General features: G+C 40.7%; 1 long non-coding RNA gene across 1 annotated transcript; it reads right to left on the bottom strand.

Moving 5' to 3' along the window:
• Positions 1-48,514: 48,514 nt before the first annotated feature.
• LOC124606865 lies at positions 48,515-61,165 on the bottom strand. Its single transcript, XR_006978743.1, has 2 exons — positions 61,001-61,165; positions 48,515-48,824 (listed from the first exon to the last, which is right to left on the bottom strand). It is a non-coding gene; the product is annotated as an uncharacterized LOC124606865 (long non-coding RNA).
• Positions 61,166-72,089: the final 10,924 nt, after the last annotated feature.

Here is a 72,089-nt window from a genome sequence, read left to right as displayed (position 1 = left end):
GTTATACTATATGAATTGATCAATCAATTAGTGGAAATATTTATGTTGAGCGGTACAAACAATACCAGTAGTGGAAAAACACTATTTTTCATTCCAGCGATATGAGTTAACATTGTACTCGCTACTGCAACCATATGTACATAATCTAGCAGATAGTAGCAACAGCAATTAGGTAAGTGTTACATTCGACGTCACATTGAGCGACCTGCGCGCCGGATGGGGAAGAAATGATGATGAAGACAACGCAACACCGAGTCCCTGAGCGGAGAAAATCTCCGACCCAGCCGGGAATCGAACGTGGACCCGTTGGACGGCAATCCGTCACGCTGACAACTTTTTTGTTGTTGATCTTGTTTTGTTCTATGTTGTGCGTTGAATTTGTTCGTGACGGACGTCCGATAACACTCGTTCAAGTTGTTCATTGATCCATTCACTCTGTTTTTTATTAAACCCTCTGACTGAACACGCTGAGCTACCGTGCCGGCGTCCACTCAGCTATCGGGGCGGACATAAAAAGCAATGTAAGCTTCAATATAAGAGCAGACTTACCTGTTACCGATACGAAAACAACGAGGACACAAGGAAACTGAAAAGAAAGAAAAAATGTGTTACAATTAGGACAAGTGTTTATGAACAAATTCTGAGGAGGTATAAGAAGAAGTAAGTGAGACTGAGTGTGAAGGTCCATCACAAGGACAACAGCCAATATTATACTGAAGCCCAAAGAAACTTGTATACGCATATGTATTGAAATACAGGAATATGTAAACAGGCAGAAGAAGGCGCTGAGGTCGGAAACGCCAATAAATGACAGCAAATGTCTGGCTCATTTGTTAGATCGCTCACTGCTGCTACAATTGCAGGTTATCAAGATTTAAGTGAGTCTGAACGAAGTGTTATAGGGGGCTCGCGCGCCATGGGACACAGCATCTCCAAGGTAGCGATGAAGTGGGAATTTTCCCACATGACCATTTCATGAGTGCACCATTAACACCAGGAATCCGATACATATAAAATCTCCAACATCGCAGCTGCCGGAGAAAGATCCTGCAAGAATGGAACCAACGACAACTGAAGAGAAACGTTCAACGTGACAGAAGTGTCAGCGTGCGAACCATTCAACGAAATATCATCGATATGGACTTTCGGAGCCAAAGGCCTACTCTGTATATGACTGCACGACGAAGAGCTTTACGCCTCGCCTGGACCAGTCAGCAGCGACATTGAACTGTTGGTGACTGGAAACATGTTGCTTGGTCGGACGAGTCTCGTTTTAAATTTTATCCAGCAGATAGACTTGTATGGGTATGGAGAAAACTTCACGAATCGATGGATCCTGCATGTCAGCAGGGGGCTGTTCAAGCTGATGGAAGCTCTGTAATGGTATGGGGCATGATCAGTTGGAGGAATATGGGATCCATGATAGATACGACTTTGACAGGTGACACTTACGTAAGCACCCTGTCTGATGACCTGCATCCATTCATATCCATTAGGTTAGATTTACTTTGATTGCAATTGACTTGTAGTGAGGAGGTCCTCCAGGATGTAGAACATGTCAGAAAAACAATAATATATGACAAATATTTACAACTAAAACAAACAAGCTAATGTACCTTGCACAGGTCCCAAATGGAATGGTCGTCACTTTATTTATTTTTTTAAAGAATACTATATGAAAGGATCATTTTGCAACACTCATTTACTAAGAGTGCTTTAATGAACTGAATTTAAAATTTGAAAAAAAAGTTTTTCATTTATAAGGTAACAAACATATAGTAGAACTACTACAATACTTATTTACAATGAACACATTACTGCACTGATATATATATATATATATATATATATATATATTTCAGTGCAGTAATATATATATATATATATATATATATATATATATATATATATATAAAAAATCAGTTGGTTCTACCGAGAAATTCATCAATGGAGTAGGAGTTGGCCACTAATAAATCCTTTAGGCTTCCCTTAAACTGAATTTCATTGAATGTTAAGCTTTTTATTACCGCTGGCAAGTTATTGATAATGTGTGTTCCTGAATAATGCACACCTTTTTGTTCAAGAATAAGTGACTTTAAATCTTTGTGAAGATTATTCTTATTTCTAGTGTTGATTCCGTGAACTGAGTTGTTGGTTTGAAAAAGTCATATATTTTTAATAACAAATTTCATTAAGGAATGAATATATTGGGAAGCAGTAGTTAGTATCCCTAGTTCCCTAAACAGGCCTCTGTAGGATGTTCTTGAGTTCACACCACATATCACTGTTACTGCACGTTCTTGTGCCCAGAAAACTTTAGCTAGGCCTGATGAATTACCCCAAAAAATAATCCCATGTGACACTATGGAGTGAAAGTACGCATAGTATGCCAGCTTTTTCAGTTTTATACAGCCTATATCTAACAAAATTCGCATTGAAAATAGAGATTTGTTTATACCCTTCAGCAGGTCTGTGGTGTGCTCCTCCAAGTTGAATTTATTATGAAACTGTAAACCCAAGAATTTAACACTGTCCAGTTCTTCTATCTGCTTGACATTATATGTTAGGCATATACCCGTGTGACACCCCTGACAAGTTCTGAAATGCATGTAGTGTGTTTTTTCAAAGTTTAGTGACAAAGAATTGGCTAGGAACCAGTGATTAATGTCCACAAATATTTAATTAGACGATCTTTTTAAGACTTCACTTGATTTTCTATTTATTGCAATGTTTATATCATTGGCAAACAAAACAAACTTCGCATCTGGTAATGTTACTGATGAAAGGTCATTGAAATACACAAGAATAAGTATGGGTCCTAAGATGGAACCTTTTGGGACCCTCCATGTAATTAGTTCCCAGTTGAATGATACCTGATAACTTAATACATGTTCTTTCGTAATAACGCCCTTCGTTTCCTGACAGAGATATAAGACATGAACCATTATGCAGCATTTCCTGTTACACTATAATATTCTAATTTACTTAAAAGGATATTGTGATTTACACAGTGAAATGCCTTTGACAGATCACAAATATGCCAGTTGCCTTCAACTTTTTTTCTAATGAACTAAGTACATTTTCACTGTAAGTGCAGATAGCCTTCTCGATATCAGAACCCTTTAGAAATCCGAACTGTGACATTGACAGTATGTTATTTGTGGTAAGATTGTTATATAACCGATTATACATTACCTTTTCTAAATTTTTTGAGAATGCTGGCAAAAGTGAAATTGGACAGAAATTTGTCTCCATTTCTTAACTTCAACATATTTAAACCATTCAGGAAATATTCCACTGATAAACGACTGCTTACACAGATAGCTTATTATTTTACTTAACTCAGAATCACATTCTTTAAACTTTGTTGATATTTCATCACAACCACTAAATGTTTTTGATTTTAAAGATTTTATTATGGACATTACTTCTGCTGGGGTAGTGAGGATCAAATTCATATTATGGAAGTTACATGTCTGAGATATCTCATGGCAACGTCTACAGAACCTGACAACCCCATCTTTTGAGTAACAGTTATAAAATGTCTGTTAAAAAGTTCTGCAACACTATACATATCTGTCACCAATGTACCATTTACTCTTAATGCTGTTTGCCCCTCTTCATGTCTGGCTCTGCCAGCCTCCTCCTTCACTATATCTCATATTGTCTTTATTTTGTTATCTGATATGACCATCTTTTACTTGTAATATAATTGCTTTGATGGCTGTATTACAGTCTTTAATATTTTGCAGTATAACATCAGAACTGTTTTGGATTGACAGATGCAGTTTTCTTTTTGTATTACAAGACACCTCTATTCCCTGAGTAATCAATTGCTTCTTTGCAGACTCTGCTCTAGCCTTGGTTAGTTTGGGGGGGGGGAGGGGAAAGTGTTCAGATGAGGTAAGCAATTTATTAGCATCACTCCAGTGAATGTCTCTGAGGAGTGTCGTAAACTAATCAACTTATGTCTTATTGATTACCCTCTTGAGTTCAGATTTAACAGATTTTATATCCTGTTCAGTATTAACATTTAACAGAAGGAACTGCGTGCCATGGTTTGAGAGGCCATTGACTATTGGTTTTGTAATATAATTTTGTTCATTTGACTTTTCTATAAAGATATTATCAATGGTTGTTTGTGAACAATTGGCTACCCTAGTTGGGAAGTTTACAGTGGGAATTAAGTTGAATGATAGTGTTACTAACTCAAATATGTTGTTATGGGAGAGTCTTTAAGGAAATCTACATTGCAGTCACAAGCAACCACTATTTCTTTGTTTTTGGTTGTTAAATGGGTCAGTACAGCTTCAAGGTGATTTATGAACAGATTAAAGTTACCTGCAGCTGCTCAATATACAATTAATATTATGAATGATTTTTTGTGAAATTCTACTTCTGTTACACATGCGCTCTACCATCTGAGCTACCGAAGCACGACTCACGCCCGGTACTCACAGCTCTACCTCTGCCAGCACCTCGTCTCCTACCTTCCAAACTTTACAGAAGCTCTCCTGCAAACCTTGCAGAACTGCACTCCTGAAAGAAAGGATATGGCGGAGACATGGCTTAGCTCGGTAGCTCAGATGGTAGAGCACTTGCCCGCGAAAGGCAAAGGTCCCGAGTTCGAGTCTCGGTCGGGCACACAGTTTTAATCTGCCAGGAAGTTTCATATCAGCGCGCACTCCGCTGCAGAGTGAAAATCTCATTCTGGAAACGTCCCCCAGGCTGTGGCTAAGCCATGTCTCCGCCATATCCTTTCTTTCAGGAGTGTTAGTTCTGCAAGGTTCGCAGGAGAGCTTCTGTAAAGTTTGGAAGGTAGGAGACGAGGTGCTGGCAGAGGTAGAGCTGTGAGTACCGGGCGTGAGTCGTGCTTCGGTATCTCAGATGGTAGAGCGCTTGCCCGCGAAAGGCAAAGGTCCCGAGTTCGAGTCTCGGTCGGGCACACAGTTTTAATCTGCCAGGAAGTTTCATATCAGCGCGCACTCCGCTGCAGAGTGAAAATCTCATTCTGGATTGTTTATGGTTGTTACCTTGAGTAACAGCCCTCTAGTAGCCACATCAAGAATAACTGCCAGGTGGGCAGAATGCATGACATGGGTTGTCATTTGTGGAGGATTTATAAAAGAAGGTACCCCATACTACCTTTTTAATTATCTCAAGGTCATTTTTATTTTGTCTTATTGCTTGTCCATAATAATACTGCAACCTGTCTATTTCTTTGTCTGTAACCTGACCACATCCACTAATGCACTTACGATCAGCTAATTTTTTCCTTTAAAATTCCTCTTCAAGTTCCTCGATCTTGTACCTAACATTTTCTGGACATGTCCTACACATTCCTGTTTTTCAATTTTTTTTGTCGCTGCTACTGAATACATACGTGTTTCATAACCCTCCACTGGGAGGGGCAAAAATTTGGCAGCGATGGTGAGTCATTTGGACTTGCCATGAGCAACAAATTTTTTTCTTAACTAATTAACTTTACAATCACAGAATATTCAGATGTAGATCATGAAGTAAATGTGGTGCACATGCTCTGAGTACAAAATATGAGGGCCGTTCAGAAAGTAACCTCCGGTTGATTTAAAAAAATACACCAAGTTAAATAAAAATATTTTAATATACACATCTTACAACTACATCTTTGCACTATTTTTCTACATAGTCTCCATAGCGATTGAGACACTTATCGTATCTCTTCACAAGCTTTGAAATTCCTTCTGCATAAAAATCACCCGCTTGTGCCTGGAGCCAGCCTGTGACCGCATCTTTGAGCTCTTCGTCGTCATCAAACCGCTGTGACCCGAGCCATTTCTTCAAATGCATGAAGAGGTGATAATCACTTGGCGCCAGGTCTGGGCTGTAAGGTGGATGGTTGATAACGTCCCACTTGAAGGACTCAAGAAGGGCCGTTGTTCTGCGAGCAGAGTGAGGACGGGCGTTATCGTGCAAAAAAACGATACCGGAAGTCAGCATACCACGGCGTTTGTTCTGTATAGCCCGTCGTAACTTTTTTATTGTTTCACAGTACACGTCTTGATTAATGGTCGTACCACGTTCCATGAATTCAACCAACAACACCCCTTTGGCATCCCAAAACACTGTTGCCATCAGTTTTCTGGCAGAAAAATCTTGCGTGGCTTTTCTTGGTTTTGTAGGCGAATTTGAATGTGCCCACATCTTTGATTGTTCTTTTGTCTCAGGGTTCACGTACTTAATCCAGGTTTCGTCACTGGTCACGATTCTGTTTAACAATGGTTCTCCTTCGTCCTCATAACGTGACAGAAAGTCTAATGCAGAGGCCATTCTTTGAGTTTTGTGGTGGTCGGTAAGAATTTTGGGCACCCATCGTGCACAGAACTTACGGTAACCCAATCTTGCTGTCACTATCTCGTACAAGAGAGTCTTAGAAATCTGTGGAAAACCAGTAGACAACTCCGACATTGAGAAACGTCGATTTTCACGAATTTTTGCATCAACTGTCTGAACGAGTTCGTCAGGCACCAATGATGGTCTACTACTCCTCTCTTCATCATGAACGTTTTCTCGTCCACTTTTAAATAAACGTACCCATTCACGGACAACTCCTTCACTCATAACTCTTGGTCCGTACACGGCACAAAGCTCACGATGAATAGCTGCTGCAGAATATCCTTTGGCTGTAAAAAACCTTATGACAGCACGCACTTCACATTTGGCGGGGTTTTCTATTGCAGCACACATTTCAAACTGCCACAAAAACTAAACTAGCGCAGGTACGACGTTTACTTGACCACGGCTTGATGCCGACTGACCTGTTGAGTGCGTGAACGCACAGATGGCGTCGCTACTCCCCCCACAACCCGCACTGTGACCAATCGGAGGTTACTTTCTGAACCGCCCTCGTATATATACAATGAGTACAAAACAAATGACATAAGTGCACACGCACTGAAAAACTCTTTAGTATTTTCACAACAAATAAACATAATGGCAAAAAATCATGTTGACAAGCGACATAAGTGCACATGCACTGTAGTTCAGAATATATGAGCAAATAAAAATGTACACACAATGAGTAGTAATCATGTTAGAAAATGACAAAAGTGCACACGCACTGAAATTCAGAATATATCAGCAAATCACAAAATGTATATGCAATAAGTAGAAATCATGTTAGAAAAATGACAAAAGTGCACACGCACTGAAATTCAGAATATATCAGCAAATCACAAAATGTATATACAATAAGTAGAAATCATGTTAGAAAAATGACAAAAGTGCACACGCACTGTAGTTCAGAATATATCAGCAAATCAAAATGTACATACAATGAGTAGTAATCATGTTAGAAAATAACAAAAGTGCACTCGCACTGTAGTTCGAAAAAAAATGTATAGGCCATGAATGATGTTAGCAAAATGATTTTCACTATGTTACAAGAATTAGGATAGGAAAGGGAAGGATTGCACTGAAAGTCCATATCTTTCCACAGAAGTACAACACCAAGTCAGACAATCTGAAGTTCTTTTCCCAGAAGTATTTATCAGCGTACCCAAGACACTGAAATGTCGTAGTAATATTCCATGTTATCATTTTGGCAGTACATCAGGTACACCAAACAGTGCGATCATAATAATGTCTCCATCGCTCACGGTGGTGGACAACATGTCGTGTCAACACCACGCTCTTACAAGGCACACCAACGTAGAATTAGTGCAAAACCAAATATAGTTCTCCATGATCAAGAGGATATACAGGACAAATGGATATTACAGTAATTCAGGGTAGTTAGGTCAGAAAGTGAAGGACATTAAGTCACATACTAGTCTTCATTGGGAATTACATTAGTAGTTTGCGGCATTCATAGCCCAGTTATTGAACATTTCTGTACCATGTATGTAGTATTACAGAAAAATGTTCATTAATTGATTTACAGACAACATTGTCATTGGTCATTTCAATACCATAATCAGTTGCGTTCATTTCCCAGTTATAAACCATAATCAGTAGCATTCATTTCCTTGTTACAAAGCATTATTAGTAGCATTCATTTCCCAGTTACAAAGCATTATTAATCATTGGTCATTTAAATACAGTAATCATCTCAATACAGTAATCAGTAGCATTCTTTTCCCAGTTACAAAGCATAATTAGTAGCATTCATTTCCTTGTTACAAAGCATTATTAGTAGCATTCATTTCCTAGTTCCAAAGCATTATTAATCATTGGTCATTTAAATACAGTAATCATCTCAATACAGTAATCAGTAGCATTCTTTTCCCAGTTACAAAGCATAATCAGTAGCATTCATTTCCTTGTTACAAAGAATTATTAATTAATCATTGGTCATTTAAATACAGTAATCATCTCAATACAGTAATCAGTAGCATTCTTTTCCCAGTTACAAAGCATAATCAGTAGCATTCATTTCCTTGTTACAAAGCATAATTAGTAGCATTCATTTCCTAGTTACAAAGCATTATTAATCATTGGTCATTTAAATACAGTAATCATCTCAATACAGTAATCAGTAGCATTCTTTTCCCAATTACAAAGCATAATCAGTAGCATTCATTTCCTATTTACAAAGCATTATTAATCATTGGTCATTTAAATACAGTAATCATCTCAATACAGTAATCAGTAGCATTCTTTTCCCAGTTACAAAGCATAATCAGTAGCATTCATTTTCTTGTTACAAAGCATTATTAATTAATCATTGGTCATTTAAATACAGTAATCATCTCAATACAGTAATCAGTGGCATTCTTTTCCCAGTTACAAAGCATAATCAGTAGCATTCATTATTCAAGTGACATATTATTCATAGCTGATCAGCATTACTCAGAACTCTCTTAAACTGGTATCATTATTTGGGACTGGTAATACATTTTTTTGTTAGCAATGCATTGCTTTGGGTAATTATAGGGGAAAGCAAGGAAAAAAAATTGCTTCTGGGCTGTTGCTGTAAATGAAAATGTGTAACGTCATTCGTCATGAGTCCGCTGTTGCAAGATTATGAAACAAGTAGAGTATATGTAATCACATTCATAAATGGTATAGATTTAATGAACAACTCCTTATAGCACATTAATTTCATAAATAATTTCTCCTGCGAAAATATACAAAAAATGGATTATTAAGCTGAAAGAAGAAATGCATTTTATGCTGAAAAGTAGTGAACTTCGAATTAACAGGTAGTGAAATGTGTATAAAAATGTGTTCCATAGCTGTCCTTTCCAAAACCTTCCGTCATTATACTATGCAATATAACACCTGCTGTCAAAGCAAACTGCAACAAATACTTAAATAACTACATAGCATAACTACATAACTTCAACAATATCCTCATCTGTAAAGAAAAAAACTTCATTATCCATCACTTCATTATCATAACTCCATTATTATCATCACCTGTAAAGAAAAACTTCATTATCCATAGTAGCATATTCTCCATCATTATTCATCAGCATTCATTATCATCTGCAAAAGAATCACTTCATTACTCATTACATAACTATTCCTTATCTCTAGCATATTTCATCACTAAAACTAAGATGTGTAGTTCTGTCTGACAGCTTGCATCAATCGCCTTGTATTCTGAAAGAAAAAAATAGTTAAGACTGCTATTCTACGATGTTTATAGTATATTCTTGTTAATGCTTGTTAATACTGATCCATTTACTCTTCATCACGAGGTTTGCATCTTCTTTCTTTCATTCCGAAGATGAAATTCCCATTTCTGTTTAATTTATTTCTATTATGCATCATTTCTTTCTGAAATTGATGAACAAAGATTAATGTCTTGCATTTACATCATATGCTCACTAAATAATGACTGGTTTATGATAACATAATTAAGCATACAGCATACCATGATAGAAAAAGTAATATGAAAAAAATAGACAGTGTTCAAATGCAAAAATGTACACAGAATATCACAATGCAGCAGCAAAAAATGTAAAACAGTCACGATCTTGAGATATCATAAGGCAAAAATGTCAAAGTCAACTGGTGTGTGTTATATCTTAATTATTTCACAGTGCATATGAAAACAATCGTACATATATTAAAAACAAATGATGACAAGAAATGTGACCTTCTTTGAGTTCACCTTGTATGTTGTGTAGTTAGTAGAGGCGAGAATTAAAGACTTTAATGGAGAGAGAATGTAATAAAATTAATATGTCACTAGATAAAATTGCATAATTATTCATAAGATACGTAAGTTTCTCTGAAAAAAAAAAATGTGCACAGTCTGATATGTAACGACAAGAAGAGCGACCTGCTAACCTTACCTTGCCAGGCACTTGCCAAGAAAAAATATGATAATCATCAATAAGTAGTCACATAAATATAATTGCAGAAGTAGTCATAAATGTGTAAATTCATCTAGAAAAATATGCACGATCTGATGTGTAACGACAAGAAGAGCGACCTGCTAACCTTACCTTGCCGGGCACTTGCCAAGAAAAAAATATGATAATCATCAGTAATTAGTCATGTGAATATAATTGCATTAGTGATCATAAAAATTAGTAAATGGCATCATAGCATGTTAAATCATAAAGTGTCTTCATTCAATAAAGGGTTTAATATTGGAGACGCGGTGGTTGCCTTTACTTTTTCTGGTTCTCAGAGTTTCGACGTGTGCTACATTGGGCTGAGGAATGCTGTGAATCCGATATGGACCTGCGTATAGAAGTTCAAATTTACTGCACTTACCTTTTATTCTGCTTGATAAATAGTGTGTACCTACTAATATCTTCTGTCCAATGTGAAAGTCACGGCGTATACAAACTTGTTTTTGCTGTCTTCTCCGGCGCTCTGCGGCACGTTTGATGTTGTTCAGCGCAATGTTAATTATTTCATGGTGTCGTAGTCGACGTGATGTAGGAAAGTTTACTAATTCTGTAATTTTGTTAGGTGGTTCAATATTTTTCAGTATAACAGACGGAGATAGCATAGTGGATTAATTTGGAATGGAATTAATTACATCTTGGAATGAGAATATGTGTGTGTCGCAATCAATATGTCTTTTGTGGCAGTATATTCTACACAGTTTACCAATTTCTTTCATTAATCGTTCACAGGGGTTCGAAGAAGCATGGTACCTGGACATATAGATCGGAGAAATGTTTCTAGTTTGTAACATACGTGTCCATATAGCAGAACGAAATTGTGATCCATTGTCAGAAATTACTTTCAACATACGCCCTACATGAAATAGAAAATGCTTTACAAATGCTTTCGACACGGTTTTAGCAGTAGCTTTGCGTAACGGAGTGAAAGTAACAAATTTTGAAGTGAGTTCAACAGCGACAAAGATGTAGCAAAAACCTCTATTAGTTCTGGGAATCGGACCAAAAATGTCTGCAGCGGCCATATGTCTTAATTTAACAGGTACAATGGGACATAATGGAGGAATATGTGAAGTTGTGTCTGACTTAGCTTTCTGGCAGATTTTACATGACGCTAAAACTCGTCGTATACGTTTCTCCCTGTTGGTAAAACAACAGTTCTGTCTCAGTATAAGAAAACATTTTCTGGCTCCGTAATGTGCGTAACTTAAATGAATATACCAGATTAATTTGTTAACCAGTTCGTCAGGAATACATAATAACCAATTGTTGCTGTCAGCATGAGAGCGGCGAAACAGAGTGTCATTGCGTACAGTGTAATGGTTCCTAATCGTAACATTATTCTTTCCACACATTGTCTTTACTTTGCTCTTGTGCTATGTCCTGTAATGACGACGAAACGAAATTTTCAAATGCAACTTGTTGAATGTACATCACGCTGAAATTTGCTTTGCAGAAGTTGGTTGCGACGTCTTGCTGATTGTTGCTGAGAGAACGAGATAGTGCGTCTGCTACAACATTTTGTGTGCCGGGAATGTGAACAATTGTAAAATTAAATTCCGGTAAATAAAGCTTCCACCTACTTAGTCTGTCGTGTGTAAATGTAGCTGAAAGTAAAAATTGTATCGCTCTATGGTCTGTGTAAACTGTAGTGTGTCTCCCATAAAGAAAATGCCGAAATCTCGTAAATGCCCAAACAACACATAATGTTTCAAGTTCAGTAACGGAATAATGTCGTTCAGCAGGTGACAGAATGCGGCTTGCAAATGCGATGTTTTTAATTACTGTTGAGCCATCTTCTTCAATTTCCTGAAAAATATGTACTCCTAAAGCGGTGTTAGAACTGTCGGTGGCAATGGAAAAATTTCTAGTAAGATCTGGGTGCGATAAAAGTGGTGCATTCAACAAGGCGTGTTTCAAGTTCATAAATTCAGAATGTGCTTGCTTATCCCAGGACCAAATAGTGTTTTTACCTGTCAATTGGCATAATCTAGGTGTGTCTAAAGCAGAGTGATGAATAAATTTAGGAAAAAAGTTAATTAATCCAAAAAAGCTGCGTAGTTGTTTTTTCGTTGTAGGAACAGTAATGTCACGTAGAGCTTGAAGTTTTTCCGGATCAGGCGCAATGCCTTATGCTGAAATTACGTGTCCCAGAAATTTTACAGAAGTCTTGCCAAAGTACGATTTACTGAGATTAACTGTGAGTCCTTGTGCATGAAAGGTTTGCAACAGTTGTTCTAAAATCAGATTGTGTTCAGACCAGTTAGCTTCTGCAATAAGAATGTCGTCTACGTACGTCGTGATTCTGTCTTTAAGTTCTGTCGGAAGTATTGTGTTCAAACCGCGAATAAAAGCAGCAGAAGAAATTGTTAAGCCGAACGGTAATTTACGAAATTGATAATAATCGCCAAAACAGAGAAAAGCTGTATACTTTCTGCAATTCAGATGAAGCTGAGTTTGCCAAAACCCCGATTTTAGATCTAATGTGGAATAAATAGCAGTACCGTGAAATTTCTGTAGAAGTTCCTCTAATGTCTGTGGTCGATCTGTTTCATTAATAATAATGTCATTTATGTGACGTGAATCAAGTACGAGGCGAAGTGAGCCATCTTTTTTCTTAACAATATGTAGCGGGTTTATGTACGGACTAACTGCTGGTTCAATAATTCCTTGGTGAAGCATATCTTGCAATTCTTTTTTAACCTGTTCTCTATGAATATACGGAATGGGATAATGCTTGGCTTTAAATATGTCGTGCTGTTTGACTTGAAATTCATACATAAAACCGGACATAGTACCAGGAACATTATCAAAAACTGGAGCTTGCTGTAAAAGAATTTTGTGTAGTTGCGTGCGTTCGTCGTCTGTATTTGCACTGCTTTGTTTAACTTTATCAGAAATCATCTGCATTACGTCGTAGTCAGCTTCGTCTGGAGTATTATAGGTATGTACGTACGTATCTGTGAACAATATGGAATTACAATCTGTGTTATGTGATACGGAAATGACCTCTGTGCGATTAATTGTTTGTTCTTCCGCAGATAGTGAGTGCTGAAATTCTATAGCAAATTGTATATTTTCATCCTTCAACATTAAATAGGAATTTTGAAAATCAATAACTGCGTCGTGTTGTACCTAAAATAACATCTGTTGTCAATAAAGGAACAATCCAAAAATTTGAGTGAAATGTGTGACCTGCAATACAAAATGATAAATGTGTCTGTAATTTAACGTCTACTCCTTTACTCGATACTGCTCCTTTCACTTTCATTTTGCCTAATGGTAATGTAGGATACTTATTCTCTTTGTTACACTCGTTAAAAGTTTCTTCATTTATTACTGACATAAGTGACCCAGAATCGATTACTGCTGAGAATTTCGATGAACCAATTTTAATTTCGATGACAGGATGTGAAATGTTTTTTTTGAACAACTGGTCTTTCCAGTAAAAGAGTGTCTCAGATGTCGTCGAAAGTAATAACATTGTCATGAACAACATTCTGCGTGTCTAAAGTAGTGCTTGTGTTACTGGAAGATGCGACCTGTACAGTATCTAGTCAAGTTCTATCTGACGTGTTATTATTTTCAGGACAATTCTGTGGCATTTCGACTATTTGAACTGTTCTGTTATTTCTTCCAGACGTATTACGCTCTGGATGATATCTACTGTCGGGTTCATTCATGAGAATATGTTCTTGCAGATGATTTTGCTGTTGGTAAGACCGACTGTTATCATATGTACGCTGAAAATTTTGCTCATTATTTTTACGTCTGTCGTGATAGTCATTTCTGTACAGTACATTGCGATAGGAATTGAAATACTGTGTTTTCTGTACGTAGTTGTTCCTTTGCTGCGGTGTGTTACTATTTGTTGTACCAGGGACTATACGTCCACGGGGCGAAACATTAAAGTTAGGTTGACCTTGTAGACCACATTGTTGGTTAGGTATGCTAACCGGCTGGTTTTGTTGCTGGTGTTGTGAAAAACCTCTATTGTTACTAAAATGTGGTTCCTGCTGCTGATAATTCTGACGATACTGATAATTAAAATTTTGTCTGCTATTAAAGTTCTGGTGGTTGTCGTTCCTAAAGCGTCTGTTACTTTTGCTATTGAAATTACGTGGCTGATCGTAATTGCTGTACGTTTGTTGGCCTTGGTTGAAATATGAAAAATTTTTGTTTACAAAGGAATAGTCCGATTGCTGTACTTCCAAAAGCTGTAACAGATCTCTGAATGCCGAAATATTTTCTTTTTGCTGACCCGTTAAAAGTGACACTCTTAATGATCGTGGCAATTTAGAAATACATAATTGAATAAGTGCTGATTCACTGTAAGGTTCACTTAAGTACTGGTTTTGTTGTACCATATGCTCAAAAAATTGCATGACACTGGAAAAATTTGAGTTCTCATAGTTTGGTAAACTAATTAACTGATCTTTAATTCCGCACTGTGTCGTCTTCGACCAATACGCTGACAGAAAGGCATTCTGAAATTCTTCTACCGAGTAGCATTGCCTTGCGATCGGTCTCATACGAGTTGCCGGTTCGCCTTCCAAAAAACCGCAAATAAATTCAAGTTTGTGCGTTACAAGCCAAGTCGGTGGAAAAGCAAAACTAAACTGTTGTATCCAATCTAGTGGGTGAATCTGTGTTCTTTCATTTTTAAATACTTTAAATTTTCTCACTGATAGAAAATGTTTGTAATCGAAATTATCGTCTCTGTATGATGGAACAGGTTCTGTATTGTAAGAGAATCTATTTGTCTGTGTCTGTTCTGAATCTAAGTTCCGTACTCTCTGTAGATTACCCAAGCTATACGCGCTGCCTGAGCCTGACAAATGTTCACAAAGTGGCGTCTGCTGTGATGTGTTATTAACTGAAATATTCTTTATCTCTGTTACCTCTTACTGTAAACTTGATAGTTTTCTACATAATGTGTTATTAGATGAATCTATCTCATTAATTGTCTGTTGTAGATTTTGGAATTCAGGTGTTTGGTTAAACAAAATCGGTGCAGTATCGTCTGATTTGCTTTCATTATTACTTTCAATAACATCAATACGACTGGCCAATTCATCACATTTTTCAGTCAGTATTTTTACCTAATTATCGTTCTTAGTGTCAGAAGCATTAATCTGTTTTTGTAATTTACGTGTGGTTTCGTTCAATTTTTTAACGTCAGCTTTGATGTCATCGGAATCCTGTGTCAGTTCTAATTGTTCGAGTCTGTCTGTCACTGTTAGAATATCCGCTGTGTGCGTATCTGTTTTTGATTTAAGATCAGAAATTTCTTCACGTAATTCGGTGTTCAACTGTTCGATGGTATTAATTTTGTCCGATACTGTAGCAATATTGTTGTCCACGTATGTTTTTGCCTTCACGAACAATTTACGTTTGTCTTCTTGTCTCTGTGCTATGATTGTTTCCATTACTTGTCGTTTTACTTTATTTTGATCCTGTATGAATTTGCGGAAACGCGTATCACTGTTTTGTATGTGGTGATTAAAACGTTCGTCAATCTGAGTGTTCTGTTGGTGGAATTTCGCGTCCATCTTTGCATCAATTGTGCGTGAAAGTTCTGCTGTCATTAGTTTAAACTCGTCGCATAATTGTGTAGCCTTTTCAGAGCATTGTTTAGCGACTCCGCTAATTTCGTCTCTAAGCATTTCTGTTGTAGCTGCTTGCATTTCCCTTAATTCTTGAGCAACAGATCTAATTTCTTCGCTACTTTTTCTTGAACAAGCCTAAATTTCCTCGCGTAACTGTTCCTTAGTGTCATCACACTGCGCAGCAATGGCTCTAATTTGTTCACTAAGCTGTCTCGAATTGTTGTCTAATTTTTCATTAAGGTGTTTGTTCTGTTACTAAGTTGTTTGAAATCTTCTTTGAATTGTTTATTATCTTCATTAAGGTCGTCTAATTTTTCACTCTGTTGTTTGGAATCTTCCCTATTTTGTAGCAATATTGCCATAATTTGACCTAATGTAACATTATCTACTTTATTATCTGTGATGTTTCATTGCGTACCTGCGATTGTCACGTTTTGTGTGACCATTTGGTCATTCTGAGATTTACAAAAAGATTTGCCAGTCAAATGTATACTGTCAGTCACTATTTCGGAATTAAATAAATCCGTCGTACTTTCAGTACACTGTCCATTTTCATTAGAAAAAATTGTCTGTACGTTACTTGAATTTCCCAAACCGGGTGTGTTAAGCTGGGCAGCGCTTATTACAATAGAGCTCCCTGCGTCATCAATTGTCGTCAAATTAACAGAGGACACAATTAAGTTCGCTTGTTCATCATTAAGATCTACATCATTATTGGTGGTTGGGACGCACTGATTGTCAGTGAACGCAGGATTGTCATCATTACACTGCATGTCACAAGTACTATCGGTGAAGCTGTTTAAATCAGTAATTTCATTCATTATACTTCGCGATGCACTATTCACAGTCTTTCGCGGCATTTTTACAATAGTCACAATTATTCACAAGTGAAATAAGCACAATGCAAAAAGCAAAATACAACAGGGCAACGAATTGCCGATGATCTGAGGAAAGAAAGTCATAAAATTAGTAAAACCATTGTGCCAAATGCAAATTATATTTTAGTAAATAAGAGCAGATATCTGGCTACTTTTCAGAAGATTCTCAAAGAAATACGATCCTGGACCGGATGTCGCCAAGTGTAACCTCCCCACAATAATGAATGAAATCTAATTATTAAATATAAATAGAGCCATATATGTAACCTCCCCGTAAAAATATGAAAATGAAATGAATTGAATAGAATTGCGAATAGTGCCAAATGTTAGCTTCCCACAGTAATAAAACCCAATGATAATAAAAATGTGCAAAAATGTTACGTCCCCACAAAATTAACGTTAAGATCAACCTGATAAATTTTATAAGGGCAGCATCGCTGACCTTAGGCCCTGTGCAATAATTAATCTGATAAATTGAAGGGCAGCATCGCTGAGCTTAGGCCCTGTGCAATAATTAATCTGATAAATTGAAGGGCAGCATCGCTGACCTTAGGCCCTGTGCAATAATTAATCTGATAAATTGATTCTGGGAGGAAAAGCATAGGAAATATTGTTTCAATTGGAATGATTCTGTTCTTAAAAAAGATTGCTTTGAAAACAAAATTATTATTGGGGCATTTCTTGACCAAATTAATTACAATTAACAGATGTTATTGGCTGAGCGCAATGCTGCTTCATTACCTTATTTAACAATATACCTCGTCCTGAACCGTGACCAGAGACCCATGTCGACGCCCGCCGACTCCTCACACACGACTTCCAACTCGCAACTGAACTACATGCTCTCACGACTCGCTACGTACAACAACTGCACTCACGCGCAGTCAAGCGCAGACTAGCAACGATAGATAACTCTCTGGTCAAGGATTCTGTCATGCCTCGCCATCGCTGCTACTGAATACATACGTGTTTCAAGGTTCATGCTAAGTTGCTGTATTTTGCTAATGGAACCGTTTGAAAAGCTGAGGTCTGCCATGCAGTTCTAAAACTTTATGTGCTTCCAGTCTTCCTTGTTGGTTGATTGAAGGTTTGAAGTCGTCGATCGAGGAGGTGGCGACAGTCACTCATTGTCGGCCGTCGCTGTTGCAGAAGCTGGATGTGGGCGCGCCTTCTTCTCGACACTGTCACCAGGCGAAACGGGCTCTTGATGTGCGCCAGCTAATGCTTCCCGTCCGCGACACCGTGTCAGAAACTATCATAGCAAGTCGAGCGCAATTACATGCTGCCAAACCCCGAAAGCGCGGCAACTCGCGGGGGTGTCACACAACACACATGCTCCACCGCCCTGCTCCCGCCAGACTGCTCTGCCCGCGCTCCACGCGGTAGAGTTAACACTACCAAAGATCCTAAACACTTTGGTTCTCCACACGACCTATCGATGTAATCGTTCGATAGCATAGTTTTCCCTAGGCCAGACCCAGCGTAAAAATACAAACAATATTTACAAAACAAACCAATTATACATCGTCACAAATGCATATAGCTTAGCTTATCGCGAATGGACCCAGAAGGATCACGCAAAGCTTTCTGACGTCGTTTCTTCCACACTTCTTTCATTCGTTCTCCATGTTTTCTTTTTCTTTCTTCTGTCCATTTTGTTCCTGGTCTCTTTAGTGCTTCCTTCTCCGACAATACAATCCACTTTTCCACCTTATTTCTAAAAGTTTTTCTATCTTTGACATCTTTAAGTTCAATATTTGCTTTTTGTAAATCTAATTTTACTTGGCTAATCCACGGTGTTGTTCATTTGACTTTTTCTATGTAAGTGAGAATTCTGTTGGTGAGTCGTGTGGGGGGAAGTCTAGTGACATGTCCATAAAATTTTAATCTTCGCCTTCTTATGTCTGCTGCCAGGTTTGATATAGTTTCTGTGGTTCTTCTTGATTGTATCCGGTATCCTTCTTCTGTTAATTTTGGACCTAAAATCTTTCTCATAATTTTGCGTTCTTCTTTTAGTATTTTTTCTAAATCACATTTTGTGTGGAGTGTGAGCGTTTCACTAGCATATAGTGCTGCTGGCTTAATTACTGCGCAGTAGTGTCTGATTTTTGTGTTCGAGGAGATGCATTTTTTATTGTATATTTCATGTGTCATACCATATGCTCTCTTCATTTTCTGTTGTCTGATCTTCTGTGCAACTTTCTCTCCTCTGGTTGGCTCCAAAATTTCACCTAGGTATTTAAAATGTTTTACTCTATTTATTTTTCCATATTTTGTGTTCAAACTGTGTATATGGAATTTCGTACAGAAAAATTCTGTCTTTTGAAACGAAATTTGTAAACCTACTTTATCCGCGCATTCCTTAAGGATCTCTATTTGATTGGTGGCGATTTCTTCATCATCTGCAAGTATGGCCAAGTCGTCCGCGAATGCTAAACAAGATATCTCCACGTTGTCTTTGGTTCTACCAAGATGGATTGGTTTCCAGTAGGATTGATTTTTTAATTCTTTTTCCCATTCCTTAATGACTTTATCCAGGAATATATTAAACAGAAGTGGAGATAGCCCGTCACCTTGACGTACTCCAGTTTTTATGAGAAAAGGTTCAGAGATTTCTCCCCTGAATTTAACTTTAGATACAGTGTCTGTCAGTGATTCTTTGATAAACCTTAGTGTTTTGGAGTCAAGTCCAAGTTCCTCTAAAATGTTAAACAGAGATTGCCGGTCAATTGAGTCATAGGCTTTCTTAAAATCTACAAATGTACAAATTATGTGGGCATTTCTAATTGCTTTGTGTTTTAATATTGTCTTTAAATTAAATATTTGTTCTATGCATGAGCGACCGGGGCGGAAGCCTGCTTGATAATCACCAATTTGGCGTTCCAGCTGCTCTTGTGTTCTTTTCAGCAGGCATGTTGAGAGAATTTTGTAGGTGACTTGTAAAAGTGAGATTCCCCTGTAGTTATTGACATTTGTTCTGTCTCCTTTTTTATGTAACGGGTGAATAAGGGCACATTTCCAATCCTCTGGTAATTTTTCTGCTTCCCATATTTTTGTTATTATTTTTGTGAGCTCTTGCAACGTCTTTGGTCCTAGGTTTTTTAATAGCTCTGCAACAATGCCATCTTCGCCAGATGTTCTATTACTTTTTAAGTTTTTAATGTGACATTTGATTTCTTCCTGTGTTGGTGGTAATGAATCCGGTTGAGCGTTGGCACAGATTTCTTTGGGAAACCTTAAACTAGGTTCTGGGCAATTTAGTAGGTTAGAAAAATATTGAGCCAATACTTGACAGTTTTCCTGGTTTGTTAGGGCTAATTTACCATCTGGTTTTCTGAAACATAAATTTTGAGGGATATATCCTCGTATTTTATCTGCGAAAGTTCTGTAGAAGTCTCTTGTATTATAGTTTTGGAAATTTTCTTCTATGGCATCCAGTTGTGCCTTTGTGTACTTCCTTTTTGCTTGCCTAGTAGATTTTGAAACCTGTTTTCTAACCTCGTTAAATAAATGTAGACTTTCTTGTGATTTTTTACTGTTATATTCTTGAAATGCCTTTTTTCTCCTTTCCAATGCATTTTCACAGTCTGAATCCCACCAAGGGTGTTTGAATATCTTTTTCAAGGGTATAGTTTCCTTAGCTATTCGCGTGATTTTAGAATGAAATTCTTCCCATGTGTTTGCCTTTTTCTTCTCCCATTCTTCTTTTACTTTAGATTCTTTAATCTTCTTGGTGTCATATTTCTGTATTTCTGTTTTCTTCTGATGACTTCTTCGTGCTGTAAACTTGATTTTAATTCTAGTTAGGTAATGGTCTGAATCAATGTTTGCTCCTCTGCGTACTTGGACGTCGTAAATTTCTTTTTGTACTGGGTATGAAATCGCCACATGAACTATTTGAAACTCGCCAATTTGTTGTATAGGAGATCTCCATGTCTTTTGTTTTCTTGGACATTTTCTTAGAAATGTTGACATTATCTTCAGGTTATTCTGCTTACATAGTTCGACGAGCCTTGTACCATTTTTATTGGTAAATTTATGTGCAGGATATTTGCCTACGGTTTTTTGGTGGTTTTTCTCTCTACCAAATTGGGCATTAAAATCGTCGAGTAGAACTTTTGTATCATCTTTTGGAATCTTGGCCATTATATTCTCCAAATTTTCCCAGAACTTTTCTGTTTCTATGAGGTTTTTCTTGTTGTCTCCGTTTGTGGGAGCATGAACATTAACCATTGTGTATGTTTTGTTGGCGCATTGTAAGCGCATCGTCATTACCCTATTATTTACGGGAGTAACTTCCTTGATGGAGCTGAGCACGCTCTTGTGTATGATAAACGCCATCCCGAGATGGGGGGCTCCTCTTCCGATTCGTTTATCCGTCTTGCTCTTAAAGATGCGATAGTTGCCATAATCTGATGTTTCTTCATCTGTAAAACGTGTCTCCTGTAAAGCTAGTATTACTATCTTTTGCTTTTCAAGTTCTGTTGTAAGGTTTAGAAGTTTTCCTGGTTGGATTAATGTATTTATGTTAAAGGTTCCAATGTATGTAGGTGTTTTAAGTGGAAGTTTGCCAGAGAGCTCCGACTTTCTCTGATGTAATCGTGTAAGTCCAGGTTCCCCAGAATCCGAATTCCTGGTTGCCATCTGTTGATGGGTGGATTGGTTACCACCTGGGGTAATGTTGTTATTACTTGCACGAGTCATACTTGCTTGTAATCAAGTTGGTCCAGTGTTTCCACTGGGTGTTTAGAACCAGGGATTGTTAGTTCCTGGCGCATTATGACCAGCCGCACATTGTGTGAACAGACGCTGACCAGGATGCCGATGGTTCCCACTTCAGACGCGTCCTGGATTTGGGTGTTGACAGTGCTTATTGTAATGGCGGCACTTACTCGCCATGACACAGCAACGTCTTCGGGTTCTGTGGTTTTTGAATGAGTGTGACCCTTGCCAAAAGTCACCTTCCCACACCCTCGTGATGCTGCCGCCTCGGTCCGGGACTGCTTATTTGGGTTTCCCCTTATTCGCAGCTGTCCAACATATCTGATGGATCGTTCGCTATCCGCCACCTGCGACCCGCCCTGTACCTGAGGCTCGGCTAGGGCAAATGCATATATATATATATATATATATATATATATATATATATATATATAATTAGTAAAACAATTACAATATATAAAGACACAGAAACGTCATATCTTCAGGTAACAAAATAAGGAAAAAAATTTATAGTACAATAGATGGAAATAGGAGGATATGCATTTACGGCGTTACACACTGACCTGTGAAATATTTTCGCAACACCTCCATATTCCATCTCTCCGCTTTGCCCACTAAAATTAATCAAACATTTATGATTTTCAGTTCCACTAGTACAGCCATGACAGTGCCATTGCCCAAGGAGATAGCTGTCACTACACCATTTAGGGAACTGTAGCCTTCTTGTTGCCAGGATGTATCGAGGGCCGCAGACATACATGTATTGTTGTCATTTATGTCTACACTTTCTTGAGCAGCATTTTTCATATTATGATTTGCTACTTCTTCTAAAGTCTGTAGATTAATTTTATTGTACCTGTGAAATCTAGTAAGGTGGGGAGGGGCGGGGGTAGCCCACAAGAACACAGAAAATTTGCGTACTTCTGTACCCTTTGTCTATACACTTCGTAGCACAAGCAAGTTAAATATTTGTGTTATAAACTCTCTGTTTAGTTACGCCACAAGTACAGCCACATTCGCTGAAATCACAAAAATTACAAACAATTCTTAATTTTGATGCACAACCTCTTCTAGCACGTATCTCCTCAAGTACCTTCGCACCACTATTGCCACATTCCTTCGCACCACTATTGCCACATTCCTTACAGTGCATAGCTCAGATAGAGCAGAGAATTCTACAATAACACAACCTGAATCAATAGTTGGCGTCTCTATATTATCAGCATTAAGGCTGTCAAGCCCGTTGTCCAAATATTTTAGTTTTAGCTTGGAGGCACTTGAAGTAGTTGAAGCTGATTAAAGTGTTACGTCACATTGTATTTCAGTATTGGCAGAGTTAATCCATTTGGTGAACCTGTTTCCATAAAATTTACGTTCTTTAACACTGAAATTCTTGATTATTCCCATTGCTTTCAAGTGAATAAGAAACTCATTCACACAATAAGAAACTCACGGACACAATTACTTCGCTGTAAACAAAATATTCGCGCCCAAAAACAGGAAACAATGACTAAACTCTCTGTACAAAAAAAAGTAACTGTAAAGATTTCGCACGTTAGCGAACTTAAGGGATTAAAAAGTCATAAAAACGAAACAAACGAAAGCAAAACTTTATTTTTAACACAGCTGACTGTGTACCACAGGGACGTCGTGCTGCATGCAGCCACTTTTATAGCCCTCTAATTTAGGTACTTTCTGCGATCCATTTTGGTAGTAGTAAACTTTTTCTCGTTCAGAAAACTACAAAGGATTTTTAAAAACAAAAAATCGATTTTTTGACAATTACTCAAGTACAAGTCCCCTTATGGTGTCCAAAAAAGGTGAGCAGGTGGCACCGAGAGTGTTGTCGAACTGGGCTGGGGGGTTGTCTTAGAGATATCCTTTGCCATTTTATTCACGAGCATATCAATATCCCCCTTCCCCACCCCCTGTAACGTGTCACGCTAAGGCGCTAAAAAGGAGGGATGGTAAAGCAGAAACAGACATTTATGCTTTGGATAACGTTCAGATTTCGTTGAATGGTTTTAAACTCTGTCCGTGGTAGTTCCATCCTTTATACCAGAGCAAAAATTGCTGTGGCACTACATTGCAAAGAGGTGAAATCACGCTCAGTGGATCTGAGAAAAATGATGTTCTCAGAGAAGGGCTGCATCGTCTGGCAGGGAGAGGGGGGGCGGGAGGGTTGTTGTCAGTTGTGTCAAAGTTTGCAAGAAATTCGTTCTGTTGCGCATCCCACTGTCAAATGTGGTTTTCAGCCGCAAAATGCGTGAAAACAAACGCTCTAAGGAAAGGGTGGTTTCATTAAAGCCCTTTGTGACATTTTATGAGACTTTTTCGTGTTGATTTTGAGCAGCGTTATGCGTTATGTCCAAAATATTGTGAGAGTCACTCACAAGGAAACTGTGTGATTTTAACGCTGCATGTCGCGGTTCTGGTCCTCGTCACTAAGGCGTCAAGAGAGGGAATAAGATATGGGTAAGGGGAGGTGCGACAACTTTCTCATGGAGTGACACGTGAACACCGGCATTGGTTCACCACGCTTTTGCACCGTTACAGAAAAAGGCTATAGACTCCTTCGAGCAAATTTGGAAGTTCGGCTTTGCAACGGGAGAAAATGACAATTTTTCAATGAAGTGGCCCTTTAATTTTGTTGTACACTGCAGTTTAGGCAGTCATATTGGCAGAAATGAAAATCATCTATTTGTTACAAAAAGGAATTATAAATATTACAATTACAGCTATAATGGAAGTACTGTTCAGAAAGTTGAACCAACTGAAGACGCCGGCCGCATTTTAACGTTCTTTATTTTAGGTATTATTCCAGGAACAGGTCTTTTTATCATCTCAAATCAGAATGTACAAATAGCAAGTAAAAAATTTATACAGAAAGTCTTTCTCTCATAAGCAGTAAATTGCACAAAAACATGAAAAAAGATAGAAGAATCAGTGAACAACAAAATATATTTCCCGATTTACTATTATGACGCAGAAAATGCTTACCTCAAGCAATCAGATTCAAAACTAAAATCAGAAATACAAACAAAGAATAAATGTAACGTATCGTTTTAATGCGATGACACCGTTTAATGCGTTTTCTGAGAGTCTTAAAATAAATATCTGTGATGCATAAATACTAATCCCTTGACAATAAATTTGTAAAGTAGTATCCATTCTGGATATGTATACTGGAAGGCTTGGTAGATATAAAATCAAATATTTTGAGTTCCAAAACCCATTCAGACACGGTGGTTTACACCAAAGGACTGCTCGGCCTTTGGTTCCGGTTCGATCCTCATTACACCCCATACCTAATTTTTGTACTGCTACCGGCCGGTGAGGCCGAGCGGGTCTAGCCGCTTCAGTCTGGAACCGGGGGAACGCTACGGTCGCCGGTTCGAATCCTGCCTCGGGCATGGATGTGTGTGATGTCCTTAGGTTAGTTAGGTTTAAGTAGTTCTAAGTTCTGAGGACTGATGACCTCAGATGTTAAGTCCCTTAGTGCTCAGAGCCATTTTAATCATTTTGCATTGCTCTCAGTTTTAGGAATCTAAACGAAGAACATGTCTAGCGACACCGTCCCTGGCGCGCCGCCTGAATTTGCGCACACAACGGCCTGATTAACTAACTTCAGTGCAAACTAATATCTTAAACGGCTCAACGTATTTAACTTTTTGTAACGATTATTTCTAACCACAACCGACCCTTCAACACCCTTACAAGCTTTTCAAACTGTTTCTGACCACCCTATATACATATATGTCTATCTGATGACGAGGCTGGAAGCTTCTAAATCGATAATGGCAAAGAAAAATGAAGATCATTTCATTAAAGTCTGAAACAGAGTTTATTTCCATTAACAGCAGATCTTAATTGAGATTAAATTTCAGTTACTTACACACCAAAATATGGATTTGAAATGTTATAAGGTACACGTTTAGATCAAAATAAGAAATAAAACTCTTGGGTTCAGTTCCCACTACAGGCATCGACAAAGCATCGAACATCTTAATATGGTAGAGCACTCATTGTTCATGCACTGCAATGTCCTGAAATTCTAGAACTGTTTGTGATGTTTGCTGCAAAGCGAGATTGTTGAATGATTCCTACTGCCTAATTGGAAAGTATTTATTTACATCAGTTTTATCTCGATCATAATATTCTGTGTAAAAAGTTCTGATTTTTGGAGGATGCATAGTTGTATTTGTGATTATGGATAGCATTATGAAATTACAAATGTTGATTCAGTTAGCGACGGTGAGCAGCGGTTACTAATGCAGGCTGAGTTAGTGACGATGCTACAGACTTTCAGGGATGATGGAGAAAGATAAATGTATCAGTTTGAGGTAAGGAACACTGATCCAGAAATGACCTAGTTGAAATTTATAAGCGAATATGGTTGTGATACCTCTGATAGTGGAACATACGTGCTGTTGTTGCTAACATTGTATGGTAGGCAGCTTTAAGAGATGGCAGTATGGCGCAAAGAAGAAAAAAATGTTTAGTGAACATGGGCTCTAAAATAAGAACTAAGAGTACCTTTTCATAATGGATAATGTTGTACTCATCTATTCTTCCGAACAAGTGTTCATAGTTCTTAAGGTATACGTTTTAGATCGTATGTTTACTAGACTTTTTTTCCTATTTTGGTTCATATTACCACGAATGAAGTAGTCTAACGTACAGACTTAGAAACAACAGTGCCGGTACATCTAGTCCAGTGTCAGAGGTTCAGGGTGATTGTTGCTTATAACACTCGGTCGTTTCCAGACCAGGGTTCGCTACCTCAAATTCATACATTTATTCTTATCCGTCATCCCCGAAAATTTGTAACATCATCACGGAATCACCCTGCATGTCATCAGAGGAGCAAGAACAATTGTGGATTGAAAATACTAGACAGAGAGAAAAATGCTTTATGTAGAGTCGCTATGAAGAGAGAAAAGAAGAGAGGTTAATTTGTTACCAGGTCCACATCGAAACTATAATGCATGTCAGTATCAGTTAATTACTAAAAACTGTTTGACTCATGAATACTACGTCACTGGACGTACGACCAGACTAACAATTGTATACGAGAAAGAAATTTCGGCATTAAGTATTTTTAAAATTAATCCTGGGACCCAAAAGTTGAAACAAAATATGTCATTTTGCAGTATCATTATCTAGGTTTTCCTCAATATATTATACTTATAGGAAACCTTTTAGAATAGAACTATTAGTTCATTATATCCTCTCCTTAGTGCATTAAATCGTTTCCAGAAACCATTTGCTACCGTCCAGTTTTTGTGCCATTTATTGAAATGTTGTGCAGTACATTAGTCATATGCTGGCAGTTAGTGAAAATTTGCATGTATTTCCAAAAAACATAGTTAGTTTTGTTTTGCTTATGAAATACGAAGGCTAAGATGTCTACTTTCTAGCCAATACAGACGTTTCCAACTGGACGGGAAATCTGCCGAGCGGGTTGTGTTTCGCGGGTTTGCCTATCCTTCCACGTAAGAAGGCCACTGATGTGCTGAGTGAAAGTGGAAATGTCATACTTTGAAAGGACCATCAGGCAACTGTAAAATTTATATAATACATTACCAATGCTGACACAGGAACGCTAACAAATCGTAATACGAATTGAATGGTCAATAGTTTACGCAATACATCCGCTTAGGTACAATGTTCCCATAACCACAGTCTTACAGCATTACGTCGCTGTGTTCCTGGTTAGTGCCTACCAAACTAATAACGATCAAGGTCGTCGTTCATCGGTAACAACGGTAGGACAACAAGAAAGTACTGTTGTATGGCTAAAGTACGACGGAACCATTTCTAATTATCCAAAAATTGACATATTGTCTGTTTTTGGAGGAAATCTGTATGCAGTTGTGTACAAAAACTTTTGTTATCCGTCTAGATCGCATATAATCGTAATGTTATGACAGCTTTTAGTTCCATTGAATCATTTTCAGGACTACGTCCGGTACAAGAGGAACCCGTCAATTTCTACGCCACAGAACACTGAAGACTGTACTGGATTTAGACGGAGTTCGACGTAATATCAAAAATATTTGTTATCTAGATGGAAAATAAAAGGTGGTGTTCTCCTGTTTATCTTCCTTTTACTTAGTTTGATTCTGTTTCGTTTGAAGTTTTATTTGTATTTTTTTACTAACTGTCCGCAGCCGTAATTATCGTGAGTTATGGTGCTGTGGTCAGCTACCTAATTGAATATGTTTTTTTTTCGGCATTCTGGTATTTCTCCTCGCTAAATTCGAGCGTTTTATTGAGGGAAACAGATTTCAAATCTCCATCTATTTACTCTGGTTTCCTGGAGTAATTTCAAGGAAATTATGGAACAGTTCTTTTGAAGAGGTGAATGCCACTCTTCAACGAGTGTGTCGATGGGAATTTTAAACTCTAACGTACCATTACGACAGATCAGACACCTACTAAAGTACACCAGTACTGCTGGTCAAATAAAGATGTATGGTGTTGGTAGCTAGGAGACCAAAAACGTTAGGTTCAACAACCTAACTGGAGAACTTTTCTTTCTTTTCACACGTTGATACGTTTCCTTCGCGAAGTTTTGGCGTTGAGTAGAACCTGTACATGTTACGATGCCGCTGATGAGTGGTGTAGACCGTTTTGTGCAGTGTACATATTGTTGATGGTAAGAGAAACACAGAAGGTTAGAGAGCCGGAGGGAGAGAGAGGGGGATAGAGAGAGAGAGGCAGAGGGGGGGGGGGGGTTGAGAAAGAAAGAAAGAGAGAGATAGAGAGGAGGAGGAGAGAGAGATAGAAGGAAGGGGGGCAAACTGAGTGTCGACACGTTTCCTATTCTTTTCGAACTGCAACAAAGAGATCCGACGGATGGATCCCATTACTAAGTAGGACACTGCGTCGAAATTTGTAATTTAACCCAGGGGACTGGTGCAAAGTCTGATGATCAGCTAACGTACCCAGCCAGTTGTCCTCACTTTGCCGCCAAAATATTGGCGATGAAAATTTCTTCAGTACCGCAGTTCCAACCGTCGATAACCAGCACGTAACCATAAACTGAGCTGACAAAAATCGTGGGATAGCGATGTGCACATATATAGATGGCGTCAGTATGACGTACACAAGGTATAAAAGGGCAGTGTATTGGAGGATCTGTAATTTTTACTTTGGTGATTGATGTGAAAATGGTTTCAAACGCGACTATGGCCGCACGACGTTAATTAACAGACTTTGAACGCAGAATGGTAGTTGGAGATGGACGTATGGGACATTCCACTTCGGAAATTGTTAGGGGATTAATATTGCGAGATCCACATTGCCAAGAGTGTGCCGAGAATATCAGAGTTCAGGAATAACCTTTCACCATGGACAACGCAGTGGCCGACGGCCTTCATTTAACGACCGAGAGCAGCAGCTTTTGCTTAAAGTTATCAATGATAATAGACAAACAGTAATGCATGTCATAATCGCAGAAATCAATGTGAGACGTACGACAAATGTATCCGTTAGGATACTGTGGCGAAATATGGCGTTAATGGGCTATAGCAGCAGACGACGGATGCGAGTGGCTTTGCTAACAGCAACACACAGCCTGCACCGCCTTCCCTGGGCTCGAGATCATATCGGTTGGAACCTAGACGACTGGAAAACCGTGGCCTGGTCAGATGAGTCCCGATTTCAGTTGGTAAGAGCTGATGGTAGGGTTCGAGTGTGGCGCAGACCTCACGAAGCCATGGACCCAAGTTCTCGACACTGCACTATGCAAGTTGGTGGTGGCTCAGTAATGGTGTGGGTTGTGTTGAGACACATCGAACATTACTTCTAGTGGATCAGAATGCTAACTCTCCTTCGAAAAGGACAAAAACGTTTAGCTGTAAACAACAGTGTTTTGAAAACTCATTAACTTTCCTCCTGTTTTTCGTTCTTAGTGAGTGGAATTGAAAAATAAGTGATCTACTGGGTCATGTCTAATAAATTACTTGTAAAAGTGCTCGCGTTACCAATATGTTTTCAAATGGTTGTAGAGCGGAAAGTGCGGTTCCGGACACGGGTTCCAATTCGACATATTAGCTAATCAGTCTCCTCTAGAAGTCCTAGAGGTCTGCAAGGGGAGGGTAAGAGCACCCTAAGTAGTGATCAAGTATGTTAACAGCAGATATTGTTAATATATAATGCAGAAATGAAACAAAATATTGGATATGTAATCAAATAAACAACACAAAAGAAAAGGAATTTAATTGAAGTTCCAAGAGAGTATGTTCCTGCTCAGATTGCTGTATATGTTACTGTCTGTCTCGGAAGAGTCCGTGATTCGCCGACTAACTACAGCTATGCCTACACTAATACCTATTGTTACTACATCATTGTACATTTACCTGCAGGTGTGCGTGTCCCTCTGCAATTTTCGAGCAGCCGCTGCATTTTTAATATTTTTTTTATTTTATAGTTTCTCTTAATACAGTGGTGTGTAAAACTTCAAGACTAAAGCGACTTTCACATGAAATGTCACTGTCAAATAACATTGCTGAATGTAGCTAGGACCATACATTGAAAGAACTGCTGCAATATAGCACCGAAGCTAACTGAAAGATACACAAAATAAGACGAGCAGGAATGACGCTTCTAATTAAAGATATTTAATACACTACAGCCACGTGATCTAAGACGTTCTCCTGGACATTACAAATAGTTTTGTATAGAGTGTGTGATCACCACGAACGGCAATGGATTCTCTGCTTCCTTGCGGGCCAACCGGTTAGTAACGAGTTCTTGTAGTACGCCGTTCCATGTGTCCAGTATGGCGGTTGACAACTGTTGGATGGCTGTTGATGCACGTGGACGTGCTACAATATCTCTCCCCACTGAATCCCATACGTGCCCAAGGGGTCTTAAGTCAGGTGAATGGGCAGGTCAATCCATTCGCAGATTATCCTCTAGTTCCCAGAGATCCTCCAACTACGTTCTTCGATGCGATCGCCCGTTGTTATCCATCAAAAATCAGTCAGAGGCGAGTGCGTCCCTGAAAAGAGAACAGTGTCACAAAAACGTTGTTCGGTGAGTGTACTAACACTTGCAGGTGAGCAGACTCATGCAGCACTATGCCTCCCCACAGCATATACCTGGACCACCAAAACGATCATGTTCGATAACGTTTTAATCTCACAGAACGGGCATATGATTAGTGAAACTGAACATCCTAGGTGTTCAGATAGATAGTAAGCTGTCGTGGAAAGCCCACGTTCAGGATCTAGTTCAAAGACTTAATACTGCCATTTTCACTATCTGAACGGTATCGAAAGTGAGTGATACTTCGACACGTAAATTAGTCTACTTTGCTTATTTTCATTCACTTATGTCGTATGGTATTATGTTTTGGGGTAACTCTTCCCATTCTAGAAGGATATTTTTGGCTCAGAAACGGGCGGTTCGGGCAATAAGTGGTGTGAGTTCACGAACCCCTTGTCGATTTCTGTTCACGAGTCTGGGTATCTTGACATTGGCCTCTCAATATGTATATTCCTTATTGTCGTTTCTTGTTACCAATATTAGTTTATTTACAAAAATAAGCAGCTTTCACTTGGTTAATACTCGGCAGAAATCAAACCTCCATTTGGATCGGACTTCCTTAACTCTTGTGCAAAAAGGTGTGCGGTATATTGCTGCATCCATTTTCAATAAGTTGCCACTCGAATTCAAAAATCTTTGCAGTAATCCACGCGCTTTCAAATCGAAACTGAAGAGTTTCCTCATGGGTCACTCCTTCTATTCTGTCGAGGAGTTCCTTGAAAAATTAAGCTGATTCTCATTGTATTGCTTAAACTTATGGACTGATTTTCTTTCAGGTTCATGAACATTTATTTTTATCTCTTATTACTTTTATGTTGTAAGTTCATGTACTGACACGTTCCATGACCTTGGAGATTTGCTCCTCAATTTGGTCCTACGGAACTTGACATGTGAATAAAATAAAATAAAACGGTGGATGTACCCTCAAATCCACCTGGATGTACCCTCAAATCCCGTGACCGCCTTCAGACACTTTCACAGACTGTGCTTCCTGAGTCTCAATGCGGGTTTCGCCCTTCAAGAGGGACGATTCACATGATTTTCTGTGCACGACAACTGCAGGAGAACTGCAGAGAACAACAAAAGCCTTTACTCTTAGTTTTGTACGACCTTGAAAAGGCCTTTGGTAAAGTTTCCAGAGAAGCGATGTGGATGGTCTTGAAATGTTTCGGCTGCCCTGAAAATTTTGTTGACCTGATTAAAGCTCTCCATGATGACATGGCTGGACAGGTCATCTGTCAGAATGAAGGATCTAATGAATTCCCAATAACGAGTGGGCTCAAACAAGGATGCGCTCTTGCACCAACATTATTTGCCTTCTACCTGGTAGATATGCTTTATAAGACATCTGTCAACAACGCTGGGGCAAAACTAAAGTACAGATTCGATGGAGGATTATTTAACCAATACAGACTCTACTCAAAAAAGTTCACAAGTACCACTTGTGTAACAGAGATGCAGTATGCTGACTACAATGCCTCTCCAGCTCATTCACCTGCAGGGATGCAGCAGTCTGTTAATTGTTTCAGCAAGGCATATAAACGATTCGGTCTTTCTTTCAATATTCAAAGACAAAGGTGTTCGCACAGCCAGGTCCTGGCTCTTCCCTTCCCGATTTCAGCATATCCATTTCTGATTCACCCTTGGAACAAGTGGACCATTTCTTTTATCTAGGAAGTATATTCTCATCTAATTGCTCATCTGAAAAAGACGTAGAGAACAGAATACGTGAAGCCCAGGTAGCGTTTGGTCGTCTCAGAAAGCGTGTCTTCCTGAGTACAGACCTAACACTATACACCAAACTGATGGTGTGTAAAGCTGTTGTCATCTCAACGCTGCTCTGCGGTTGCGAAACCTGGACGTTATATCTCCGCGATCTGAAGAAGCTAGAACGCTTCAGTCAACAGATACATCATGAACATGAAATGGGACGACCTTATATCGAATACCACCGTTCTTGAGAAAGGGAAAATGAATTGTATAGACGCTCTCATTGTTGGGCACCAACTAAGATGGGTTGGGCATGTACAGCGGATGAGAGATGACAGGCGTCCACGTCAAATGCTGTGCACTAAAGTGAGCACAGGTAAAAGGCCGTGAGGCGCCCCTCTTAAACGCTATAAGGATCAGTATAAGGAAAATCTAAAAACCTTGAACATCGAGCCGAGTAGCTGGTCCACCACGGCAGAAGATCGCAGACACTGGCACTCAACTACCTCAAATGCTCTTCAGAACTTTGAGCGGGAACGTCGAAGACTAAAGAATGACAAACGCCACAGACGTAAACTCCTTCAGGCCCAGCCACGTCCTCCACCTTCCATCATTTGTAATTTCTGTGGTCGCATGTTCCACGCTAGGATTGGACTACTAAGCCATCAAAGACATTTCCACGCCTGAACTGTGACAAAGGAAATCTTAGGAGAGAAATGAAAATACGGATACGAATATCAGCCGCCGCCGCCGATGACGACGACGACCCCAATATGACGAGAGTGGGAACATCTAATACACCCAGGAGCACTCCCTAACACGGTCGTTTCAATATATCACAGATGACCTCATTTAACAGAATACACGCTCCCTATTTTGCATGTAATACATTGACAGTTGTTTCTTTTACACTATGTCTGGTACCACAGCAAGGAGATCGTCACAGTTAGCATCTACACAGAAGCTTATTTTCACTTCAAATAAACTCCTAAGCGGTATGATTGACACAGAACATAACAGAATGGGTTCGATGATGTAGCTTCAAACAAGTGCAGTCAGTCACTACCGCAAGGACAGGGTTATTACAAATGATTGAAGCGATTTCACAGCTCTACAATAACTTTATTATTTGAGATATTTTCACAATGCTTTGCACACACATACAAAAACTCAAAAAGTTTTTTTAGGCATTCACAAATGTTCGATATGTGCCCCTTTAGTGATTCGGCAGACATCAAGCCGATAATCAAGTTCCTCCCACACTCGGCGCAGCATGTCCCCATCAATGAGTTCGAAAGCATCGTTGATGCGAGCTCGCAGTTCTGGCACGTTTCTTGGTAGAGGAGGTTTAAACACTGAATCTTTCACATAACCCCACAGAAAGAAATCGCATGGGGTTACGTCGGGAGAGCGTGGAGGCCATGACATGAATTGCTGATCACGATCTCCACCACGACCGATCCATCGGTTTTCCAATCTCCTGTTTAAGAAATGCCGAACATCATGATGGAAGTGCGGTGGAGCACCATCCTGTTGAAAGATGAAGTCCGCGCTGTCGGTCTCCAGTTGTGGCATGAGCCAATTTTCCAGCATGTCCAGATACACGTGTCCTGTAACGTTTTTTTCGCAGAAGAAAAAGGGGCCGTAAACTTTAAACCGTGATATTGCACAAAACACGTTAACTTTTGGTGAATTGCGAATTTGCTGCACGAATGCGTGAGGATTCTCTACCGCCCAGATTCGCACATTGTGTCTGTTCACTTCACCATTAAGAAAAACCGTTGCTTCATCACTGAAAACAAGTTTCGCACTGAACGCATCCTCTTCCATGAGCTGTTGCAACCGCTCCGAAAATTCAAAGCGTTTGACTTTGTCATCGGGTGTCAGGGCTTGTAGCAATTGTAAACGGTAAGGCTTCTGCTTTAGCTTTTTCCGTAAGATTTTCCAAACCGTCGGCTGTGGTACGTTTAGCTCCCTGCTTGCTTTATTCGTCGACTTCCGCGGGCTACGCGTGAAACTTGCCCCCACGCGTTCAACCGTTTCTTCACACACTGCAGGCCGACCCGTTGATTTCCCCTTACAGAGGCATACAGAAGCTTTAAACTGCGCATACCATCGCCGAATGGAGTTAGCAGTTGGTGGATCTTTGTTGAATTTCGTCCTGAAGTGTCGTTGCACTGTTATGACTGACTGATGTGAGTGCATTTCAAGCACGACATACGCTTTCTCGGCTCCTGTCGCCATTTTGTCTCACTGCGCTCTCGAGCGCTCTGGCGGCAGAAACGTGAAGTGCGGCTTCAGCCGAACAAAACTTTATGAGTTTTTCTACGTATCTGTAGTGTGTCGTGACCATATGTCAATGAATGGAGCTACAGTAAATTTATGAAATCGCTTCAATCATTTGTAATAGCCGTGTATAAGCTTACAACAATAAACTAACTTACCACGTTACGATTTAGACAGACGCAGAGATAATCTGGTGCATTACTAGGAAGCTCACTCCAAAGAAACATGCACTATTCTAAGATCATGTGCTGATCGTAGCCAGTTCACTCTATCGATCTTTTGCAAATAAAGTGAACTACTAAAGTTGAATATAGCTAGCGACGGCTTACCTTAACACAGAGCAGTGGAGGCGCAGAAACCGAGAAAAACGCCACAGAGACCCAAGGTGCTCTGTTTCTTTATGTGAATTCACTGGGTCTGCATGCGGACGTATGGTCGTAACTAAGTCCTGCCCTCCAGTCCGTTTCCCAACCCACTAGTTTCTAATGTAAAATTTTGAAAACTCTATTTGGTTTACCAAAAGCCTTTCGGTTCAGTTTTACTCTAATCTCTTTTACAGCTCACCTACTTAACGTCTTCAGCTTCTGTAAATACAGGATGTCATCAACTGATTTCTTGTTAATCTGCACTGTTTCTTTCCAGTATTTGATTTTAATAAAATAATAGGTTTAGATCTGTTTCTGAACTCATTGTTAATTTACAGCTTTTCCTTCTCGTTTTGTTAATTATACGTTATTTCAGTTTAACTGATCTTCACATCTAATATCGAACTAGTTCTGTAAAGTTCTTCTTGAAGTTCATCTATAGTAATATCACATAGTTCAATGTCATTATAGAAGCGAAGGTGGGTCTCATTACTGTACCACGTATTTAAGTGCCCTCATTCTAGGATATACAAGTTCACTCCCAGGGTTGCTATAGTGCTGTATAGACACTCTTTTATTAATTTGTTCTTATTTACTTTTTGAAAACGCGGTTGTGTGGCGTAAGTCTAAGTCATTTTTTAAACTTCTTTCGGTATGATGCTACTGAATGTCAACGAAATCAAAATATTAACATTTAGACGCCGATGACTGTTCAGTGTGTATATGGGAAGCACTCGTTGTACAGACAGCTGTTACTTGTAACACTCTTACACTTGTTCTTCATGTCAGTTCAGTATGTGACTTATGATTCCAAGATATGAATCTATTTCTAATGATAGCATTTATCTTCAGTTTCGATAATGCGCAAATGAAGAAAAACAGTTACGACTTATTTGATCCCGTCGTCCTAGCTATTTTCCTTCGCCTCTACATACCCAGTACACGTATTATTCTCTATAATCTGTTTTAGCCAATATTAAAATTTTCACCCACATTTTCTTCTCATATTATCACTGCTTTCTTCATGAGTGTGAAACTTTTGACCACTCTCTTAAGCCTCATTCCACCGATACAATTCTTTCTCCAGTATTTTTCCTACAAAATCATGTCTCAGTATCCGTAACTGCTAAAGACAACGTCTCTAGTTGAGAAAAGGAGTAACAGGAAGAGAAGGATTATTCATCTACCCTACAATTTTTACCCTTCATCTTGTAAGACTTTGCGGAATAATTCTTTTTTCCGTCTACTGGAAAAAATTTATGCGTTATATTGACTCTACGGAAATCAAGACTGAGTTGTAAAGTGTTTGATTAGAATAAAGATGCATATATTTTTCACGTGTTTTACCATCATAAACCCGAATATCAAATCACATTAGTCGTCTTCGGCAACATTGAAATACATCTACATCTATACTCTGCAAACCACCATGAAGTATATGATAAAGAGTATGTGCCATTCTACCGATTATTAGGGTTTCCACCTGTTCCATTTTTGTATGGAGCGCGGGAAGAATGATTTTTTGAATGTCTCTGTGCGTGCGGTAATTATTCTAATCTTATCCCCTCGATCCCTATATGAACGATACAAACGGCTTTTGGTGTATTCGTAGAGTTATCATTTAAAGCCGGTTCATGAAACTTGTTAGCAGTCTTTCGCGGAATAGCATACACCCATCTTCAAGAGTCTGCTAGTTCACTTTCTTCAGTATCTCTGAGACACTTTGTAACAAGTCCGATTTTATTTATCCCGCTCGATCGGGATCTGAATAGCAGCCCAAATAAATATTAATTAATGTGACCGTGTACCTAATGGGGCTGGCAATCGGAATGGACTGCTGCGGAGTTGTTACATTCCATTTTGTCCTTCTCCAATGCTGTAATAATGAAATGTCTGGTGACAAGAAGAACGCCAACACAGCCTCATTAATCAAAAACCTATTTTCGTCTCTAAAACACAAGAAAAAGGAGACAGCCACTGCCTTCGTCATACATATTTAATTACGGCTAATCTTATTCATAATCGTCACACGCTGAATACAATCACTGCAATCCAACACTGCAATCCAAATGATGCCGGGGTAGTAGACGCGAAACCACAAATATCGGCACAGAAATATCACTTGTCACTCTCGTAATTGTACTTCTTCACTTTCCCGTATTATTCTAACACAAAGGGGTTAAACCGCGGCGATGGCCACTCCCTTTGTTGGTAAGCCTAGCATACATCAACAGGCCTCCTCGCCTCTCGGCCCGCAACCTGGGAACTGACTTCAACGCTACACTCGCCCTCGCAACACGACACTATCGATTGTTTGCCCTATCAACCTGTGCCGAGTGCAAAGTTATAGTAAGGGCCTATGGACCCCTTACATCCCCGCCTTCGAAAACTTCTTTGGAGCCACTGGCGTAAAAGAATCGGCAAGGGAATTAGACATTGCTACATCTGAACAAAACACATAGTGTAAATAATTAATGAAATTACAATTCACCAAATAATCCCTCGACTCTGGTAGTGGGCTGCCTCTACAATAATATTCTACAAAACGTTATTACACCTCATAAACATGGCATTGTCCAAATTACAATTTTTTATATCAAACAGCAATAGTCCTCTATAGTCCAATATTGAATGAAACACACAACATACAATCTAAAATTATTACTTGAACACCTGACATATGAATTATTATACTACAAATTAGTTGTTACAGGTTTTATACCCATTCTCAGGTAATCGTCGATATGAAATATGAAGTTCTAGTTATAATACATCAGAAAACACAATGCAAATAAACATTCCCCTTTTTCAAATGTCCTTTCAACAACTAAATGTCCTAAATATATCTTAGTAGGTTTATTCGGGTCCTTGTAGCTCTCATTCTTGACTGGACCTCACCTGGAGTGTCATTCAGTTTTCCGGTTCCTCCACCTCTTCCTCTATAATCAGACGAATGATTAAAATGATTCCTTGGGTCATTACTTCCCTCTCTGTTTTGATCATTAGCTTGATTGTGTTCCTGTGTCCGAACAGATTCCAACTGTTACAGTATTTCCATCAAGGCCTCCCTATCTTTAATTAGGCTCCCGGATACAGTTTCTTGCATTTTCTGGCTCATTCTTCCTTTTATCGCAGATATCATTATGTCATCACTCAGGGGTTGTTCCAAGGTCTCGTTCAATTCCCACAAATGTTCGGCAAACTCTTTCGACGTTCCTCTCCATATATTAAGTGACTTGCGGTGTAGTGGGTCCTCAAGTGCTGCACACTGATGACTTTTGGACCAGTATTTCTTCAAGAATTCTCCTTCAAACTGATCATAACTAGTAGTCCCTTCCTTCTTCTTGACTCGCGAATTGAAGGCCTCACCTTCCATTGCAACCCTCTGGTTATCCTCTTCTCGTTGCACGGCTATAGCATTTCTCAGATCGGAAGGCAATTGGTTTTGCCTATCTCCTATCCCCTTAACCGCATCGTTGCATTGTTTCTGCATCTGCGTCACCTCGGTGATCCTTTATCCAAATTCGGCTTTAGTTTCTTCAATATCGTCTTTTGTCTTTTTTGTTAACTCTCCTTCCATCTTCTCTACGTCTCCCTGGACTCGGTCTATATTCTTCTGTAGCTTACTCTCTCTCTCGTCGACGTTCATCTTCAGTCGTTCTGGAAACTCCTGCATTTCTTTCTTCAGATTACTTTCCATCTTCGTGTACGATGTTTTGATCTCTTGTACACCTTTCTCTAATGATGCGTTAATTTCTTGTAAACCTTTCTTAAATGATTCTCTAGTTTTTTGGAAATCTTCCTTTAATGATTCTCTGAATTCTCGTAAACCTTCCTTTAATGATTTTCGTAAATCTTCCTTTATTGATTTGTGGAATATTTCTTGCCTTTCTCTAGCTTCTTTAAGCAAGACTGCCAACATCGACCATAAATCTGCATCCTCTGAAACTGACTTATTTCTTGTCGTTTGTCCCGGTGTCTCGGGATAACTAGTTGAATGTGCTAATGGGCTTTCTAATGACACTCCATAATCACTGATTCCCAAATCATCTCTGTCTTCCTGTCCTATCCCTTTCCTTTCAACTACTGCCTCACAAACCTGCTTATCTTCAGTAGACATGTTTGGTTTATTTTTAATCCACAGGCAAGTAATATAAAATAACCTCTAGTAACCCAAAACACTCCTAATTACCATGAAACTAATCAAACAGTACCTGCAGTATTTTCAGTCAATCCCAAAATTGATACAATATGTATGAATACCGAACATAACAACTCTCAAAACCTAATCACTTCAAATATCAATTCTCACATACACAGCTTATGTAAAATGTTTTAAATAAGATAAATCACACCATTCATAAAATTTATAAAAGTAAAATCCCCAAAAACAATGAGCACATCTGTATAATCACCATTTAGACGGCGCAGTATGCATAAATAAGTATGCTATATTTCAGAGTATGTTTCGCAAACTTTTCGGAAATTACTGTAATTGGGCACTTTTCCTAATGTGAAATTCCGTTTACAATTGTTTATTTACCGCGAAGACTGCACACTACAATTTAATGTTATGTCAACCAGTCGTCTTCACTCACCAACTGACGTTACCACGAGTCGCGATGTGGCGCTGCAGGCGGGCGTAGTTTGTAGTTCGGCCGCTAGATGCCGGGTTGGCGCTCGGTGTCTCGAAGTCGCGCTGAAGACCGTCGGTGTAGTGCGTCTGTGTTTGAACTACTCCTTGCACAGGTAGTTGGGATGATGTGTGAAATCACCTCACAGATCGAAGCTCTTTGACGCAGCTGCTACACGGGTCTGCGTGACGTCACTCAACAATTGCGTCGCCACATGAATTGTCGTCCGCATAACAGTTTATGGGTCCACAAGAAGCTGTCCGATTTTCACTATTCAAAGAGCAATTTCAGTCAGAATATTACCACTAAACACTTCTTTAAAACTTTCGTGACGAATTCTTGGCTCGTTTTGCTATTTTAATGTTCACATGTGTCTTTCTTTAGTGTTCACTTTTCACAGTTTTTCGCGCGGATTTACGCATTTGCACATTACAACACAGTTTATCGACACTATTATTCTTATCTAATATGGCAAGGAAAAAGTTTAGTCACAATCGTAAGATGCTATTACTTCGTATTGTTCAAAATGCATTGTTTCTTCTCGCGATTTTAAAGTTTATGCTCTGTCTCGATCCAACATTGAAAAATATTTTCTCGCGTTAAGCAAGGTAAAATTACCTATTGTTCTTACTATTCGTCCGAAAATTGCACTTGTCCTTTCACGGTAAGCCAAGGGTGAAACAAGTCCGATTTTATGTATCCTGCTCGATCGGGATCTGAATAGCAGCCCAAATAAATATTAATTAATGTGACCGTGTACCTAATGGGGCTGGCAATCGGAATGGACTGCTGCGGAGTTGTTACATTCCATTTTGTCCTTCTCCAATGCTGTAATAATGAAATGTCTGGTGACAAGAAGAATGCCAACACAGCTTCATTAATCATGATCCTATATTCGTCTCTAAAACACAAGAAAAAGGAGACAGCCACTGCCTTCGTCATACATATTTAATTACGGCTAATCTCAGCACAGGCTTCTTCGTTATTCATAATCGTCACACGCTGAATACAATCACTGCAATCCAACACTGCAATCCAAATGATGCCGGCGCGGTAGACGTGAAACCACAAATATCAGCACAGAAATATCACTGATCACTCTCGTAATTGTACTTCTTCACTTTCCCGTATTATTCTAACACAAAGGGGTTAAACCGCGGCGATGGCCACTCCCTTTGTCAGTAAGCCTAGCATACATCAACAGGCCTCCTCGCCCCTCGGCCCGCAACCTGGGAACTGAATTCAACGCTACACTCGCCCTCGCAACATGACACTATCGATTGTTTGCCCTATCGACCTGTGCCGAGTGCAAAGTTATAGTAAGGGCCTACGGACCCCTTACAACTTCCCCAAGTAGCAAACAAACATGTGACAATTCGTGCTGCCATTCTCCTATAGGTTGAATATCCCCTGTTAGTCCTACCTGGTGCGAATCCCACACACTTGAGCAATATTCTAGAACCGGTTACATGAGTGATTTGTAAGCAATCTCCTTTGTGGACGGATTGCCTTCTCCAGTATTCTACCAATAAACCGAAGTTTACCACCTGCTTTACCCATGACTGAGTCTTTGTGACTATTCCATTTCATAACCCTAAAAAAGTGTTACACCCTGGTATTTGTATGAATTGGCCAGTTCCAACAGTGCGTCATTGATATTCTAGTCAGACGATATTCCTTTTTTTCGTTTTGTGAACTGCACAATTTTACATTTTTCAACATTTAAAGCAAGTTACCAATCTTTGCACCACTTTGAAATCTTATCAAAATGTGACTGAACATTTATACAGCTTCTTTCAAACAATGCTTCATTATATATATCTGACCTATCTGTGAAAAGTATGAAGTTACTATTAACATTGTGTGCAAGGTAATTACTATCCAAAATGAATAGCAAGGATCCCAACACTCTTCCCTGCGGCACAGAGGAAGTAATTTCTACTTCTGGCGATCACTCTCCATCCAAGATAACATGCTGTGTCCTCGAAACCAAAACTTATTTATGAATTTGACGAATAAAAGTAGGTTCAAAAAAGGAGCAAAATTACCGTATGTGAATGTGCTACCAATTTTATTTCGATTTCAACCTCCGATAACAAAGAAGGGAAAAGAAAAGGTCTGCACAGTATATGAACAAGAGACAAAATCACAATGAGTGAATCATAAGCCACTTACATAAAGAAATACCGTTTTTAGTCTTTAAATGCCAAAGTGTATATCCACATTTCCAAAATGACCACAGAAAATGTTTTATAAACAATAGCGAAACACATCTGGTAAAATATATTCTTTAAGTGTTTTCAGTAAGTTTAAGATGTAAAATCCAATAATTATTGTTTATTTTGGAGACTACAGTGCAGGTTCTTCATCTACTAGAAAAAGAAGTGTTTGATAATGATAATGCAAAAGTTCAAGATTGTGACGTGCATAAAAACTGAATAAAGATTTTGATCTTGTTCAGATGCTTTTTCATTGTAGTCATGAAAAGAGACATACTGTAACACAAACCTTGTTTATTGACTTGCTTATCTCATCAGCTGTCTTTGAGAATAGGGAAGCCCTGATTACTTATATCAGCCATTATCGAAGCAGGTCCTAATTTAACAATGAGGCCACGCAGAACAGATTATTGTAAACTGTTATATACATTAAGCAGAGTTTATGTGTGTGTGTATGGCCATGATCTCCCTCCAGACCATTAGATCGATTTCAACCAAAGTTGGTGTAGTAACAGTAGGTGTAATGAGTGTCAGCACTATGGGGTTTATAAACTGCTAGCTCCAATAGAAGCAGAGATATGTACAAAACCGACTTTTCTGTAGCCCCTGGAATATAGGCTACCGTGGAAGACAGGGATGTTGAGTGCGAACAGTATCAGCCTGAAAAATCAACCTGCTTTGCAGGGCAGCCTGCATGTCAAGGGAAAGAAAGGGTTTTCTAAGTCGTGACATGTAGGCCACCCAGAATGATACGTGTGTCGAGGGTACAGTATTGACCCACATTATCTAACTGTATTTGTGAAAATAAACAGGCTGATAAGCATGGCTGAGGACAGATTGAGGTTGATAGAGGAGGGGATGGACAGAACGATGGGAAGGACGAAATGGAGAATGAGGAGGAGAAGGTAGAGATACACAAGGCAGATGGAAGGTGTAAAGGTGTAGTGGACATGTGGAAAAGGAAATGGGGGAGGTAGAAACGGAGAGGGTGGGTAGGATATAATCAAATAGAGGGAGGAGGAAGACATGGTCAGAGAATGGGGTGGAGGAAAGAAGAGATGGAGATAGAGTGGGGAAAGACGAGGTGTGTTCACTAGATGTGTTGAATGCATACGCAGGTAAAGCTATGGGGAAAAGACTAGTTTTTTATACAGGGTGATCAATCATTAACGCAACTGCCTGGCGGGGATTTTTCCCCTGTGGCATCGTCACTGGTGGAGAGTAAATTTCCCCTCTGATGGAAGGCCTTTGTTTGTGTAGTTTGTTGGATGATGTAATACACTGTATTGAGTGAAAATATTTCATGTGGAATGGGGAAATACAAGAAAACTCATGTGTGATTCATGCATGCATACAAAATCAGCACATACAGTAAGGAGACTATTTCGAGAGGAATTTCCCGACATTCAAGCTCCTAACTACTGTACGAGTCAGACTGGTAGATAAATTTTTTAAACAATAAGTGTTCTTGGCAGAAAACATAGACAGATACTGTGTGTACAGTACTCACAGAAGAAATTCTGGATAACATCGGACAAGCTTTAGAAAGGTCTTCTGCAAAACAATTTTGATGCTTATTTCATAAACGGGAATTTCTTATGGGTCTGTTGAAACGGCTACGAAGTTACCAAAGTTACAACCCTAAAAAACAACTACATTGTAATAACTTAAACCAGATGACACTGCAAAAAGATTTGCGGACTTATGAATGGATTTTGAATAGGGTGAATAGTTCAGACATAGACCGTAATCCAGGAATGTAGCTTTCTTTTCGGACTATTCATTGTGCCACCTAAGTGGATAGGTTAATTCACAAATTAACCGTTAATGGAGTTCTGAAAAGCCTAACGTAGTGCTCAAGGCAACCCTGCATGGTCAAAAAATTGGAGTCTAATGCACTATTAGCTATGAGAGAGTGATGAATCCTATTTTTTCCCAGGAAATAATTAACACTGAGAGGTATGTGGTAAACAATTAGCGCATTTTTTTACCAATTAACTGAGAGAGAACGTGCTTTCGTGACCTTACAGCACGACTATGTGGCGGTTCATGCACCCAACTTCTCATTACAGGAAATTTATGACATGTTTCAAAACAGAGTTATCACTAACAAAATATGGCTCCCTCGTTCTCCTGATTTAAACCTCATGATTTATATCTCTGGAGGCAGTTGGGGGGGTGGGGGGGGAGGTAATGCATTACTTTAGATAACTTTAAAATTAACAATCGTCAAGAAGTTGCTGCCATTTCTCGAATCGCTGCAGAGTGTAGTGAGCAATTTCATATGCAAGTGTCACAAATGCTTGAACAACGAAGGGACGCAGGTCCGGCATCTCGTTCCTAATATGCGTGAGTAATTTACTTTTCTTTTTAGGTGTTTACGTAACGAATGTTAGAAGTAACTTAAGTGACAAAGCGTGCTGTATTTATTGTGGACCTCCTGTCAGCCACACTCGCGGACACAGTAGTCGGCCTCGCCTGCCGACCACAGTCAGCGAAAGCGGTGTCGTTAAGGATTGGGCACCGTGTATTTATATTACGTGAAGGTCAGCACTCAACTGTCAATCCACAAAAATGGTTCGATGCAGCTCTCAAAAACTCTGGAGAAAATCGAATCTGAAATTTTTATGAGCATATTTTATATCCTAAACAAAAGGTCATTTTTCGACAGGTTGTGCGGCACTGTGTTGCTGGCCTGTGTTCGATACCTGGCTGTGGCAGATTTTAAAACAAAAGTGCATGTTCCACTCAACATTTCCGTGAAGTGTAAAATGGATAAACACAGATTTTTTTAAAATTTAAACATTTTTATTAACAATCACTGACAAATAAGCAGTAATTAAGAGTTTATGTTTATTATTTTAGCGCCATATGTAACTAGTAATAGGAACACATGAATTTTAATAAAAATGACAATTCCATGTATGTTAATTAACAAACAGGTGAATCATGTAGAACTTGCACCTCAAATAATGCGGAAATTGAGAGTCCTGCTGGCGTGTGGTTTTCACAGAATGGTTTGATCAGGGGCTCGTATTGTTAGCCAATAAGAAGATTGTAAAAATACTTAAAAAGTGTATTTTTTGTGCAAACATAATCTTTTTTAAATGAAACAATGCATATTGACATTAACAAACTAAAAGTAGGATACATTAGTATGTCAGTGGTGTTAGTTGCAGGGTTGTAATGAGGGGCCATTTACAAGAGATATCGTAGTTTGAAAGGTTTCCACACTGATACTTATTTGCGCCACCGCGCAGTTGATAGGTACGATGCTGTTATGCTTGCTTAAAGTGTGGTTGTGTGCTCCTTGAGTGCATTGCGACTTACTGGTCAGTTTGAGAGTGACAGTCCAAGCTCAAATGGCTCCAAGCACTATGGGACTGAACATCTGTCGGTCGTCATCAGTCCCCTAGACTTAGAACTCCTTGAACCTAACCAACCTAAGGACATCACACACATCCATGCACGATGCAGGATTCGAACCTGCGACCATAACAGCAGCTTGGTTCCCGACTGAGGCGCCTAGAGCAGTCCAAGCAAAAGGTTGTGAGTGGACGATGGGATTTACCAATACGGAAAAAGCCGACATGCTCATCGTGTGTGGAGAGTGTAGCACGAATGCAGTTCATTCTTGTACGGTGTTTGCGGCAAGATATCCCAATAGACATCACCCACCTTGGCAGTTATGTGTCAACGTCCTCAACCACATACGTGAAATTGGTAAAGACCTAGACAACGTAACAAGTGACGACAGAAGAGTGGGAAATTAATGTCGTTGCTGATGTTGCAGTTGATTCACGCGTTAGCTCACAAGCAGTCGCACAAGGAAGTGGCATGAGTCAGGCAAGTGTCCTACACATTCTCGATTGACATAGGTTCCATCTCTATCATGTCTCTCCCCGTAAGGATCTGCATGGAAACGATTATGAACTTCTGTATATGGGCATTAAGACAAGACACTTGTGTGTATCACGTATCTTGTTTAGTCATGAAGTCACATTTGCCTATGATTGCCCGGTAAAGTGCCGTAACATGGGCTATTAGTTTGTCGACAATCCACGCTGGCTTCGTCAGGTGGAACGTCAGCGTCCGTGGAGTGTGAACGTGCGTTGTTGAATAGCGAACTATCAGCTCATAGGCTCGTCTTTCACGGAACGCGCACAAGTATCGCATCCTCCTAACAGACAATATTCCACGGATGGCCTGCAGGCTAGGAGAAACCTGTGGTACCAACATGATGACTGTCCAGCCTACAGCGCACGAAGTACTACAGAATGCCTTCACGAATTGTTTCCAAATCGTTGGATTGGACGCAGATGGCCTGTACCTTTGCCGGCCCGTTCCCTGAATTTGACGCCTGTAGACTTTTTTCTGTGGAAAAGCTAAAAGACGATGTCTACAGGACATACCAACTACACGCGATCACTTGTAACGAAGTATTACTGCAGTCTGCTCGGACATCTCCGCTGAAATGCTAGCACGTTGCAGCACTCATTCCATATCTTACTGGAATCGTATATTCCCGCTGCCGGTGGCCAATTTGACACAACCTCTGATAGTCAGTTGTCTCGTTTCTGGCCAGAATCCACGTAACTAGTGTATGCACTTGTGATGTTCTTTAGTGAGTGCTACTACAAGTACTGTATAAGTAACGGTGTGGGAACTTTTCAAAATACGATATCTCGTAAACGACTCGTACTAGAATCCTACAACAAACACCGATGACATCCTGATTTACCCAACTTTTAATTTGTTAATGTCAGTACGCATTATTCCATTTAAAAAGTGCATATCTGCAGAAATATACACTTTCTAAGTATTATTACAATCTGTTTGTTGGCTAACGCTACGATCCTCTGCATACCAACCTATTCTGTGAAAACCGCAATATCTGTGGAGAAAGTTTTAGGTGATTCACCCTGTGTATTTAATGAATTGTAGTATCGTAAGTATTCAAACTGAACGAAAAAAAACGAAAAAAATAATGGCCGAAACAAGACTCAAGCCAGCGATCACCACCCACGAGGGCTACTGCTTTTTTCCCCCCTGTTTATTTGGTGGTTCACGGGAATTCTCGTAGAACATACACCTATGTTGAAAAGTATCCATCGGCTGGGAATCACTCCAGGCCCCCACATCATTGATGACCATCCTAGCACAGTGCTGTGTTGGCTGTCGAAACATTTACCTTTCCTTAGGGTATTATAGACACTGGAAAAACTTCACAGTCGATTTTGACGTTCTCGAGAATTTTTGAAAGTTGCGTCGTTTGCCGTTTGTGGGAAATTGATATTTGAGTTCTGAATTTCACATGCCATGAATACGCTGAAGGGCCAAGGAAAGTGGTACACCAGCCTAATGTCGTGTAGGGCCTCCGCGAGCATGCAGAAGTGCCACAACACGACGTGCCGTGGGCTAGACTAATGTTTGAAGTACTGCTGGATGGAACTGACACCATGAATCCTGCAAGTCTGTCCACAGACCCGTAAGAGTACAAGGGGGTGGAGATCTCTCCTGAACAGCGCGTTGAAAGGCATCCCAGATATATTCAGTAATGAACAAGTCTGAGGAGTTTGGTAGCCAACGGAAGTGTTTAAATTCAGAAGACTGTTCCTGGGGCCACTCTGTAGCAATTCTGACCGAACGATTGGGGTGTCTCATTGTCCTGCTGGAATTTTCCAACTCCGTCGGAATGCACAATGGAGATGACTGGATGCATGTGATCAGAAAGGATGCTTACGTATGTGTCGCCTATCAGAGTCGTATCTAGACGTATCAGGGGTCTCCTATCACCAAATGCACACGACCCACACCATTACAGAGCCTCCACCAGATTGAAGAGTCTCCTGATGATATGCAGGGTTCATGGATTCATCAGGTTGTCTCCAGACCCGTACACGTGCATCCGCACGATACAATGTGAAACGAGACTCGTCCGACAAGGCAACATATTTCCAGTCATCAACAGTCCAATGTCGGTGTTGACGAGCCCAGGTGAAATGTAGAGCTTTGTGTAGTGCAGAAATCAAGGGGACACGAGTGGGTCTTCGGCTCCAAAAGCCCATATCGATGATGTTTCGTTGAATGGTTCGCACACTGACACTTGTTGATGGCCTAGCACTGAAATCTACAGCAATTTGCGGACAGGTTGCAGTTCTGTCACGTTCAACGATTCTCTTCAGTGTCGTTGGTCCTGTTCTCGTAGGATCTTTCTCCGACCGCAGCGATGTCGGAGATTTGATGTTTCACTGGCCTCCTCATATTCACAGTACAGTCGTGAAATGGTCGTACGGGAAAATCCCCGCTTCATCGCTGCCTCGGAGATGCTGTGTCCCATCGCTCGTGCGCCGACTATAACACCACGTTCAAACTCCCTGAAATCTTGATAATCTGTCATTATAGAAGCCGTAAGCGATCTAACAACTGCGCCAGACACTTGTTTTCTTACATAGGCGCTGCCGACCGCAGTGCCGTATTCTGCCCATTTACAAATCTCTGTATCTGAATATGCATATACCAGTTAGTGCGGCGCTTCAACGCTTAAAAAAAAATGTAAAGAAATTGAATTTCCATGTGGTCTCCTTGTAAGCGAAAATGGAAATATCTTTTGTATAAAAGATACGTTGTGTCTTTATTCGAGGGCTATTGTACAGTGGGATCAGGTTATGGATATGAGAAAAAGGTCTGCCGATTCACAATACTTTATTGATGCGATAAAACAGCGTTGGCGTTACAGGGTCGTTCGTCCGGTGGTGGCAGTCAGTCCGGTGCAGTGAGCAGGCCGCCTAGCCGAGCAGGTAGTATGAGTAGGCAGGGTAGTAGTAGCCGTAGTAGAACTGCTCGCTGGGCGCCAGCGACTCGCGGCCGGCCGGCTCGGGGGTGGCAGCGGGCGAGGCCTGCCTCAGGGGCAGCGGAAGCGGCTGGGGGCGAACCGGGGGGGCGGGCACCGCCGCCGACAGCGCCAACACGCCCAGCAGCAGCAGCAGCGGTAACACCTGCGGGCAAGGACCGCGTCACAAACCAACGTCTCACTGTAGGAAGGGGGTACCTTCGAGTTGTAGAAGACGTGAAAATACAGATGTAATGCACTGCCGGACAGAAATTAGTACACTCACGATTTATTGTTGCAACAGTACATACGGAGCTCATGAAATTATTAAATTTACAGCCAGAAGCGTAAGTGATTCTGAGATACCAGGTATCGAACCATGCTGAAACACTCATATTAGCACGTGGTGTAGCCTCCAAGGGCAGCAATGCAGGTGCTGACTCTGGTATCCAGTCGATCGTACAGATGCCGAATACTGTCCTGGGATCTTATGCCATGCCTGCTCAAACTCTTCACGTAGTTCTGTAAGAGTTATCGGTAGTTATCGGTTGACGAGTCACTTCTCCTCCCATCATATCCCTCACGTGCTATGTTGGAGACAAGTCTGGACATCATGCTCGCCAGGGAAGTTCCTGCAAGTCTCGCAGAGCGCAGTGTAAAGGGAGCATTATACTGTTCGAACAACACATCACCTTCATGTTGCAAGAACAGAAAAAGAATGGATCTAACAACAATCTGCACGTACCGAGCGCTGGTTATTGTTCCCTCCAGAACGTCAAAAGTGAACGAGAGTTGCAGTTTGCCGGCCGGGGTGACCGAGCGGTTCTAGGCGCTACAGTCTGGAACTGCGCGACCGCTACAGTCGCAGGTTCGAATCCTGCCTCGGGCACGGATGTGTGTGATGTCCTTAGGTTAGTTAGGTTTAAGTAGTTCTAAGTTCTAGGGGACTGATGACCTCAGATGTTAAGTCCCATAGTGCTCAGAGCCATTTAAACCATTTTTTTTTGAGAGTTGCAGTTTATTGCACCCCAGAGCATAAGTCCTGGGTTGGGGCCAGTGTGTCTTGGAGGAATACACTCTACGAGATGGCAGTTATCTGGCCTGCTTCGTACGCGCAGACGGCTATCAGTTGCGTGCACGCAGAATCTGTTTTCATCTCTGAAGACCACGGCTGGTCATTCCAAGTGATCCTCTGAGGGAACCATACGAGCCGTGCACCTCGATGATGTGTCCATACCGCTAGTCCCTCAACTAACATCCGATTCGCAACAGTTCGAGTTGACACGTCTGGGCCCACAGGCCCTCTTATCTGCGCTGTGATAACTCCACAATCTGTCACTGCTGAGCTTAAAGTAGGCCGATACTGGCGGGCGTCTGTGCTGCGTGTATTCGCACAGCTGACGCAACATCTCCAACCTGTGTAGCAGTTGTCCGAGAGGACATTCCTACCATTCGGAAAGCCACAATTTTGCACCCTCTGAAACTCGTTCAGTTGGTTGTAGGAAGTACGAGTGCGTTTCAGTGTCAAGACTGTCTGTTTCCTTCACATGTCTGCGCCACACAGCTGGTGCTGCGGTAGCTGTTCCACAGCGCCCCTAATTGGTGGACGACGTTGAATCCATTATCAGTACTCCTACTATCCCCCAGGTGGTGTATGCCGCCATCGGATAAAATCGACGTCATCTTTCCAGGTGCACTTCTTTTTTCTTCCAGCAGTGTATGAGGTGAAGAGACATTAAAAAGATTAGGAGAGAAAATACGAGGCGTGTTTTTTAAGTAAGTACCGTTTTGCCACACCGCGACCGCAGCGCTGCGGTCGGCGTTCTGCTCGTGCGCACTGGGTACGTACATCTGTTGTCTACGCACTGACGCCGTAACAGTCTGATTTTTCCTTGTTTACGTTGTGTACTGATTGTTTAAGATGCCTCCGATAATCGTGAGTCCCGCTGACTGTGAAGGACGGGCTGTTATAAGATTTCTTAGTGCTAAAGGACTAAAAGCGATCGATATTCATCGTGAGATCTGTGCAGTTTACGGAGAAAACATTATGAGTGATGGAACGCCAAGAAAGTGGGTGACAGCATTTAAAGATGGCCGCATAAATGTGCATGATAAACAACAGAGTGGGCGTCCTTCGGTCGTTAGTGAAAATTTGGTGCAGGAAGTGGACAATAAGGTGAGAGAAAACAGACGCTTTACGATTTCATCCTTGCGGGATGACTTTCCTAATGTTTCTTGTAGTGTTTTGTATGACATTGGGACCGAGCATTTGAATTACAGAAAATTGTGCGCGCATTGGGTACCGAAAATGCTGACGGATGTGCACAAAACCAAACGTTTAGACAGTGCATTGACTTTCCGTGAGCGGTACCACAACGACAGTGATGATTTCTTAAGCCAAATTGTTACGAGCGATGAAACATGGGTGGCCTACGTCACACCAGAATCAAAGCAACAGTCCATGGAATGGCGGCATTCAGATTCAGCCAGAAAAGTGAAGTTTAAGCAAACAATTTCTGCCCAGCAAATCGTGTGCACAGTTTTTTGGGAATTTCTGCCTCGTAATGAGACAATCAATGCAGCAGCTTACTGTAAGAACTCGCACAATCTGTGCCGTTCAATTCAGAACAAAAGACGTAGCAAGGGCATCGTTTTGCTGCAAGACAATGCCCGTTCGCACGTGGCGAATCAGACCAAAGATCTCATCACATGTTTTCGATGGGAAACTATATCATCCTCCGAAAGCCCCGATCTTGCACCCAGTGACTACCATCTGTTCCTGAACTTGAAGAAACACCTGGGCAGTCAGCGTCTTCAAGACGATGACGAAGTCAAAACAGTGGTGATGCAGTGGTTAACAAGTCAGGCGGCAGACTTCTATGAGGAGGGTATTCAAAAACTGGTACAACGTTATGACAAGTGCATCAATATTGACGGAAATTATGTAGAAAAGTAGATTAAGGTACAGGCTTTCATGTAAAAATAAAATTATTGAGATATCTTAGCATGTCTTTTTTTAATTTCAAAACGGTACTTACTTAAAAAACACGCCTCGTATGTCTCTGAGACTCCTTTAACAAGTGCCGGGAAATGTAAGGTTTAAGGTTTAAGTAGTAAGGTTTATGTAGTCGTGGTGCGGTGCTCGTCAGCGGGCTGTTGGCTGACGTCGTCTCATAGTCTTTCTGCTATTGTGTTCTCCATCTTCGTGTTACGCCAGAACGCCAGGCATTCTCCTATTCCCCCTTCCCTCGATATTTGAAACGACTTATGCGGCCAGATACAGCCGACGTACAGCTCATCTTGGATTCCCAAAAAACGGTCGAAAATAATTACCATAAGTTGTAGATACGAAGAGAACCATGTTTGTAAACTGTCTATGTTGACAGGTACCTAACGCAGTAAATGTTTAGTGCAATCTCGTGTATCCTCAAGGTAGACTAATGAATGTGCAGAGTAAAGTATAGCAGCAGGCATCATCGTAAGTGGAAGGAACTTACCACCGTGAATACTTACAGGAGATATGCTCTTTCACAGTGGGTCGTGCTACGGTAGCTAAGTTGGTAGAGCACATTCCCGCAAAATGCAAAGTTCCCGAGCTCGAGTATCGGTCCGCCACGCAATTTTAATCTGCCAGGAAGTTTCGTTGGAAATACTTTAGATGCTACCTAGAATCGGCTATTCCAGTGTCACTTGGATGCACTAGACTGTATGTATTATTAGACGTTAATGTAGCACAAATTTATACAGTACTTAATTAGAATCGTAACACACGTCGTAATTATGGCGTAGCGATTATCTATCGCTATGGGAATGACGTCAATAGCCACGAGAATGAATGTGGCAGCGTCAGCTGAAATGAGAGGGAAGGTTGTTTTTTTTCAGTAGCACTTGCGTCGGTGGTTGTTGCGGTGAGGGTCATGAAAAACATTTAGCAGACGGAAGATGTGTCTTCAAGACGCCGCTGCATAGCTTTTACCTAGGGCGAAAGTGGCGTCACCATACTTTAGTCGTTCAGTTCATCGACCTCATGTTGTTTATGAACAGAAAGACAATAGAAAAAATAATTCAGGGTGTTTGTTACTTATAAAGCTAAAAGGAAACGACGGCCTCGAACATACATATGAAGCTGTGGATCCGCAACTCTGGAAAATATACGTTTAAAAAATAAGTATATGCAAGGGAAATGTGGATTTTAGAATCTGTGTTATTAGCGGGAGCTCATTTTAATGTCAGTTTAGAAAACAGTAACTAGATCTCAAATCGATATGTCACACTCGTCTGACAGAACATGCTGTAAAGCACTCTGACTGGAGTATCTCACATTTGCGTCTTTTTTTGCAAAATATCGAGTTATTCACATTCATTGGTAATTATTGATCTGTATCTTCCCCACTGTCTCTTTTTCATTAATTAAACTATCAAATAGGCAACGAAACATCTGTAAAGAGTGGAATCCCGACGCCTTCACGGTCCCAGGACAGTAGAGTAGCAGGTGAGTGCAACTTCCTGTCGTATAGTGACAGGCAGAACACTCTCCCATTGCAGCCACAGACGATCCTTTACGACTGACTACTGAAGGTTGCCGCTTTGAACGGTTGCTACAAGCTTAGGTTTTGTGAGCTGCAAGTTGATGGCAACTAACAAAACTTGAGAACCACTGTCATCTGTGTAAGTCAGACCCTACATAAATCTTTTAAAATTAGCTTTCATTTCGTACCCAGGAGACAGAGCGGGCTATTGGAGATACGACCCATCGATGCGTCCTCTTTCTTTCTGCCAAATTCCAGGCGTTTCTTATCGGTCAGATACCAAGCGGTGTGTTGGAGGGGCAGTAGGAGAGAAAATTGCGAATATCTGTCCTCACTTTTTACGCGACTGCACAGGAGTTCCAGAGTGCCGTGCTGTGGCTGCCAGCAGCTCAAATGTCTCTGAGCACTATGGGACTTAATATCTGAGGTCATCAGTCCCCTAGAACTTCGAACTACTTAAACCTAACTAACCTAAGGACATCACACACATCCATGCCCGAGGCAGGATTCGAACCTGCGACCGTAGCCGTCGCGTGGTTCCAGACTGAAGCGCCTAGAACCGCTCGGCCACACCGGCCGGCCTGCCAGCAGCCCGGGACATGCTACGCGATGCGCTGCGCGTCTGTGGGGCCGGCGTGCTCCCCGGCACGTCGTGATGACGTCTGCCGGTGCGGGTTTCTGTCGTCTGGTTGTGTCTGACATCCGGCGGCACCGCTGTGTTATCGCGAACTGTCGTATCGCAAAGCAACGGCGAATCACTACGACAGCTGCGTATATCTCAACATGCTAGAGTTCAAATAATAGTAAGATTAATAAAACTGTGACAGTCAGAGAGAACGGCCCAAATTCAAAATCTTTTAGTTTGTAGCGGACTGCACTCCTGGCATCACTCTCACTACTTCAGTTACCTCTCCTGTTCGGTAAAAACGCGTCTCGGCAGTACAGCTGTCGGTAAGCATACGTGTGACTATTCGATGAACTTCATTTTGTGAGATGTAAAATGGATGGAAAATTATCATCAGGTCCGGTCAATGACTAGGTCATTAGAGTTGGACCACTGGCTCAGCTGCTAGATGGATGAAAAAAGAAATCGTTCTGGGAACCACCCAAGCATTTTCTTTAAGCGATTTAGGGAATCATCGAGAAAGCGTAAATCTCCACTGCCAAATGGGGATTTCAACCATGGGCCAACTCAAAGTAAATCCAGTGTTTTCAAGAAAAGAATTATAGTGCTACAACGATGAAAAATAATATTACGACGATGTCAAACCTTATTTTCATAATATAAAGAAGAATTGACGATATTAAAATGTAATTATAATTTTATTATTTTAATTTTTTAACACAGTGAATCAAAGACTTTCTAGTGCGCGGAATAAACTAGCATTGATAGTACTGTGAAATTATATATGATTGTTAAATGACAACGGATTCTATGTAAGACATTTTGTCTGGGCGGATTTTGTTCTTGTACTGGTCGGTAGAGAAAGAAAGTTTCTTAATCGATGTATGTAATGTGAATGTATAAAGGCTCTAAAAAGGAGAGAGAGAGAGATAATCCTTGCGGACAATCACCATATTGTATAAGAAAAGGTAAATACAAGTTATTCAAAACAAATATCTCTAAAGTGTATCGTCTTGTGATTTCTAAAGACTCAAAATTGCGGTGTTTAATCTAAACCTGTCCTGAATAACAGCGAAGAACATTTATGTCATTATATATTTTCTTCGTTTGACCACGGTTGTGATTCGCATGTTACTTTTTGTTACGCGACATGTTGGGAATATTGTCATTATACGCGCAAAAGTGCACACAGCTTTAATCGAACCTGCATCTTTCGGAAACGATAACTCTTAATCAGTAAAATTACGCTAATACCGTCTAAATCGCAACCGTGATCACAAAAGTGTTTCCTGGACCCGATTCTTATAAATGTGTAGACTTGAAAGCGAACAGCATTGCACCATCGCTGGCTCGCAACAATAGAAAGAAAACAAAACAGGGACCGAGCAACTTTAAATTTGAACGCCGTCAGCTTTACGAAATCTCAACGACGTAAGTTAATTAATTAAATATTAACAGGAAGAGAATTATTAAATTTTAAAGATTAAATCATAGCAAGAATTTAAAGCATTTTAGCATCATTACGTTTCTTTGCATTAGTACTTGAGTATCAGATACCATCATATCTGTTTAAAAGACAGTGCGTAAATAAAATTGCCACCTTTTATAATTATTATTATAGCAATTCAGTTGTCGGAGAAAGTGGTATGTTGAGAGACTCTTGGTTCCAAAATGGCTCAGAGCACTATGGGACTTAACATCTATGGTCATTAGTACCCTAGAACTTAGAACTACTTAAACCTAACTAACCTAAGGACATCACACACATCCATGCCCGAGGCAGGATTCGAACCTGCGACCGTAGCAGTCGCGCGGCTCCGGACTGAGCGCCTAGAACCGCTAGACCACCGCGGCCGGCGGGAGACTCTTCTTGGAACATATACTGTGAGTATTTTGACAACAACACATCCAGTGATACGCAACACCTCTGTTGTAACGTCTGCCACTACAGTTTGATGAGCATTTACGTGACGCTCCTGCGCCTACTAAACGAGCTGTCGAAAAGTGCTGGTCTTCTATGATCTTCTCCATAAACCATACCAGACAAGTAACACTCAATAATCCGACGAATCAGAGCTCGCTAAAGTATTTTGTAGGTGACTCACTTTTCCTTAGCATTTTTACAATGACTATCTGCTTTTCCGACAACCTGTTTGTATGTGATCGTTCCCTCGTCAAACCGTACGATTGATTCTACACCTTTTAATGGTTGTTACATTTGCCAGTGATTCATAACAAGTTATGTGACAGACGAATGATGGATCTTTTGTGTTATTTATGTATGAAACGTTACATGTACTTATGTTGACGGTCAAGTGCGAGCCTCAGACCCAAGTTTCAATAACTTGCAGCTTCTCCAGCATTCCACTCCTGTTTTCCTACACGTACAATCCTTATAGAGAGAAACTCTCTGGCAATCAAAACTATTTGCCGGACCTTTGCCTTTCGCGAACAAGTGTTCTATCGATTGAACTATCCGAGCACAGCTCACAACCCGCCATCATAGGCTTACTGTCTGGAACATACGAGATAAGTTACTCATGGAACAGAAGCGGTGAGGACGAGTAGTGATTCGTTATAGGATAGCTCAGTAAGTAGAGCACTTATCCGCGAAAGCAAAGATCCCGGGTTCGAGTACCGGCGTGTTATTAGGTTTTAGTCTGCCAGGAAGCTTAGTAACAGTCTACATTCCACAGAAAAGTGGAAAGTCATAAATTTCGGGGTTTCTAATGTGGTGAACAGTATTGCACTGAATAAAGTCTTCTCAGGCTTCGAGTCGCGTCATGTACTTGTAAATCCACAAGCTTTCGATTGTGTGCTCCTAGGTATTTGTCAATTGCTATCTGACTGTCGTGTAATCGGTGGCCATGATACGATACCGCCGTAACCCTCAGTGGTACACAACCTCACTGTTGTGACTTGGCAAGACAGCCAAGTCACTATGCGAGGATGCCGAAAGGCACGCGTTAAGCTCACGCAGACTGACGTGAGGTCTGGAACAGTTAAGGGAATTTATAGTAGGAAATAAAGTACGTAGATGATGTAATACTTAACTTTAATCCATAATTGGTGTACATCGCTCTTGACGGTACATTAATAACAATCTCAATATAAACTGGTAATGTCGCCTTGCTAGGTCGTAGCAAATGACGTAGCTGAAGGCTATGCTAACTATCGTCTCGGCAAATGAGAGCGTATTTGTCAGTGTACCATTCCTAGCAACGTCGGCTGTACAACTGGGGCGAGTGCTAGGACGTCTCTCTAGACCTGCCGTGTGGCGGCGCTCGGTCTGCAATCACTGACAGTGGCTACACGCGGGTCCGACGTATACTAATGGACCGCGGCCGATTTTAAGGCTACCACCTAGCAAGTGTGGTGTCTGGCGGTGACACCACACTCACAACAGGCCACAGCAGTCCACCCACCCCACCGCCACCCCACATCGAACCCAGGGTTACTGTGCGGTTCGGTCCCTCTCCCTCTGCCGGGAACGTCACATACCAAACGAGTGTAGCCCCAAATGTTTTCGTGGTATAATAATTATGGTGTACGCCTACGTGGAGACAGTGTTCGCACAGCAATCGCCGACATAGTGTAAGTGAGGCGGAATAAGGGGAACCAGCCCGCATTCGCCGATGTAGACGGAAAACCGCCTTAAAAAGCATCCACCACAGACTGGCCGGCACACCGGACCTCGACACTAACCCACGGGGGGGATTCGTGCCGGGGACCGGCACGCCTTCCCGCTCGGGAAGCAGTGCGTTAGACCGCGCGGCTAGCCGGGCGGGCTTTTATACGTGTACTTGTGCTCAGTCAATCTTCATTTGCCATAAAAGCAACCGCTTACAACGGCCTGTTGCTTTACGGCCTACGATGAACTGTTGCTTGAAGGTAGCAAGTATATTCGCTTATATAATATAGAATCGCAACAGGTTTGGTTTTCTTCCTTCCGCTGAGCAGTATTATTTGATTTTTTTGTTTGTTTCACGATCACTTATCTCAACAGCTGGTATTTCGGCGTTGGTATGATGACTGAAAGCAGGAACCGTATTACGATATTCTCTGCAATGAAATGGTTCTGGAAAACAGAATTAATTATTTCGGCTTTTTCTCCGTCATTTTTCGTGCAGTGATAGAATGATTAGCCAGCGGCAGTATGGACGATTTTGACCCAGCTACTGACTAGACGCAAAACGAAAATATTAGGATTCTTCAGGTCGGTTGGCAAAATCAGAATTCGAGTTACTTCAACGGTTCTAGCATTGCTCTCCTTACACTCATTTTGCCTTCGTTCTGAGGATGATTAGAACAGTATATTAACAACGTTTCATTAAAATTATGGGGAGATCATTTTAGGTGTAACGTCGAAAGTCACCAAATGCACAGCCGTGAAACTAAGTGGAAACGTGAAAGGAAGGTGCTTACGTGCCAAGAAGCGTCAAATGGTGTTCGGAAATACGTTTTGCCATGTACTGAAATGTCGTATGTGTCATTCTGATGTGACAGTGAGGCATGTGTAGACGCATCTGATAAAGGAGTGTCGGACGTAGCTATTGGACCAGAAGATGAGAGCTCTGTACGAGATGACCATCACGGCCATATATGGTCACCAGATCACGGCCCATACAAATGTTTCTACAACTCTGGCTCGGCGCTGGAAGGCTGCCACGTCTGTGGACGTATTAGCATCGACGGTTCGACGCCCTCGGCTGCTGGCTGGACTTTTGGCACACATGACACGCTGTGTCTGGCTGCAGTGGCCAAAGTGAACGCCTTCACTGGCGCATTTTATATCACTTTCAGGGGTACCCTTCTTAATCCAGACCTACAGTTGAGGTCGCATTGCAGTGTGGCGTCAGTCTGTGAATCCGTATTGTTGATCGTCATAGCTGAAAATCGCTTGCAGCACTACTAGAATAAGTAGGAGATCTCGCTTCTTATGTCCATGCCATTTATGGCAAAAAAATGAGCAGCCATTATCAAATAATGATACCACTGCTTTCAATAGCACCATGTTAGCTTGCCTGTTGTATCGGAAATACGTGGAGTATGGTTAGCGGGCAACTGATTCGTCACGGCCTTCCATCTGCCACTGTCGATGCCCCAGCCCAGAACCTACATTTAGGGAGTTTCCACGTCCTATCCGATTCCATGCTCTCATTTAGCATGCGACGTCTCAGACAAGACTACACATTAATCACGATCCAGAGTCCAGATTTTTAAATGCTGAACGTTCTAACCGTGCATCCAGCCATACTTTTCTCCCATCCGCTCTAACGAGACCCAGTATTTTATCAGCGCGGGAACTACAAAGACCTGAATCAGGACACCGATTCCGCGTAAACCACCCGCTGTGAAAACTATGTGCACTTGCAGGTAAGATGACTGATGTGGCTACTATCCCTGATCCGTGTTGTTTGTCGAGTTGCCCAAGCACTGAAATGAAATAAATGGATCGATGCGGATCGCCTACATGCAGATGCTGTAATACGAATTGATATTACCGTATACCATTCAGATATGCTGCTTTTGCCATGCAATGAATATGGCGTACCAACTGAAAATTTGTGTCGGGCCGGGCTTGGAACTCTGGTTTACTGCTTATCGTGGACGGTCGCCTTTACGTTAGTCTACATCAAGACGCCTTGAGGCTCGCAGTTCTCATAGACCGCATGAGAGGATCTTTGGTGGAAGTATTCGTGAAAATCAAAGGTGTAAATATGACTGAGCATGAGTCAGGCCTGGGTGAGTGGCCACATAGCTTAATGGCTAAGGCGATTATTCGCGATAAGCAGGAGTCCCTGTGTAGCGCAATTTTAAATTGTCACGATATTTTTATTACACTGTAGGCAAAAGCCACAGGCAGAAGCCACAATGTCCCGTCCCTCTTCACTCCTACAACAACAGATTTTGGCAGCAGTTTTGACATAAATAGGTGTCGTATGCTGCCCTCTCGATTCTTTGCTATTACAGAAGACTGGTTGATCGATTCGTATCCGACTGATTTTTGACATTGGTGCCACTAGTACGACTACGTGAAAGCCGGAAATCTGAGTCATCAGCAGTGTTATTTCTTCTCTCCATTGCCGCGACCAGAGTACTGGAGAAACGTCTACAGTGAAGCGATATTGGTAACAGTCACTTTGGTCTCATAAGGAAATGCAGGTGAGCAAGTGAGCACGAGCGGTAGTCACAAAATTTTTAGATTTCGCTCACTCCTAATTGCGTATGCTTTGACCATTGAATATGAAAATCTAGGATACTAACCTGCCCTCACACTGAGTACATGAGAAATTTTTGATTGGTTAAGAAAGTAACATTATTCTCCACCAACTCAGTGCATGACCAGCTTCGACAACGTAGATTTAAATAAGCTGATGAGGATTTTTAATAATCATTCTTTCCTGTCATAAAAATATTTCTTGTGTAGAGATGACGATTTTAATAATCGTCATTTCAATATGTCCAAGAATTAAATATTTTTTTATTGAGTGTCAAAAGTAATTGATAATGATTGTTGTTTATCACCTGACGCTTGAAAGCAACAGTTGATAAATTATATGTAGAAAAAAAGGGGAATAGCTGTGTTGTCTTTCACGAATAGACCCCAAACTTTCACTTTTATTAATTCGTGCATCCTAGGTACGTGACAGCGACATTTCTAATGATTTTTGTTACGATCCGCACTTGATATTACCTGCCTTACAGGGCCAGGGTCATATTTATTTAGAATGTCTGCTTGACACCCTGGGCTTGGGAAGACATTTCATATGTCTTGTCCATTTGCGCGCTAAGTGGTAATGTAAGCCTGCACACATTAGTCCACTCGCTGTGCAGATACAAAGGTCGGAGTTACGACATAATACATAACCCACCACAGGCTTGAATTAAAAGTCAATATGGCGTCTCCGTCTCTGTACTGACCAGAGATGGTGAGCATGTGATGTAGGTGACGTTCTTACAGCCCTTTGGTCTACGTTGAAAGGCACGTTGAGAACATCTGTCGAGCTTGATATTGCTCTGCACCTTCTGGAAAACCCCCCAGCACGCCTTTTCCACGCTATGACTCCAGAATCACGCTCAACGTTGACGGTCGAATGCACAGTCCGTCCGACGACGGCTTTACGTTTGTGATCGTTACGGCCAGAACAGTCTCTTGTGTCTCCAAGAAGCAGCTGCTATACTCACGAGAGCCTTCATGACGTCCTGATGAGAATGAGGCAGCGTCTTGATGAGAGCTGAGAGTCTGTACACTGTACCCGCGTCCAGTGCGTGGCTTTATAGGCAGGGGCGGGGTGGCTTCTCCGTGAGGGAGTTCCAGCAGAGCGTAACGGCCGGCCACGTGGCTCCCCGGCACCAGCGTCTCTGGAAACACCGCTGGCACCAGAGTCAAGGCCTCGGCGGAGCGCCCTGCCCGCATGCAGAGTGCATCGCGTGATCCCGCCAGCGGCCTTCACCACAGTAATGGCCGGGGTGACGCTGCTTAGGATGCTTCTGGAGCCTCAGCAATGAACGGCCGCGTAGCGCACCACGCAAGCAGCAGTCGCCTTCTGTAGCTTATCGTTACAGAATTTGGCGTAAAGGAAAAAGTAACAAAATTCGCGTAATCCAAACACCTACCATATCTAGAGTGAAATTTATGGGAGAAATCTCTCAGTCACTTGAAACGAAGCTGGCCGCGGTGGCCGTGCCGTTCTAGGCGCTGCAGTCCGAAACCGTGGGACTGCTACAGTCGCAGGTTCGAATCCTGCCTCGGGCATGGATGTGTGTGATGTTCTTAGGTTAGTAAGGTTTAAGTAGTTCTAAGTTCTAGAGGACTGATGACCTAAGATGTTAAGTCCCATAGTGCTCAGAGCCATTTGAACCTTTTTTTTTTTTGAACTTGAAACGAAAGTTGGTGTAAGCATAATGGACGACTTATCATTTTTATTGCATACTTGTGTCTTGTAAAACGTTGTAAGGATGTGGAATTTGGAGCTTAAATCCGCAAAAAGGATCTAAGAGTTCTAGGAAAGAAATCGAATGAAATTAAACTGCCTGCGTTTTGCAGACAATTCTCAATAGTCTCAGAAAGTCTGAAAGCAGCTGGAAAGAATAGCCAATAGAAAAGGTCTCAGGATTTCAATTGAAAAATAAATTAGTGACAAACATAAAAAGAAACAAATATAGTAACGTTTTTGCTAAAACAGAACGAATTAGAATATTTAAAAATATCGGAAAAAATACAGCAAAACTCTAGAAAAACATGTAATAGATGCAAGCGTTACTAAGATACAAAGAGCATGTGATCTGTCATGCATTTACTTCCCACTTCTATTCCCTCCTTAATGTCCATTTCTAACCAGCCGCGGTGGCCGAGCGGTTCTAGGCGCTTCAGGCTGGAACCGCGCTGCTACTACGTTCACAGGTTCGAATCCTGCCTCGGGAATGGATGTGTGTGATGTCCTTAGGTTAGTTAGGTTTAAGTAGTTCTAAGTCTAGGGGACTGATGACCTCACCTGTTAAGTCCCATAGTGCTTAGAGCCATTTGAACAATTTTTTGTCCATTTCTATGCTGTTGTCACCGGTAAACAAAGATCCTAAGGACACAGCACGAAGGAATTATCCGAATGGGACGGAAATCGGTAGATATGATGTACATGCGCAGATAAACAAATGATTACAATTTCAGATCGATTGGGGTGATTTATTCAAGAGAAAGCACTTCACAAATTAGGCACGTCAATAACACGCTTGTCCCCCCTTTGGCTGTTATGGAAGTACTATTTGGCTTTGCACTGATTGGTAGAGTTGTTAGATGTCCTCCTAAGGGATATCGTGCCAAATTCTCGCCAACTGGAGCGTTAGATCGTCAAAATACCGAGATGGTAGGAGGGCTGTGCACCTAAGGCTCCAAACGTTCTCAGTTTGGGAGAGATCCGGCGGCCTTGCTGGCCAAGGTTGGATTTGGCAAGCACGAAGACAAGGACCAGAAATTCTCTTCGTCTGGTGGGTGAAATGTAAGCCCAGGTAGGCTTGCCATCCTGGACTTTTCCAGACACGTCTTTGGCCTGAAATCTCATTTACTGGAGTAGAATTGTCTTCAGGGATGAGGGCCGCTTCAAATTGAGTCCCACTGAGAATCAAAGGCGTATCTGGAGACCCTCCGACATCCGACTGTCGCCCGCCATAAGGACCGACAACCAGGACTGATGGTCTAAGATTCTCATTTCACTTCCCAGTACGATCCCTTTAGGTGTCATCTGCGGTACCCTTACAGCATACAGGTACGTCAACGACATTCTACTATCCTTTTTCTTGCCCTTCATGGCAAGCCATCCTGGACTTACATTTCAGCAAAATAATACCAGCTCACATAGACTGAGGCTTTCTGCTGCAAGTCTTCGTGCTTGCCAAATCCTACCTTGGCCAGCAATGTTACCGGATATCTCTCTGCAATTAAGAACGTTTGGAGCATTACGGGAAGGGCCCTCCACCCAGCTAGGGATTTTGACTATCTAAAGCGAAAGTCTGACACAATTTGGCACAATATCCCTCAAAAAGACGTCCCGTAAGTATATCAACCAATGTGAAGTCGAATAATTGCCTGCATAAGGGCCAGAGGTGGACCAATACGTTACTGGCCTCCTCGATTTGTGAAGCTCTTTCTCTTGAACAAAATCGTCCAATTTTTCTGAAATTTTAGTCGTTTGTTTGTCTGTACATCTACGTCATATCTACCGATTTCCGTCCCACCTGGGTAATTCCTTAGAGGTGAGTGACTTTTTTTTGTCTTAGAGTGTATATGGACTGTTGAAGTCTCTTGAACCTTATGCCATGTATCACAAGCAATTCTTCCTATTTCGTTTTCTTCTTAATTACATGAATTCTGTTTTGTCCTGATTCAACTTGAGCCCAACCTTCTGTGCATACTTGTTTCATTCAATTAATGGTTTAATTCACTTCGAAGTACTGTGTTATCTGCATTGCGAGACTACTGAAATTATTATCCATCTGTGCTTCTTCGGAGAGGCGCTCAGCTGAAAATCAGTATCAGCGCACACTAAGATGAGAATATATGACAAAGTGATATGTCTAGCAGTCATCTTCGGCTCAAAAACCAGGAGCTTGACTAAAGAGAAAAGGAAAGACTATTAATATTTGAAAGCGGAATAATGATGGAATGTAGAGACCGATCTTAGATAAAGAACGAGGCAGGCGGAGGACGAGTGAGGAAATCTACTGCTTGCTGCAACAACCAACAATCCTATAGAAACTGAAGAGCAAAAGAATCCAGTGTGAAGGCATTGTACCCCATGTGCCAGAACAAAGACAGGTGAACAAGGTACTTGAGGGGGAAACCAAACACCAGGTACCCCATAGATCCACCAAGCCAGCGCTGGACGGACAGCTTGGGGTAGGACCTGCCAGCCCTGGGGACTGAAGACACCTAAAGGAACCGAGCAGAAAACAGAGTAATGGAGGCAGTTTGTGGAACCAGCGCTTGGTCTGCAGAGCCTGTGATCGCTGGATAAGTATATATGTGATTTAAATATAGATATCAACAACAAGATATGGACCCATAGAAATATAGAACAAAAATAGTTGTCCCCCCCCCCCCCCCCCCCCATGTACCATGGACCTTGCCGTTGGTGGGGAGGCTTGCGTGCCTCAGCGATACAGATAGCCGTAATGTAGGTACAACCACAACGGAGGGGTATCTATTGAGAGGCCAGACAAACATATGGTTCCTGAAGAGGGGCAGCAGCCTTTTCAGTAGTTGCAAGGGCAACAGTCTGGATGATTGACTGATCTGGCCTTGTAACAATAACCAAAACGGCCTTGCTGTGCTGGTACTGCCAACGGCTGAAAGCAAGGGGAAACTACGGCCGTAATTTTTCCCGAGGGCATGCAGCTTTACTGTATGATTAAATGATGATGGCGTCCTCTTGGGTAAAATATTCCGGAGGTAAAATAGTCCCCCATTCGGATCTCCGGGCGGGGACTACTCAAGAGCATGTCGTTATCAGGAGAAAGAAAACTGGCGTTCTACGGATCGGAGAGTGGAATGTCAGATCCCTTAATCGGGCAGGTAGGTTAGAAAATTTAAAAAGGGAAATGGATAGGTTAAAGTTAGATATAGTGGGAATTAGTGAAGTTCGGTGGCAGGAGGAACAAGACTTCTGGTCAGGTGACTACAGGGTTATAAACACAAAATCAAATAGGGGTAATGCAGGACTAGGTTTAATAATGAATAGGAAAATAGGAATGCGGGTAAGCTACTACAAACAGCATAGTGAACGCATTATTGTGGCCAAGATAGATACGAAGCCCACACCTACTACAATAGTACAAGTTTATATGCCAACTAGCTCTGCAGATGACGAAGAAATTGAAGAAATGTATGATGAAATAAAAGAAATTATTCAGATAGTGAAGGGAGACGAAAATTTAATAGTCATGGGTGACTGGAATGCGAGTGTAGGAAAAGGGAGAGAAGGAAAAGTAGTAGGTGGATACTGATTGGGGCTAAGAAATGAAAGAGGAAGCCGCCTGGTAGAATTTTGCACAGAGCACAACTTAATCATAACTAACACTTGGTTTAAGAATCATGAAAGAAGGTTGTATACATGGAAGAATCCTGGAGATACTAAAAGGCATCAGATAGATTATATAATGGTAAGACAGAGATTTAGGAACCAGGTTTAAAATTGTAAGACATTTCCAGGGGCAGATGTGGACTCTGACCACAATCTATTGGTTATGACCTGTAGATTAAAACTGAAGAACCTGCAAAAAGGTGGGAATTTAAGGAGATGGGACCTAGATAAACTAAAAGAACCAGAGGTTGTACAGAGTTTCAGGGAGAGCATAAGGGAACAATTGACAGGAATGGGGGAAAGAAATACAGTAGAAGAATAATGGGTAGCTTTGAGGGATGAAGTAGTGAAGGCAGCAGAGGATCAAGTAGGTAAAAAGACGAGGGCTAGTAGAAATCTTTGGGTAACAGAAGAGATATTGAATTTAATTGATGAAAGGAGAAAATATAAATATGCAATAAATGAAGCAGGCAAAAAGGAATACAAACGTCTCAAAAATGAGATCGACAGGAAGTGCAAAATGGCTAAGCAGGGATGGCTAGAGGACAAATGTAAGGATGTAGAGGCTTATCTTACTAGGGGTAAGATAGATACTGCCTACAGGAAAATTAAAGAGACCTTTGGAGACAAGAGAACCACTTGTATGAACATCAAGAGCTCAGATGGAAACCCAGTTCTAAGCAAAGAAGGGAAAGCAGAAAGGTGGAAGGAGTACATAGAGGATCTATACAAGGGCGATGTACTTGAGGACAATATTATGGAAATGGAAGAGGATGTAGATGAAATGGGAGATAGGATACTGCGTGAAGAGTTTGACAGAGCACTGAAGGACCTGAGTCGAAACAAGGCCCCGGGAGTAGACAACATTCCATTAGAACTACTGACGGTCTTGGGAGAGCCAGTCCTGACAAAACTCTACCATCTGGTGAGGAAGATGTATGAAACAGGCGAAATACCCTCAGACTTCAAGAAGAATATAATAATTCCAATCCCAAAGAAAGCAGGTGTTGACAGATGTGAAAATTACCGAACTATCAGTTTAATAAGCCACAGCTGCAAAATACTAACACGAATTCTTTACAGACGAATGGAAAAACTAGTAGAAGCCGACCTCGGGGAAGATCAGTTTGGATTTCGTAGAAATACTGGAACACGTGAGGCGATACTGACCTTACGACTTATCGTAGAAGAAAGATTAAGGAAAGGCAAACCTACGTTTATAGCATTTGTAGACTTAGAGAAAGCTTTTGACAATGTTGACTGGAATACTCTCTTTCAAATTCTAAAGGTGGCAGGGGTAAAATACAGGGAGCGAAAGGCTATTTACATTTTGTACAGAAACCAGATAGCAGTTATAAGAGTCGAGGGGCATGAAAGGGAAGCAGTGGTTGGGAAGGGAGTAAGACAGGGTTGTAGCCTCTCCCCGATGTTATTCAATCTGTATATTGAGCAAGCAGTAAAGGAAAGAAAAGAAAAATTCGGAGTAGGTATTAAAATCCATGGAGAAGAAATAAAAACTTTGAGGTTTGCCGATGACATTGTAATTCTGTCAGAGAGAGCAAAGGGCTTGGAAGAGCAGTTGAATGGAATGGACAGTGTCTTGAGAGGAGTATATAAAATGAACATCAACAAAAGCAAAACGAGGATAATGGAATGTGGTAGAATTAAGTCGGGTGATGCTGAGGGAATTAGATTAGGAAATGAGACACTTAAAGTAGTAAAGGAGTTTTGCTATTTGTGGAGCAAAATAACTGATGATGGTCGAAGTAGAGAGGATATAAAATATAGACTGGCAATGGTAAGGAAAGCGTTTCTGAAGAAGAGAGATTTGTTAACATCGAGTTTAGATTTAAGTGTCAGGAAGTCTTTTCTGAAAGTATTTGTATGGAGTGTAGCCATGTATGGAAGTGAAACATGGACGATAAATAGTTTGGACAAGAAGAGAATAGAAGCTTTCGAAATGTTTTGCTACAGAAGAATGCTGAAGATTAGATGGGTAGATCACATAACTAATGAGGAAGTATTGAATAGGATTGGGGAGAAGAGAAGTTTGTGGCACAACTTGACCAGAAGAAGGGATCGGTTGGTAGGACATGTTCTGAGGCATCAAGGGATCACCAATTTAGTATTGGAGGGCAGCGTGGAGGGTAAAAATCGTAGAGGGAGGCCAAGAGATGAATACACTAAGCAGATTCAGAAGGATGTAGGTTGCAGTAGGTACTGGGAGATGAAGAACCTTGCACAGGATAGAGTAGCATGGAGAGCTGCATCAAACCAGTCTCAGGACTGAAGACCACAACAACAACAACAACAATAGTGGTTAGACCAGTGTGTTTATATGAATGTAAATGCTGAACAATGACGTACACATGGTTAATAAATGAGAAGTAATGAGGAAAACTAGCAAAATATAAAGAAGAAGCAGAAGTAATAGCAAAGTGGAAGTAAATGTTAAAAGGAAATTTTTACCAAATGAATGAGAACATTAACGAAACAAATATCTCTTTAGTTTCAGTAAAATAAACCGATAATTGCATTCATTACAAAAGTAAGAAAAGAATCAGAAATATTTGGAACTAATAGAAATTAATTTTTGTTAAGAAAGGAGTACTTAATTGAGAAGACCTCCAAGGCAGAAAAAAAAGGGAAATCAGTAATTGTGTGAACAGAAGAAAGGAAAAAAATGACAAAGAAAGAAGAAATGAAGTTGTTATGTGATCCCAGTTAATGAATATGACGATTCATTAAGTTAGTGTTATTGGTGATAAATGCTGTCGACCTTCGTGACTGTAGCTTTAATGGGCACTACCAGTCAGAAATGAAAGTCGTTTATTTAAAAGACGAACAATTTTGGTCTTATGCCCAGTTCAAATGATTACATGGTTTCGTCTTTAGGGATTCATGCTGGAGTTGAGTGTTTAGAATAAAAGAAAAGTTATATGATGTTGACTAAGGACACATTGAAAACAGCAGGATGACTAGAGTTGAATATATTAATGTATTTCGACGTAAATGGGATATTCAAGGGGTAGTCGAATATTTGATTCAAAAATATTCGCACATTCACACACTAATTCCATTTCAGGTGTGATAAACTGTGGGCAAAACATGAAATCAGAGCATCTAATGTGTTTATATTCAAATACAAAAATTATGGGCTAAGTTATTATAACTAAAAGCCACAGACAGGTACACACATGGAGGCATAGAAGATGACTAGAAGAACACAGTCGAGTTATAGAACACAGTCACCATCAAATTATGACACACCAAGCGAGGTAGCACAGTGTTAGCACAGTGGACACTCATTCAGGAGGATGACGGTTCAAACCCGCACCGTGCCAACCTGATTTAGGTTTTCCGTGATTTCCCTAAATCGCTTCAGGAAAACGCCAGGATGGTTCCTTTGAAGGGGAATGACTGACTTCCCTAATCTGATGGGACCAATGACCTCGCTATTTGCTCCCCCCCTCCAAATAAACCTATCAACAAACCGAATTATTACATGTAACATAGTCAGATTATAATATGCACCATAGTACTGTAAAATTATTATCCATAACATAGTCACTTCCAACCCGTAATATGTGATTTTTTTGTTTCATCACATGTCCTCTTATTACTGGTAGTTGTGAACAGACACGATTACAATTTATGTTTCAAAGGGGACTATTACATAAAGCAAATTAGAAATTTGTACATAAATGGGACAGTGAGTGCAAAGTAGTCATTATCAAGTAAGTGAAATTCCAGAGGATTTATAAGTAGAAATCAATTAGATTATATAATAATAAGTTCTTATAGAAGATTGTTATGATCTGTGGTTGTGAGAGGATAATAAGTTAGTTTGTTTCTAAAAACTTCATGGAAGATTTATAAAAATTAACTGTCTCCTATGTCTACCTGCTAGTCCTTCAAGGAGATTCATTTTCTTTCATTTGTTATCAGTTCGTAGGATCTGTTTGAAAGTTGTCTTTATTGTCTGTTGCTGAGTGCCCATAGTCCTACAAATGTGTTACAAAAACGAATTTACAAAAATTTTTTAGCTGAAAGGCACACGAGTGTTCCTGCTATCGTGTAGTGAAGCTCCTTTCTGTATTACCTGGGTAGAACTGTGCCCCTTCAGAGCTTGAAAATACCTAATTTCTCGTGACATTGACTATTTATGGTGTGAGTTTGACTAATTGTTAATGCTGAAGTGGATTTAGATACTAGTGTTACAGAAAAGTTAGCAACCTGTTATGAACTTTTTTCTGTAAGAGAAATGCAAGCAAATGTGTTTGTTTGTTCATGTGAGCCTATATTTAGCAGGATTGCATTATTTCTTTTTAATTTTGTTGTGAAGTTTATCAGTTATATGTGGGTTTTTCTCATTTTCCTGTGCTGTTTCTTTGATAATGTTAATTTCATTCTATTATCAAGAGGACTGAGTGGATTTCATGCATACAGGTAAGTAAAGACCTGAAGACTGCAATTTTTGGTTGGATTGGAAGACAAGAGATGTTATTTATAACAACAGTACTTGTGGTTGGTTCATGATAAATCTAAATTAAATATTTATTTAGATTAGAAAAGGTAAGATCAAAAAACTAATTCCTTTATCGACTTGATAAACAGTCTGAAATGAAGTAAATATCTACAAGAATTCCAGTCAAAATGCTACCAGTTGCAAGACTATCTTCTTGTTGATAAACTTTGTTGTTAAATGTAACCTATCGGATCCCTATTTGGTGAACGTTTGTCTGAAATGTCCATGACAAAGTATTTTTGGACATCAGACTCATATGACAGGAAATGGCAAGATTACAGCTGCTTCCATGGTTTGTCCTGAAATTTAGAAATGGTGTCAGCCTTTATTTCATTCAGGCTGCACTGTGTAGTGATTGGCTACTTAAGGATTATTTGTCTTTTGAAGGACGAAGACAAAAGACTACATTTAGATTAAAGATCATTTTATTTCAATAAACCGATAGATATATTTACATCTATGACAAAATAATCATTTAACTTGATATTATGTTGCTTTTGTTGCTAGTTTAATGAGAGATATATTATTGTGCAATGATTGCAGTAAATTTCAGTTATTGGTCACAGATTCTCAGTCAGTAAAATGTTTGAAATATGTAAATACGTTACTGGACATTAAAATTGCTACACCAAGAAGAAATGCAGATGATAAACGGGTATCCATTGGACAAATATATTATACTAGAACTGACATGTGATTACATTTTCACACAATTTGGGTGCATAGATCCAGAGAAATCAGTACCCAGAACAACCACCTCTGGCCGAATTAACGGCCTTGATATGCCGGCGCATTGAGTCAAACAGAGCTTGGATGGCGTGCACAGGTACAGCTTCAACACGATACCACACTTCATCAAGAGTAGTGACTGGCGTATTGTGATGAGCCAGTTGCTCGGCCACCATTGACCAGACGTTCTCATTTGGCGAAAGATCTGGAGAATGTGCTGGCCAGGGCAGCAGTCGAACATTTTCTACATCCAGAAAGGCCCATACAGGACCTGCAACATGCGGCCGTGCATTATCCTCCTGAAATGTAGGATTTCGCAGGGATCGAATGAAGGGCAGTGCCACGGGTCGTAACACATCTGAAATGTAAAGTCCACTGTTCAAAGTGCCATCAATGCGAACAAGAGGTGACCGAGACGGGTAACCAGTGACATCGCATTCCATCACGCCCGGTGATACGCCAGTATGGCGATGAAATACAGGCTTCCAATGTGCGTTCACCGCGATGTCGCCAAACTCGGATGCGACCATCATGATGCTGTAAAGGGAACCTGGATTCATTCGAAAAAATGATGTTTTGCCATTCGTGCACCCAGGTTCGTGGTTGAGTACACCATCGCAGGCGCTCCTGTCTGTGATGCAGCGTCAAGGGTAACCACAGCCGTGGTCTCCGAGATGATAGTCCATGCTGCTGCAAACGTCGTCGAACTGTTCGTGCAGATGGTTGTTGTCTTGCAAACGTCCCCATCTGTTGACTCAGGGATCGAGACGTGGCTGCACGATCCGTTACAGCCATGCGGATTAGATGCCTGTCATCTCGACTGGTAGTGATACGAGGCCGTTCGGATCCAGCATGGCGTTCCGTATAACCCTCATGAACCCATCGATTCCATATTCTGCTAACAGTAATTGGATCTCGACCAACGCGAGCAGCAATGTCGCGATACGATAAACCGCAATCGCGATAGACTACAATCCGACATTTATCAAAGTCGGAAACTTGATGGTTTGCATTTCTCCTCCTTAACTGAGGCATCACAACAACGTTTCACCAGGCAACGCAGGTCAACTGCTGTTTGTGTATGAGAAATTGGTTGGAAACTTTCCTCATGTCAGCACGTTGTAAGTGTCGCCACCGGCGCCAACCTTGTGTGAATGCTCTGGAAAGCTAATCATTTGCATATCACAGCATCTTCTTCCTGCCGGTTAAATTTTGCGTCTGTAGCACGTCATCTTCGTGGCGTAGCAGTTTTAATGGCCAGTAGTGTAGTTTATATTTGTAACGTAAAGTGGTTTTTTGCATTTGTTTTAGGCTTCTTGTGCACTATCACCCATCTGTAACTGAATTAAAGCACAAAATAGCTACTGTTACATTCAAAAAATTGAAATTAAGTATGCATCTAGTCATTTATCTTTAGAAATCAGTATAATTCTTCATCAGA

Source organism: Schistocerca americana, chromosome 3 (assembly GCF_021461395.2).
Source record: "Schistocerca americana isolate TAMUIC-IGC-003095 chromosome 3, iqSchAmer2.1, whole genome shotgun sequence".
NCBI lineage: Eukaryota > Metazoa > Arthropoda > Insecta > Orthoptera > Acrididae > Schistocerca > Schistocerca americana.
Note: the sequence above shows the minus strand (reverse complement) of the source record. Positions and strands in the feature narration are given on the sequence as shown.